General features: G+C 32.3%; 1 protein-coding gene across 1 annotated transcript; it reads left to right on the forward strand.

Moving 5' to 3' along the window:
- Positions 1–29,130: 29,130 nt before the first annotated feature.
- On the forward strand, positions 29,131–60,727 carry LOC126554548 (uncharacterized). Its single transcript, XM_050209606.1, has 3 exons — positions 29,131–29,277; positions 60,276–60,459; positions 60,517–60,727. Exons 1-3 carry the CDS (start codon positions 29,272–29,274, stop codon positions 60,720–60,722), a joined length of 396 nt encoding a protein of 131 aa, XP_050065563.1. The 5' UTR covers positions 29,131–29,271; the 3' UTR covers positions 60,723–60,727.
- Positions 60,728–63,476: the final 2,749 nt, after the last annotated feature.

Below are 63,476 nucleotides of genomic sequence, written 5' to 3' on the forward strand. Positions count from 1 at the left end.
AAGAAGAAGAAGAACCACAAGCAAGAACATATAGGACAATGGCAATCTCTGGCATTCGGTTAAACTCAAAATTTTATACTCATATACACACCTTACACATCATTACACTACATAGCTCACTTATATTTGCGCGGCGAACCTAACCGCTGCTAGTTGAACTATAACACTATTACACATAAAACATACCGGTCGGTTGGTGTTTGATATGGTGCGTGTTAACATTTTATTGATAGGGTGTGCTGCGCTTACCATTGTCCCCATGAAACTGTTGAAGAAGTTAATAAATAAATAATATTTTATAAAATTACCTTAAGATTAACTTACTACACATCATGTTATTTAAAATAAATGTATTACTTTTTACAAAGAACATCAATGCATTGAAGAACTCAAACAGTGATGAAACTGAAAAATTCTCAAATATTTTTATTTCATTATCTGATGTTTTGAATCGCAAATAATGCAGATATCTAGCGAAAGGCATTTGAAACAGTAATAAAGATAAGTTTATTCAACTATATTAATAAGCAATAATTGTACTTGTTGCTTCCTAACAATATATAACTTTGTGATGTTGCTAATAAATTAAGTTCACAACATATTAATTATAAAAATTCTATTATGAAAGTGAAGTGGCTGCAGATGCAATTTAATATTTGCAGCAAAAAGGTGAACCTACATTCCAGAAAAGTGATGCTACAATATATTTTATTAGACAAATTGATCGTGTATTTGATATCCTCTATACCATTAATACCATAATATCTGTTTTTAATGACACATCTGATTATTTAAAAAATTTAAAATGTGAGAATAATCTGTTAGTATTGGGTGGAAGGAAAAAGTTTATTTTAGGATTCATAGTAACTATGTCTAGTACCATAGAAATTGCATAGAAGCTTCTTTATAGATCTCAAAATCCTCTTAAATATGTTTTAACTTAGAAAACTTCACGAGACCATCTTGAACTTTTTTTGGAATGTATTTGAGCTAGGGTTGGGAACAATAGAAAATACCAATCTAAATAACTGGTAAAATTTTCAAATATCTACGACTTATGCTTTTTGAATAATAACGTTATTTTTATTTTTAAAATCGTTATCGTTAGGTACGCGATTTCGTAAAAATTTAAAATTCAAACGCACTTAAATTTTTTCTTATAATGATGCTTCGAGTTTTCTCTATAGATACTTGAAGGAAAACTTATTGTTGTATTTTCAATTCTTAGTTATTAACACCAAAAATTTTATGATTTTTCAACTTCAAAATTACTTGCAAATTTTCGCGTTTTCGACAGATTTCGTAAAAATTTAAACTATAAACGCTTATAAAAGAAAAATTTTGATTAACGATTTTTAATTTTTTCAAACTACAATAAGATCAACTCATAAGGAACTTTTTATTAAATTTTCAAGTTTTTTGACTCGGTCAAAAAATTTAATCGACTCTTCAAAAAATCGAAAATTTCTGTGGTCTATAAATAACTCAAAAAAAGTCAAAATTTTTTGAAAATTTGACTGTGTATAGATAATACTAACATAAACATTTAGTGAAAATTTCAAAAATTTACAATAATTAGTTTTTGAATTACAACCATATAAAAAAATCAATTTGGTCTAAAACTGGTTTTGCGTAAAAATTCCCGTTTTTCCTTAATTTTTTTTTTTTTGGTTTTTGCCGGTGCTTTTGAAAGTTATTGGCAATTTCAAAAAATGACCTGCACAATGCACCAACTATATTCACTTTTGAACCAGAAAAGCTACTGAAGTTGAAAATCGAAGGGTTATGTCTACACGTTCTCGTGTACACGGACACAAAAAAAACACACAACATTGTAAAATCAATACATTCATCACTCCGCTCAGAGTCTAAAAATATATTTATCAAGCTTTCACTAAATTTTTCAATTTTATTTTGTTTTTAGATTTAATGTTAAGGTCGTCGTACAGTTAATATTGGTTATTTATTTAAAAAAATTGCTGAAATCAACCATCAACCACATGGTTGTAATTTTAGTTATTTAATTTTGGTCGGAGAGCGAAAAAATGGATTTTTAAGTGAATTCTTGTTTACTTGTAATGTGTGTCAAAAACATGAAGTTATTCGATCTGAAAATTCAAATTCGTCGTTAATGGATGTCAACACAACGACAGTTACGGCAATTGTAAATTCGGGGCAAGGTTTTGCTCAACTGGAAACTTTTTCTGCTATTATAAATATGCCAAATATGTGCAATATGTTATACCAGAAACCACACGAGGATGTTCACAAGTTTACTAGTGAAACAGCTTGGGAGGCAATGTCATTAGTAGCAGAGGAAGAGGCTGAAATCGCAATAGCAAATGGTGATGTAAGAGAAGACGGTATTCTCATGATCACAGTCATTGCCGATGGTGCGTCGTCAAAAAGAATCTATAAGTCTAATTACAATGCTTTGTCAACGAGTTGTAAGTAACAATTCTTAAACTCATCAATTTACCTACAGTTAGACATTATTTACATAAAATATACTTCCATATATAGGGTTGTAGGGTTGTATTGTTGGTGAAAAACCAAAAATGTTCTTTTTTGGGAATAAGAAACAAGTATTGTTCGATTTGTGTAAACGCAAAGGCAAATTCCCGTGAACCTCCAATACACAAATATTACAAAAATTTGGAAGGTACATCAACGTCAATGGAATCGGACGTAATACTTGAAGGATATAGACAAAGTATTAATATGCATAATTTAATTTGCCATAAACTTATTGGAGATGGCGATAGTCCAGTCACCAAAAAATTAAGTATTGCTCAACCATATGGACCTAACTGTTAGATAAAAAAGATAGAGTGTAAAAACCACATTTTGCGAAATTATATCAGCAAAATAAACAACATGGCAGTCAAATGAAAAAGTTCCAGTGGTAAGGTTGTACCAAGGTTTTTGAGAAAACTTTTAAAAGATATTAAGCTTCGAATTAGGTGTTGATGTTTAGCAAATCAATAAATATTTTTCTCATAATAAATGTATTATTATAAATAATAATAATAATATATTTAATTACTCCTCAATAACTTTGTATTTTTTTTTTCTGAGATATGGAATAACAAAAACAATTGAACATTGGTAAAATAATGAAAATTTAACTCACAATCAAAAGGCTAAATTATTAAAAAAAGACATTGACAACGGGCCATATCATATGTTTGGGTGTCACAACAATTGCCATCCGTACAAAATTATTATATATTAATATTATTATATATTAATATATTATTATTAAACGTGCGTAATAACAACGTTCGTTAAAAAGGAGGCTGTCGTTGTGTTCGCGCTTCGTTTTTAGTATGGTGCAAGTTGCGTTGACCCGGAGTGGAACAAAGAAGAGATGACCAGGTCAGACGTATCTCGTTTTTTTTTATTATAATATTATTATTTGTTATTGATAACAATTGTTATCAGGCATATTATGCCGTAATTATTAGTATCATATTTATTAATATTTGTATTTGTTAGGACTGCAATGTGCTCTGATACTTATATTAAATATAATATATAAATTACTATATACCGTAGCCATTAATAACCTAAACATTGGGGGCATAACAAACATCCTTATAATTATGCTAAGGGTGAGCAGCCAAGCAAGTAATGATCGAGTATAATAAACTAGGACCGGACCTAAAAACAAAGGTAAAATCCAATTAAAAGTATCATCGCCCGTATGCTTTCTACCCGCTAGAAAATAATGACAAATAATCATAATGACTATGTGATTGCTATCCGGTGACATATTATGGATACGTAATTACCACCCGATAGAATATACTAGGTGCATAATCACTCACCCGAAAGAATATTATAGGCACATAATTGACACACGGCGTCACGCGTATGACGCAAAGCGTGGGTAGAAGCGGATGCACGTGCAGATGACCATCAGGGACCTGAAGGTACCGCGGGAGTCCCTGGATGATATATAAGGGGGCCCAGATTAGGCACATTTTAGACGTGATCCATCAGAGTTAGAGCGAGCACCTTCACGTCACTCAGTTCAATATTTATGTCTCCTGGACTTAGAATATTTTTCACAAGTTTAATTTATTCAATTATTTGGACTTAGAATAATTTTCAATAAAAAAAAACACTTAGAAATATTTCGAGTCTTCATTTTTTACAAACAAACCATTCGATACTACATCATTCTACTGCTTGTACGTGGCACGTTGCAGGACTAACATAACTTTAAGTCCTATCTATTATTTCATTTATGATTCTTTGGTTATTCAATACATTTTATACAGTCCATTTATTAAATATTTGTTATTTGTTATTATAATAATTACATGGGTAGCACCCAGCCTAGAACGTCGAGTCATTAATCGTGTTCGCTTGAACCGAATTTCGCGACAAAACAGCTTGAAATTATAACTGTGTCAATGTAATCCACAGGGTAAATGTGATACTTGGCATACTGAACGAAAACATCGGCTGACTGCTTCTAACTTTGGTAGAGTATGAAAACTCAGAAAAAAATACTCCTCGTACTAATACAGTCAAATATATATTGTACGCAGAAGATTTTATGTTGAAGACTTCAGCAATGACGTAAGCTAGAAATATTGTATATAACATAATTAATTTGTTACTATTTTGTTTTGTTTATCAATAGATATGGAATACAATATGAACTAATGTCTAAGGTAGCATTTGAAACTTTATTCGCTGTTAAAGTTTTACCAGCCGGTTTATTTATATTTGAACAATACAATTTTTTAACAGCTTCTCCTGATGGATGGTGGGAGAAAATGAAATAGTTGAAATAAAATACCCACATAACAGTAAAGATATTAAACCTCTCCAAGTAGTTGTGGCTAAAAAAATTAAATTTTTAAATATTTGTAATAATGGTGATCTGCAGTTGAGCAAAAATCATAATTATTACTACCAGGTTCAGGGTCAATTAAAAGTAGCCAATAAATCATCCTGTTATTTTATAGTTTTGACTCCAAAAGGTAATGAAATAACCACTGAGATAGATAAGAATATACTGGAGCGCGGACTCGCCTATGATTGTATGTTACGAAAAACGGGCCGACTTATTTTTCGTTACCCCCACTCCTGTATAGCAAGAAATTGAACTGCCATACCAATAACATTGAAAGACTACACATTTTAACTTGACACAACTCTGGGATAAATGGTCATATTACGTTAACTTTGGTATCATAATTTTTGCTTTTATGTGTACTTCAAACTTGTATTTACAAAAAATTAAAATTAAAACTCTGAACATTTTTATTTATTTTTGTAATAACTCAGGTTTTTTGAGTGGGAATCTAGATATTAAAATTAGGGTTTTAATTAGATACTAATTTATATTTTATTACAACAGTTATAGAATCTATTAATTGCAATGAACAGCATGATTTTAAATTAAAAAATTAAAAATATATTTATCAAGACTACCTAAATTAAATTAAAAATATAATAATTAGATAATATATTATTCACCTATGGAATTGAATAGATTTTAATTTTCTTTCCTTGTTCCAACTCTTTGTACATCCAAAGGCTGAACATGACAAAACCATTTTTATATTAACTCTTAAATTACTTAATATAATTAATAAAATGTTACTAATGTAAATACACAAAACAAAAATAGTGAATACTATGCATGAGATAAGCGTATTAGATTTTCTAATAGTATTCTAATATTTCTAATAGTTAGCCAGCACAACATCAGAAAACATTAAAACAATGCCTTTATTATGATAATTATTTTTATTTATTTCAATTATTTGAAATTTTTTACCACCTTTAAACATTTTTTAAAATTATATACAAATGACATCTATTTTATTTTATGTTATTTTTATTATGATTAATCTCTTATAGATACTTCAAATGTATAATTTATACCTATAGTTTAAAATATTTGGTGTATTATTTTATTAAATATTATTACGATAGAAAAGTATATGCAAATTATTAAACGAATATTTTATATAATATATATTATAAATACCTATGTCAAAAAAAGTGTTACATAATTAAATTGATGTAAAGGTACATTATAAAATTTAAAAAAAATGTATTTAGTTGATACTGGGCTTTTTTTTCCAAGATTCATTATAAATAATATAAATTATAAATTATAATATGGTATCGCGTGACGAGTATTATACTATTTATACTACAGCATGGACAATTTTGTTTTTAATAAAAATGTTGTTCAGAGTTTTTATTTTTATTTTTTGTAAATACAAGTTTGAAGTACATATAAAAAAAAAAATTTGATACCAAAGTTCACGTAATACGACCATTTATCCCAGAGTTGTGTCAAGTTAAAATGTGTAGTCTTTCAATGTTATTGGTATGGAAGTTCAATTTCTTGCCATACAGGAGTGGGGGTAATGAAAAATACGTCGGCCCGTTTTTACATCATAGTCCTCGCTCCAGTATATTCTTATCTATCTCAGTGGAAATAACTAATAACAATATGCGACACTTATATCATAGTCGGGATTTTGAACGCCTCCCAGTATAGTCGTATTACAGATAGTACCACAGACTAAGATATACCAAGGTATATCTTAGTCCGTGGTTAGTACGTACAAGCTACAGATATATTTTAATTCAATATGTTTGTAAAAATAATAAAGCGTAATGACGACTTCTGGAAGAATAAAATGGAAAAACAATTGATCGAATTTTATAACAGTAATTTATTATTAGAAATTGTAAACCCTAAAATTTTAAATAAATGAGATTTACAAGCAATTTTTATTTTATCATTATTATTGTAATTAGTTATACATTAACTATGTATTATCATGACGTATAGACGTACAGTTTATATTTTATTATTTGCGTAGGTATTATTGACATAAATGTATACATTAGGTAGTAGGACAGCTATTTTATTTGTAACTGATAAAGGATAAATGGGTATTTGTCGCACCACGTTGTCAAAAGCATGTTATTTATAAATAATTAAATAGGATTATTTATTTCTTTAGGCAATATACCGGTTGTGCGCGGTGTCACAACGCACACGCAGATAAAGATATTTACGCACACGCTTGCACAAGTCAGTGTTTGTTTTCGTTGTTTTCGATCATAATTTATCAAAGCACTATTTAAATACTTTTACAGGAAAAACACTCTCGCCCTGTAGAATTTTGTTAATTTTTTTTTTCATCTAAAATAAGAGATCATTTTGCAGGTTGGATCAAAGCCGAATTTTTCATTTTACTTTTAATAATGCTTGAAAACGATTTTGAAAATTAACAAATATTTTGAATTATTTAAATGCAAATTATAGCTTATATAATAATGTTATCAAAAATCGAGCTTTGATCCGACCTACAAAATGTTCTCTTATTTAAAATGAAAAAAAAAATAACAAAATCCGACTATTCCACAGGGCGTGAGAGTTTTTCCTGTAAGACGTGTGTTTTTACTAAAAACGCAGCGGTTCCGACCCCCTTAATGTAAGGAAATTGAAATTGTTTGTTGTGCCCAGTTTTTTTTTTTTTTGCTGGTTGTTTGAACGCGGAACGGATGTGCCGCCCAACGCACGGACGCTCCAAGTTGCGCGGCAGATGTCGAAGCTCCCAGTGACGCTTTCCCTCCCCCACCATTCAGCGCTGCTGGTAAACCAACCGGTGAGCTGCCATAGCCCATCATTCGCGTTGAATTCGCGGAGGCCCGAGTTGTGTACTCCAACCACGGGGTCAGCGGGCTGTTTGGTTTGCGTCTGTCAAATGTAATACCACAGATTATATGAAAACAGATAGTGCACTTCCTATAACGCAATGCAAAAAATGAATACGGTGTTCTAATTGGTTTCCGCCCAAATCAGTGTTACCACAAATACCAATGCTAATTTATTTGATATACATTCATACAATATTTTTGAAATTTGGATAACTTTTATACGTTTTATACGTAGGTATTTCATTTTTTGTCATAAGTTCTTCCAAACCAAAATATATGTTATTCCTGATTTCACTAAAATCTTTTTGTTTGTTGTGTAATCTTTTTGTGTTATTACACACCGAATGAACAAAAAATGTATTCAAAAAATTAATTTTGAGTCATTTCAATATACTAATATTTGAAATTACTTTATTATTAGGTTTTACGTGGTTTATAAACAATAACATTAAAAGTAAATACGATAGGTAAATTCTGATTCCCCCAAAATGTTGAGTAAACATTTCCATAAAATTTCTTTGGAAAAAACACCAAATTAAGCATGTAAAAACATATATTTTTCATAAAAGATTACAATAATATAAAAAATACACAGTGAATTAAAATATAATACATAACAATAATAGACATAAATCTTAAAAATTAATGCTTCATAATTTATAAAACAATATGAAGTTTTTAAACAATATAAGAAAAGTGAAAATTAATAAAAATTAAAATTATTTAAATCTTAATTGTACAAGTAATTAATTAGCGTCATTTTGTTTGTCATATTGCATAAATCAAATCCTACATAAAGAGTATTAAATTTACAAAAATGTTTTTTTAATTAAATACAATTTAAATTACCTAATATTATTAATCTTGTATGGTAAGTACTTATTTATCTATAGATGATTTAATATAGATAATTTTCTATTCTTTTTTATTTTTTCAGATATTAAATTTCTATTTAAAAATTTAATAGCAGCGTGTATTCTAAATCTAATAAAATAATTAATTAAATACTCTTTATCAAACAGTGGACATGGATGATTATATACAATATTAGTCATACTTAACTTTAATTTAATACCAACTTCTTTTTCCATAGCTACTTGAGGAAACCTACTTATAAAAATGTTTTCTAACTCATTTACATATTCATAAAATGCATGTTCTGGCATCATTAAATTCCCAAAAATGGATTTTTCTGCATTTTCATATGCCTTAAAATAACACAGTAAAAAAGAATCATCAATTTTTTTTTGTGTTTTTGCATAGTAAATACAAATATTGCAAGTATGCTTTTCTATACATTTTTTCATGAGAAACCCAAAGACATATATAAAAGCATTTTTTTCTGGTAATGATAAATTCCTATAATCTAGTGTATCAACTGTATTTCCCTCCGTGACAACTATCTCCTTTGAATGTCATTGTTCTATCAGGTGTACACTTAAAAAAGAGACCGAATTCATCTGGATTGAAAATGTCGTTAGAGACGTATTCTTTTAACAAACTCTGCAGTACATTTGTTCGGTAATGTTCACAGTCAACTTCAGACACCGCAGCACTCTCAACTGATATGATTTTTTCTACAATTCTGTTCTTTGATTTAAATTTTTCCAGCCAACCCGAACTAGCTTGAAAGGTGAGACCTTAAGTTTTTGCAAGCTCTGTAACTTTTTCTTGAATTAACGGTCCTGAAATGGGTAAATTATAATCTCTTACTCGCTTCATCTATTCCGTCATAGTATGCTCAATTTCTGGGAAACTTGATGCTTTAAATCTCTTTCGGCGTGGTAAACATGGGGGTTCTTCAACTGCTTTGAGAATTTTATCTATATCCTTCAATACAGTCGATAAAGTACTAGCAGGAATACCGAATTCACTCGCGATATCTTTTTTTCGTTTCACTCCTTTTTTGACTTCGTCAATAATTTTTATTTTATCAACGACAGTTAGAGACTTTAAACAACGTTTTTTCATCTCGACTTCAGAAAATCACAAGATAAACTGAACATTTGCTGTATGGGAGGAAATGCAGGATAGCTAATCGCTACTGTTCTAAAAAATAGAATATTTGTTGTAAGGAAATGGGAAATTGATATAGAATTCCTTGTATCATTATTCATTGAAATATATTAAAATATTGGATAATTGCTTTTTCTGTCACGGCCCCAAACCGGTATAAGAATTGCAGTCAGTAATAATAATAAAACTTTAGTCACCGAAAATTCCTATACCATTGGCTATCTGTCTATTCTATAATCAATGGTAATAACTAATAGGTTAGGACTGCAGTGACAGTTGTTGTTGTTTTTTTACATCTAAAATTGTACTACATAAGCACCTTCTCTTACGACCAATAGGAGCGAATCATCAGTGAAAAATGTTACAAAAATGGGGAAAATAAATAATAACAAAAAAATTGTTACCATGATTACCGAAAATAAAATAGTAATAATAATAGTAATAGTAGTCATCGGTATTTTTATTTTTCATTGTATTTTTTTTTAATTTTCCGTGCAATTTTCTTAACTTTTTCTTACATAAGAACCTTCTCCTGGAAATTACGACCAAAAAAAATAAGAATGAGCGAAATCGATCCAGCCGTTCTCAATTGATGAAATGTTATACATTTTTGTCTCTATTTTTATATATATAGAAGATAGAAGATAGATAGATTATTGTGAACTAAAAAAAAATTCACTCAACAAATTTCAAATTTTCAAACTAAAATAACTATAGAAACCACAGATTATATTGATTGTACATCGAGCTGATGTTTAGATGTCTACGTATACCATAGAGTAAATAAAGACAATGGTATCGAGTTCAAATCCCAGACATCAATGAATAGATTTTGCACTTTTTCTACTTATTCGGTTGACTTATTAAAAATTTTCTTTCGTAAAAACCTTCTCCAGACAATAACAAATACTACTAAAAAATAATTAGCGAAATCGGTTCAGCTGTTCTCAATTGATGAATTTTTATACATTTTTGTCTCCATTTTTATATATAAAGATTTTTAATTTCTTTTTTACTATGACAACGATTTAAGTTTGTATGTCTATTTGCATACATTTTTAAAAACATTTTAAATAAATGATTTATTTTATTTAAATGGTTGCCATCGACTACCAAAAATAATTTAGTTGACTATTTGCTGGATAGATGGCGCTTCTGTAATTTCATCACCACCTCGTCATATTTCTCTAACCCGATAACTTTCTCAAATTTTTCGTCCGTAAGAACCTTCTCCTGGCAATTACGACCCAAACAAAAAAATAATGAGCGAAATCGGTCCAGGCGTTGTTGAGTTATGCGCTTACCAACACATTTTGCGATTCATTTTTATATATAAGATTAATACAGGTATGTGAGGACAAGAGAGTATGGAATATTTTATTAGTAAAATAATTTAATATTTTAAGCAGAAACATACGTCCCTTTGCTAAAAGTCAAAACTCGGTGTCTCTTCGATAAGTCGTGTTTAAGAATACACAAGCAGTCTTTTTGGGACCCTTCGTATGAAAGAGTCATAAACCAACTCTTTTATGACAATCATATACAAGGGAGACCGAGACAAGGTTAGGTTGCAGACGGTTAGGGATATCGATGCCATTTAGAGGCCGGTCGTAACACCACTCAAAATCTATTTTATATAAAGCTTATAATATTTGTATTCGTGAAAGACTTATTTTAACAAAGGTAAATCATACTTGAAACACTACGACGTACTCATTTCATACGTTGATGATTATATCAACCTAGTCGAGACGCAACAATATACATATGTATAGATACAATTATTATATCCGTGTTGTGTGTGTCATTTTTATTATATAGCAGCTGGCCAGCCGAGCACCGACAATATTGTGAGTTTTTATTTAATTTATTATTATTCATATTTATACTATTTTTTATTATTTATATTGGTTGCGCCAACCCGACATTTTAAATTATATATATTCTTTTTTCCTTGTTGGGCCAAAAGGGCCGTAGATATTATCTTATTACTATTTATTATATTTTTTACCAGCATTTACATTGAGTTACCATTTATTAAGTTACCTTTCTATTATTAGTTTTTAAGCACACACACACATATATACACACGTATACACACCACCACATACTAGCACTCACAGGTCTTGCTCGGCGAACCTGGAGTGCTATACCTGTATACACAGAATTTACACAAATCGGTCGGTGTGTGCGTGCAGCACACGAAGCGTTTTGGAGACCGGGCGCGCGTATTATTATTATATGCTCCCGACCCGTACACCGCTAATTACTTTTCTTACCAACCACCAGATGACGACGGACGACACCGACGTGCGATAACCGCACGCGGACCAACCGACCCGCCGACACCGCGAACCGGACCTAGGCTAGCCAGTCTTGTGATCCGCGCCTTACAGCACACAACCCGGTTCACCATTTGATTCCACCTTTTTTTTCCCTTTTGTTTTTTCATCGCCACTATTATTTTTTTATTTTTTATTTTTTGGTTGATTCACCTAACCCTTCGTTGTTCGCTTTGCTTACAAATAAACATTTCACACAAGCCAACAACCAGTGTTAGTTTTTTTTTATTGTTCCCCTCACCACTCGATCCACACACTCGTGACGCCGTGCCCGCACCAGGACCCACGTCAAAATTGGCTCCCCGTACAGGAATCACTGGTAAGTGAAACATTTATTACTTTACCCTAACTACCACCAGTAACTCCCCATTGTGCGACTTGCGAAACCTTCCCCGGCAACGCACGACAAAAACGTGGTTTGCAGGCTATAACCGAAAAACCCGCGTTACGTAACATAACCACAAAGAATGTAACGATAGCCGCGCCGCCTGACTTACAGACGCACCGATCTCACCGCCCACGACACTGCAAACACACGGGGATTAGGACAGGTAGGAACGCTACAGCGCGACACGGTCATAAACACCACCGCAAGCACCACCACCCACCCAGCGTCACCTCGCAAGTACCCGGGAAAAGCCCACCACGAAACCGGACCACCGCCGCCGCCGCCGTCCCGAATCGCGATAGTCGACATGAATACACAAACACGCACAGCCGCGACTATACATTACGGAAACCGGTTATTGTGATCACCCGTCTAGCACAACAACAACGGTCAACGACCCAGTGACCTTCATTAATAATAGATATCGATACGCGATCAGCACAGATCGAAAGAACGCGATATCCGTTCTGCCGATAACATCGACACTTGTAATTTTCTTTTTTGAACGTAACACCGGACCACCGGACGTAATGGCAGGAAAATTTTTGAGTAAGTTGACCGCAGCGGAACTAAAGTACGAGTGCAGGCAACGTGGACTATCGGAAGGAGGCACAAAAGATGCGCTCGAAATCCGGTTAGCAGACCACCTCACGGGAATGGGGATACAGGCAAACTCCGTCCGGTTCCCCTCTATGGAAACCGATGGGATAACCGGGACCGAGATGGACATTAACCCGGCACACAACGTCGGGCAAACCGAGTCGGACACGGACAACCGTACCTCCACCCCCGTATCAACAAGCACGACCAACACCAAACCCACATACACCACACCCATACACACAGCACAACATGCCACGGATTTAATACTATCAGCCCGTGGTATACTAAAAGGGGTACGAGAAACGGCGCAAAGCGCGCCGCACACGGCCGGGTTGGACGCACGGCTAACCATGCTCGAGGACTACATGGCCCGCTTTGCCGAAGACCAACGTCGCATAGCGGAGACAATGCGTCGCCTAGAGATGGTTATGTCTCGTCTGACACCGGAAACGCAACCGGACGCACCCGCACTGACTCGTCCCCAGCGCGCAACGTTATCTGGGCAACACCGAAGCACACCGGAGGACCCGCCCATAGATAACACACACCACTACACACATTCTGACACACACCGAACATCACGGACTGCGGAGCGAGAGGACCCGCGTCACGCGAATCACCATCCGCGGCAACCACCGCGCATACCGCAACGTCCACTTCGATAACACATCGTCCACTACACACACCACCGCCACCACAGCAGTCGTTTATACCGTATGACGAAATACGCACAATGAGGTACTCACTGCCGGAGTTCCACGGAGTTCCACGGAATGACACCCGAGGACCCGGTACGGTTTATACATAGGGCCGAAGCCACACTGTATAATACGCAGATAGAACGGATGGGCTGGACGAGCATTATCGAACCGCAGTTAAAAGGTGCAGCCGGAACATGGTGGAACACCGTCAGGTTACTGGACTACACCTGGGACGAATTTCGTGCGAATTTTCTAAAAAATTCAACAACATGACAATTCAGTCCCGGCTGCAGGAGGAGGTAATGACCGTCCGGCAATTACCAACGCAGTCGCTAACGGACTTCATTTCACACAAACACCAATTAACGCGTCGTATCAATAACGGACAAGTACCGGTGCTAGCTGAACCACAGCTAGTACATACGATAGTTGGACTAACGTGAAAGGAATACCGTACGCACATTTTACTGCAACGTCCCACCACATTCGCGGACCTAAGCCTAATAGCGGAAATCATTGATACACCAGATGATCCGCCCACACCGATATCACCAGCAGCGTTATACACAAAACTCGGACGGTCGCGTACACCACAGCCACTACGGCAGCCGCGAACGCGTGACAACACGCCTGGCAGACCGCTACCGCGCGACCGGCGCAGGCACTGTGGCGGTACGCACTGGAATAGCGACTGTCCCGGAAACGCACCGGCTTCGGGAAACGCCAGATGAGTAGGCGGACTTTTGTCCGCACCGCCGCCTCACACACACACTCACACAACCACACCCACACAAACAATGATCGGCAACACTGACGGGGATATAACCTTCAGACGCACATCGACACGCTCGGCGTCATCGAATATATCACCAGCCAACACACACAAAAATTCTGTAAGTAGTAGGCATCATCACCACACACAACGACCCCTTCTACGGAATTTTCACGTGCGCCGTCGGAATGTGTGCGTAGTTCAGAGGTAACCGGAACGGACGCCCTGGTAATGGCGGTACACACCGCCACCAGGGACACCGATTTCGCGGTTGAGAACCAGTTATCCAGCTACAGCACACACCCGTCGTAGAATGATGCTAAACGAACACGCCTCGACAAAATTCCGACCCCCGCGGTTGAACTCGAATTTAGCTCAGGCTTCGTAACAGCACTACTCGACTCACAGGCACAGAAATCATACATAAGCCCGAACATTGCACACGCACATGGCACACCCCCACCACGGACAACCCATACACGTACGGATGGCGGACGGACACACCACAGTAACAAGTGGTACCTCCACATTCGAAGCCGGATTAAGCGACCTAACGGTCACTTTCACCGCAGCAATAATGGACACATTATACTGCGACGTGCTCCTAGGACACGACTTCCTCGTAGACAACGAAGTCACCTGGGACTACACGACGAGCACTGTACATTTAGGTACACATAGGAGGACATCGGTGTGCTGGAAAGGCCGGACAACCACCCCCCGCCTGACAGCAGATATCGATAAATTAACAATACACGGTGACCCACACACACGCGCGAAAATAACCGAAGTAGTTCGCGGCTACCCGGACGTTTTCAGCGGTAGGGTAGGCCCACCAGATTAATCGAACACGACATCCTCCTTAAGAACCAAACACCAATAGCGCTAAAACCATATACCTATCCTCACGCGAAACAAGTAGAAATAGACACCATGGTACGGGATATGGAGCAACAGGGACTTGTGGAGCAAAGCACCTCCCCGTGGCGGCACCCGTCGTCTTAGCGAAAAAGAAAGACGAAACGCACCGACTGTGCATCGACTATAGACGGCTCAATGACGTCACTGAGTCCGACGCGTACCCGATGCCCGACCTCAATACGTTAATACGGCAAATGCGAGGCGCGAAAATTTTTAGCATTTTAGACCTTAAGTCAGGATTCTGGCAAGTACCACTTAACCCAAATGCGTGAAAATACACGGCATTCCGGACACGTCGGGGTCTATACCAGTTCCGAGTCCTCCACTTCGGCCTCAAAAACAGCCCCATGACCTTTATACGACTTATGAACGAAGTTCTGAGGGGATATCTGGACAAGTTCGTCCGCGTCCACTTAGGCGACATATTGGTGTTTTCAAACACCACGGACGAACACCAGTGTCACCTAGACAAAGTTTTAAAGCTTCTACAGAGATACGGGCTAACTTGCAACACCGAAAAATGCACTTTCGGATCGACCGAAATCGCATTTCTGGGACACCTAGTGAACACCGACGGGATAGACAAACAACCGGAGAAACTAGAGTGCATCAAGCAATTTCCCCCACCCACGAAAATAAGGGACCTACGGAGGTTCTTAGGCGTCTGCAACTGGTACAGCCAATTTGTAGACAACTATGCGGACACCATAGCACCCGTAACGAATAGTTTCAAACAAGGGACTAAATGGGCGTGGACCGAAATCGAACAGACAGCTTTTATGAAAATAAAACACGCATTGTACGATTCGCCGAAACTATCGACACCCGATTACGGAAAACTGTTCTGCCTACAAACCGATGCTAGCGAAATAGGAGCAGGTGCCGTACTTTTCCAACGGGGTGACAGACCGGAGGAAAGACGGATAATCACCTACGCTAGCAAAAAGTTTAGTGACACGCAGATTAGGTACGCCGCGGTAGAACGCGAGTGCCTCGCGATAATCTTGGCGACCGACAAGTTTAGACCATACTTAAAAGCCCGCCATTTTGACCTATTCACCGACAACTCCACCGGGCCAAAAACACCAATTCCAAGTTAACCAGATGGGCACTACAACTGGCTAACTTGGACTACACCACCATACACGTGCCCGGCGTACAGAATGAAGCGCCGGACAAGTTGTCCCGCAATCCAGACCTCGGGCCCCCCATAGACGAGACGCCTCGAGGAGCGACTAGTAGGAGTACCAATTACACCACTCACTACCGCTAATAGTACGCCGGTCGACAATCTGTTCGCCACCAGTGGGACCACCATCACACAAGCGACGCTCGCGTTCTGGCAGGCCGACGACCCCGACACGCGTGATATAGCGGAGAACGAGAAGGCGGACGTCACGACGCGCGATACCGGACGCACCGTGAATAAAAACAACAAATATGTTGTCACCGACGGTCTCCTGCGAATAAATATGCGCGGACACACGTCCATAGTCATCCCGCGCACCAAAATACAGAACGTGATATGGACATACCACGATCAGGTCCTCGCAAACCACCCAGGCTGGAAGGAAACGTATAGGGCAATAAAACAACGGTTTTACTGGAAAGGTCAAAAAAACGACGTACGACTATACGTCAAGGCGTTTCACATTTCTGTGAACTGAATCACTGAACCACTAAACACACGCGGAGATGACCCAATGACCGCCAGAACACCCCGCCACCACTGGGAGGTAATTAGCATAGACCTCATGGGCCACTACCCGCGCACGAGCAGGGGAAAACAATATTTACTGGTCACCACGGATATGTTAGGTAGATGGACCGAGGCGTACCCACTCAGAACAGCCACTACAAAGACGATAACCGAAACACTCGAACGAGAATTCTTTTCGCGGTTCGGATACCCCCGTGTGTGCCTAAGCGACAACCGCCCTCAATTTGTAACGAACGATATGCGCAGCGCAATCGAACGGTGGGGAGCCGAGGGCTGGACAACCCCGATATACCATCCGAAGGCCAACCCCGTCGAACGGCGCAACCAGGACATAAAAAAAGGTTTGCGCGCACTACTCGCCGGTGGCAACCACAACACGCGGGACGCCAAAATACCCCCAACATTATTTTCGATTACTTGGACGTAATATATATATATGTCTATATATATATAGACAGGATTCCCCCCCTCGGTACTCGTCCTCGGCAGAGAGATGAAGCGGCCGGGCGAATGGGCACTAACTCGGACAACGGACAGCCCGATCGAACAGATCAATGTGGGTAGGGAAAGCCGCGAGAAACATGTACTGGAAATACCACCTGTGACAGGTGACCAGACGTGCACGGCCTATAAAACAGGTGACACAGTGTACTACAAAGCGCACCACCTGTCGAAAGCGCACGCTAAGTTCCACGCCGGCTTCGCACCCAAGTGGTGGGGACCGGTAACACTACAAACACGCGTAGGCAAAGGCGTGTTCCTTACAGATCAACAGCCACCATGCAAACTTCACGTATCATGTTTAAAACGCGCGACACCCACAGATCAACCCTCGCCCGACACCGCCACTAACAAATAGTAATATATCAGATATTGGTATTCACATTGATATATATATATATATGCTTATTCTATTATTACCTTATTAATCATGTATTCTTGTATCCACCACAAACAGTCGAACAGTCAATCGCGCCATGGATCGAAGGCAAACCCCCCTCCAACAGTCAGGTAGCCAGCAGTTGCTACGCACGGCGAGCGCCGAAACCCCCCCCCCCCCTCCCCGTCACGGGTGCGCCTAGGGTTGCCAACCGTCCCGCGTGAGGCGGGACGTCCCGTATACAGGGCTCAAATAATGCGTCCCGCGATGCGTGTTCGCGGGACGCTAATTGTTCCGCTTCTAGGTAAACCTGTCAAAGTCCTATTAAATATAAATATTACGTTCGTATTGTGCGCATTTGAAATTATTTTCCATCGATTGCACGTGCTGGTTTTGTCAAACATCAGTAGTATTTTTATTCAGTATTCTCAGAATATTTAGGTTGAACACTTATCGAAATGTCTACAACAAAATCAATATTATTTTCGGTGTGTTATCTATGTAACATTATGATCAAACGTTGACCATAGTATAGTCACTATACTGAGTATTCTCTCAGGAGGGGAAACATAAAGTGGCGACGCGTGTATGATACGATACCGATACGTGTTTTTATCAAGCCGAGTGATATAATTAGACATTTTTATCATTCTATTTTTCCGTTGCCTCGCGGCTCGCGGCGCTCGCGCAGTTGCCGCGTCGTCGTGTCGTGTCGTCGTGTCCTTCTCATAGAGTTTCGTCGTTTTTATAAATAAATAGTGTTCAGCGTTCTCTTAAAACTTTTCTATTGTTATTTTGGAACGATTTGTTTGAGTTTTAGTCATGTCTGATTCAGAAATGATTGACTGTGAAAAACTAAAAAACAAAAAATGTAAACGTATGTGTTCCTACTAGAGCTCTGCATGGTCCGGTCTGGACCGGTCCGGACCGGACCAGACTAGACCGTAGTCCGGATATAGTCGGTCTTTTTATTCAAAATCAATGAATGGTCCGTCTTTTTTTGGTCTGTTTATTTAAAAAAATACATGGTCCAGTATTTGCCGGTATTTTTATTTAAAAGAACACACGGTCCAGTTTTCGTTGGTCCTTTAATTTTGGAAATTTCATCAGTTCAGTTATGGTCCTATACTCGTATCTAAAATTAAAAGTCGGAAATAGTAAGTAATAGAAATAGTATGATTTATTATTATTATTATTATTTTCATTTTTATCGGAATGACGGCCCCTATGTTATTTATCGTTTTTAATAGGTATTAGGCACTGTATAGCAATATTTGTATTTAACTATTATTATTATTTTAATTAAACTACTGAGCGACTTCTGTGACTAATGAGTACTGAGTACTACCTACTACCTAGTACCTACAACGTATGCAATAACTATTAGCTAGGTAATTGATTATAAATTTAATAGTAATAATCTGAACGTCGCACGATGACTGTTGATATTAAATATTAATTCATTTTGGGTTTACTGTCATCATTCATAAATCGTAATAACATATTGTACTATAAATATCTATAATATGTGCGATAGTCATAATAGAATAAACATCACCTAACCGTTTAGTCTACTCCATACTCCCTACTTAAAATATTTAATTTTGATTTGGTACAGTAGTAAACATAATAATAAGAAATTATTATTAGAAGAAGAATTTTACATTTTATTGTTATTTGTTTCTGTTTTTCAATCATTTTTACATTTGCTGTGTGAAGTGACGGTAATCTCTACTTAGTACCTTGTACCTACCAGGCACCAACAGATTGTAATACAACCTATAATAATTGTTGTCTCCAATACTTGGTAAGTTGTATTAAATGAAATAGTATCTATTGCGTTGTTTATATTATATACATAATATTGTATAGATAATATAAGATTACTTAATAGTATTATTCTTTACAATGTTCATGACATTCAAGTTATACATACCTTGTGGTTAACTTTTTATTTCCTATTAATGAGGTTTTTATCTAACAAAAATCGACTCAAGTACGCCTAGTAGTAGTACTAGATATTTATATGCCGTCGAACAATAAAGTTTAACTTTTTCTTTAGTATGATAAATGTGTTTCACAATTATTACATAACCCTGGTCGTCAATGTTTAATTTGACTGCTGGACTTCATTTATTGTTGGTACCAGGTATATAAATAATTAGATAATAGAATCAAAGATTGGCAAACAAATTTATTTAAAATGACATTTTGTATTCTGTATTTTCTGTATTTTGATTTTTTTTTTTTTTACATAAGAAACATCGTTCATATATTTAACTATTTATATCGATGGCTAAGTATTAAGAGGCCAAAAGTTGTATGTCCAATTTTTCTCAAAATATTTTTCCAAGTCCATTGAGTTTATCTGAGTAGTTTTTTTGATTCGGCATAACATAAGTCAATATTATCATAATTAAAACATTTTTATTTATACTTTAATTTTTGTGTTTTTAGCGCAAGATAGGTTATTTTAATGCACAGTGCACACATACGACAACTCCTAAATTAATGTGGCATACAATAAATATTTTAACATTATATAAAAATTAAGCGGACAAATATCCAATAATAAATAACTCCGGTTTTGTTACTTAAGTCAAAAACAATTCATTCAATTTTGGATTTGTAATGTTTAAGATGATATTGAATTTGATAATCTATTTATAAAAAATGAATATGTCCGAAAATATTATTTTTTCAAAAAATTATTTTTTATGTATGCCGTTTTAACCTCTGATGATACGTCCATATGTCATAATATAATCATTTGTGACACATGTGTGATAATCGTGTAATGTTGTGTTGTACTGTTGTGGTTGTGTCCATCTCTACACTTTACAGACTTGTGAGTTCTTATTTTATTTTTATTGGTTAATAGTCAATACAAATATTAGACATTTACCTTATAGTGTTATTAATTATAATTATTATTTTTAATTTACATTTTTTATTATTAAGAGTAAAATACCTATACTTTTTATTTGCCAATAGTACTTAGTTTTTTTTTATATTTTGATCAGTACTTAAATTATACTTTTTCTTTAATTTTTAATTTTTATTTGTTATTATTACACCTTGTTAGGTTACTAGGTTACCTCTAGGTGTATACCTACTGATAAATTGATAAAATAAAATAATTTTCTCTTTAGTATTTGTCAATAAATTATACTGAAAACAATTTGTAACTATGATTATTTAATTAGGTATGGCATATATTTATATTTCATACATTTAAAAAATATGTAATATCTTTAATTAGCATAAAATAACATTAAAGAACAGATTTTTATTTCACTAAAAATTTGATTGAAAATTTGTTAACCCTTTTACAATAGTTGTATATACATATTTAATTTCGTATATAAAAATAATTAGTCTTAAGCATATTTTAAGTATTTATATCATTAATTAATTAGAGTTCATACCTACTTAATTAACAACTTTTAATATCTATCAAAACCTTGTACGTCCACGGTAAAAATATATTAAATATATTACCACTTATAACAAGTTCCATTTAAATATAAATGAAACATAACTATGTTGAAAAAAATTACCTAAAAGTATAATAATTTATGTATTCTACAGAATATTTTACAAATAAATAAGTCGTAACACTGAACAAAAAGAACAAAAATCTACAACACAAATTATTTGGTGTAGAATAATTTAAAATCTTAAAACTGCTCTCCTGTATTATTTAGTATTTGTGACATACAACTTTTGGCCTCTTAGCCATCGATATATAAATAGGTGTTGGTTATTTTCAATTGCTGATATTTTCAAACAAAATATATTATTTTTCATTTATTTTGAAATACTTTATACTATTTCAAATAATTTATACACACATTTTTCAATTTATTTTTTCATTATTTTAGAATTATGAATTCTCAAGAAATTTCTGAATTTTTAAATTCAGAGTTTTCAGAAAATCAAAGTTTTTCATTTAATGATTTGTCTACTGATGAAAACAGCGTAATATGCAGTACGCCTATACCGAATGATACGATCGACGATTCCTCTGTTGTTTCGTTTCCTTCTACTTCTGGATCTACGACAAATCAATCTTTAATACATCCATTTATGACAAATAATTCTAAAAATGCAGTTAAACGGAAATTAACCCACGATACTGGAGAATATATTTTGGTGCCTCGTGAGGGAAAAAGTGACACGTGGAAAAAATTTCAAAATGTTATGCAAATCGTTCAAAATAATGACAACCCTGATTCTCCCGAACACATTTTAACAGAATATGTTGCTTGTATAAATTGTAAGGAACTCTACGGGAATAAATCAGCGACAGCTACACTTAATAGGCACAAATGCAGTTCAAATAAAGGTTTGCAAAGATCTATTGATATATTTATTGAAGAGAAAAGTAAAAAACAAAAAATAGTACCAAAAGAATTAAAGATAAAAGCAATTGAAAAATGCGTTGAATTTTGTTGTCTGGATATAAGACCAATGTCCGCAATTGAAGGTGAAGGTTTGAAGAATTTATATCAGTTTTTATTGGACACTGGTAGAAAGTATGGACCAATTGACATTTCGGACCTTTTGCCTCACCCGACTACCATATCAAGACATGTTGAAAAAAATACTAAGGAAATCAGAAACAAGCTGTTTAAAGATCTATTTTTCATTATAAACAAAAAATATTGTGCTTCAACCTGTGATATGTGGACTGATAATTATCGTAAAAATAGTTACATGTCAATAACACTGCATTACATAGATGATAATTGGGAATTAAACTGTCTCCTACTTAAAACTGGTTTATTTCTAAGTAATGAAGTAAAAACGGGTGACAATATAAAACGTTTCATATTGAATCTTTTTTTTTAAATATCTGAAGCAGCAGATAAGTCAATATTTGATTTAATGTCAAATATAACTTTTGTTACCGACCAAGGTTCCAATATGTTAACAGCTCTCAGAAATAACAATAGACTTAACTGCTGTGCTCATTTAATTAATACTGTATTAAGAAATCTGTTTGATTCAAAATTTTTGAATCATGAAGAAGACGGTAATAAATTGTTGAATCCAGTAGTGATATTACTAACGAATGTAAACATTTGGTAAAATTTATGAAAAGCTCGGGTAAAAATAGTGAACTTAGCCAAGGACTTGTACAAGAAGTTGAAACGAAGTGGAATACAAGGCTTTTAATGTTTCAATCAGTGAAAAGAGCACTTCCAGAAATTATTCAATTATATGGAGAACATTTCAATCGTATACAAAATATCAATACAGAATTACTGGAAAAAATTACAATTTTTTTGGAACCATTTAAAAAAGCATCTGATGAACTAGAGGGTGATAAATATCCGACTATTCAAAAAGTTGTTTTATACCAACTGTTATTGAAAAAACATTTAAAAACATATGCTGAACTTCAAGAGGACATATTTGATGTAAATGAAGAACTTACATCCAACTCAATAATGCAAAAATTAGGAAAACGAGGTTTAGAGTTAATGGAATCGAAATTTAAGTTGGCCGAAGAACACGAGATTGCCATTTTTTTATCGCCAAAATTTAAATCTCTAAAAATGTTTTCTGAACCTGATAAATCACGTATATTTCAAAATATAGAATTAAAGTTATTAAAAATTGAATTAGAAGAAAATATAACTCCTGGTGACCTACACCTGGAACATAATGTTACCATACAAAATAACATTTCGAATAGTTCACCATTTTCAGAATGGGAAGATGGTGAAAATAATGAAGATTTGGATAATAGGCGTAAATTTGAAAAATAATTGGAAAATTATAAAAAAGAAAAGTTTGATGTTATCGACGACAATTTGTTAAATTTTTGGAAGCGTCAAAATCACATTTTTCCACATTTAAGTGTATTAGCACGACAAATTGTGGCTATTCCAGCTAGTAGTGCTAGCAGTGAACGCTCGTTTAGCGTTGCTGGAAGACTAATCGAAGAGCGTAGAAGTTGTCTGAGTGGTACAAGTGTTGATTCGATTTTGTTCTTAAATAACTATTTTAAAAATAATAATGAATTTTATTATTATTATTTTTAATTGATCTTTCAAGTATCTTTCAAGGTAAGAATTTTATTATTATTTTTTTAATTGAACTTTTAAGTATCTTTCAAGTAAGAATTTTATTATTATTATTTTTAATTGAACTTTTAAGTATCTTTCAAGTAAGAATTTTATTATTATTATTTTTAATTGAACTTTTAAGTATCTTTCAAGTAAGAATTGTATTATTATTATTTTTAATTGAACTTTTAAGTATCTTTCAAGTAAGAATTTTATTATTATTATTTTTAATTGAACTTTTAAGTATCTTTCAAGTAAGAATTGTATTATTATTATTTTTAATTGAACTTTCAATTATCAACTAATAATTATTTTTTTATTAATTATTTTCACATTTATTTTATTTTAAATATAAAGTATTTAGCTAAAAAACTTATCTTATAGTACCAAGGTGTGGCACAGTAAAATTCATAATTTTTATAGCATATAAATTGTATAAATTTTAATTTTAATTATGAAACATTTTTATATTGTGACTATTATAATAAACGGTTAAAAGAAATTAAATTGTACTTATTTTCCATATTACAGGTACATATAACAATACATTATAATGTAACTAGTAGGTATTACATAGCAACTTTATTAATACAGTTATTCTGTATTTTTTTATAAATATAGGTATATTATAAATTGTAGGTAGATCGTAGATCGTAGATACACCTACAAAATGGTATGAAATACTAATAAATAAATTAATTAAAGTAATTATTCTTAAAAACAAATTTCAACTATATTAATGTATTCACTATTCATTTTAAAAATAAGATAGGTAGGTAGTAGGTACCTAACCCGATAATTTCCTCAATTCATATTTATTAAAACTAAACATAGTTTTTATTTGAATCATTATGTCTTTATTAATGTTAATATTCTCATATCAAGGTTCATAATATGAACAATCATTAAACATTTTACGAATCAATGTGCGCTGATCCCTCAAACGTGACATTTTATTGAACCATTAAATTACAATATTTTTCGTGCAACCTGGCATTAGTCTGTTTCAAATGTTTCAATCTAAACCAATCTCGGTAGTGTCCCTAAGAAGTAAAAGTAAAATCGGTCTGGTCCAACCGATCTTGATTTTACTGTGAATCTTTTTTTTTTAACAGTCCAGTATCGGTCTTTTTCAAAAATTTAAAAATAAAATGGTCCGGTCCCAGTCTTTTTCAATAGTTTAAAAATAAAACAGTCGGGTCTTGGTCTTTTTCAACAGTCTAAAATAAATCAGTCTAGTCTCGGTCCAGTTAAATTATTTTAATGATAGTCCAGTCTAGTTTTGGTCTTAATTAATTAACTGGTTCGGTCCGGTCCAAAAAAATACGGACCATGCAGAGCTCTAGTTCCTACAGACAAGAATGGGAGCAATCGTATCCTTTTTTAAAAAGAGTTGATACAAATGTTCATAAAGCTTTTTGCAACGTGTGTATGAAATCATTTATGATATCGCATGGAGGTTTGAATGACGTTAAACGGCATATTAGCGTTCCGGAACACCTACGGGAAGAAAGAGCTCGTAAGAATACTCAAACTTTACAACAATTTTTAAAGCGCGATGTATTGACAACAGTCGAGGAAAAAGTGATTGCTGCAGAGTTGACAAAAGTTTACCATAGCGTGAACCATAACATGTCGTATAATTCTATTGACTGCGATTCAAACCTAAGTCCCGTGATATATAATGATTCTCAAATTCCATCAAAAATACCGCTTGGTAGAACTAAGGCGTCATGTTTAATTTACAACGTTCTGGCTCCAGCATCAATCGAAGAAATTGTGGAAAAACTGAGATTAGACGTGTTTTATAGTATTTCGACAGATGCGTCAAATCACGGACATATAAAATTATTTCCAATTATTGTCAGATTTTACTTCGCCAGATAATGGAATTATGCCTGCTTGATTTTATGAGGACTCAGATGAAAAAGCTATCGATATTTATAATAATATAAAAAATAGAATTAAAGCGCTTTACCTAGATTTCACAAATGTATCTGCTTACTCAGCCGAAAACGCCAATGTTAATTTTGGAAAAAATAATTCAGTTTACAAACTACTTTTTCAAGATAATGCCAACATCTTGCCTGCAGGGTGTTCAGCACACATGGTACACAATGTCATCCGTCATGCTATGGAAAAGTGTGAGTTTGACGTGGAAAATTTGGTACTTAAAGTGTATGGGCACTTATCCTACCATGCCCAAGAGTACAAACTCTAAAAGAACATTTTGCTGATGCTGGAATAGAATACCAAAATATTATAAGACACGTCAAAACGAGGTGGCTATCATTGGATCCCGCTATTGGGAAAATTCTACTCGGATTTCCAGCGTTGAAGTCTTATTTTATGTCTCTTGGAGATAACTGTCCAGTGGCATTAGGAAAATATTTTAATGAAAACCACGCAAAAAAAAACAGAATGTTTTCTTGGATTTCTAGATAATACTTTAAAAATATTTCAGAATGTCATCATGTTTTTGGAAAAAGATAATCTTGTGAAACTTTTAACATCTTAACAGATTTACGCTTAAAAATAGAGCAAAGAATCAACGACAAATTCTTTGGATTTCTTTGTACAAATTCCCTGACCAGTTTTACAATTTATGAACAAGAATCCATAAAAATTGTTTTGGTTACATGGTAAAAAAATGCATTGAAATATCTGGACGATCACTTTAATTTTTCGGAAGATAATAATTTGGCTACAATACTACTATTTGCTTTGAAAATACATTTATCTACAAGGATCTCTCTATGTGTTGTGAAAAATTATCACTCACCAAACTCATAGATATGGACGAACTTTATAATGAGTTTTGCAGTATTAAAGAAACTCTGGATAAAATTATTGAGGAGCGTAAGTAAACACATTCGTTGAATGAAAAAAAAAAACTATTTATGAAACTTGGCATGAACTGTTTCGGCATTTGAATATACCGAAATTATTAAAGATTTTTCAGTTTATTGTGTCTATTCCATGTTCAAATGCCGCTGCTGAGAGGGCGTTTTCACTTTGCGGAAACGCCTGGACTGATTCAAGAAATAGACTGAGTGTTGAACACGTAAAGGCAGAACTGCAAGTAAAAATTAATTTTCAGTACAATTGCAAAGATTTTTATGACTATGTTATTAAAAATAAAAAATTGCTCAAATGTGCCAAATCACAAGACAAGTACTCTTTCAAAAAAAAAAACTAATTGTCTTGTGATAAGGTAGGTACTCTTAACTGAGCAAAGTGTTTTATTTAATGATTAATATTGTGTAAAAAAACTTAAGACGATTATTCTGTTAATTTTATTTCAAATTTTAAATAAAACTGATAAAAATGATTAAAATTGTTTTTCTTTCGATTTTGTAAATTTGTAGTATTGTCCCGTTTTTTTTTTGTCGAGTCCCGCTTGTAAATATTTGGTTTCCCGCTTATCCGTAAATAAGAGTTGGCAACCCTAGGTGCGCCGGATGCCCCTGGAGCAGTTGCGCCGGGACTCGGTGCTGTGGGCCGCCTACAACCGCGGGTGGGACGACCGCACGGCGGTATTCCGCAGTGTGATGTACCGCCCGTGGAAACGCACCGGTCCCGGAGCCCGAGACGGCACGCACCACCAGCGGGTATGCCGCGATCGCCCGCGATCCCCCCGTCTGCGCACCTTTTCCGCCAACCCTCCCTACCCTTGATGGCAACGCCGGTCCCACGGCCGCCGGTTGTTTTTACAGCACCAACAACGACGACACCGGCGACGACACCGACGACGACAACGGCGACAGTGACGACGACGGTAGCGACACCACCGCCAACGCCGAAACGCGGCCAGAGTAGCTGAGTTCCGGCCAGCGAAGAGGAGGACCGCCGGGGAGGGGCCATCACAACAGTTCCGACTGCAAAAGGCGACACCAACCACCACACCTATGTCATCAACCACCATCCCAACGGCACCAGGTCCACAGCCCACGGAGGAAGCGACCCCACCAGTCGCCGAGGCCACGACGCCGGAGGTAAATATACCTACCGGAGCAGTCGGAACCTCGGAACAGCCAACACCTGCCCCCACAACAACGAAGGATATGGAAATATCGCCGGAGGAAGAGGTGGAGCTGTTGGCAGACGGTGACGTCGCCAATCCCGAGGACGTGGACATGGAGGTCGTCTACGACATAGCCATCCGAGGCTACTTCGACGAACCCGCACCACCACAACCGGAGTTAAGACACCCGGGACCACGTCCGCCATAACCGGCTGGAACACGTGGTACTAACCCGGAATAGTGTCTACACCGGACACCCACCACCCAATCGCTGTCTGCTGGAAACCCGCTGTCCCTGGCGGTTTTTTTTTGGGAGGGGGGGAGTATGACGCGGCCCCGCGTAATAGCCATTTGAATTCAAACGGCATTTACGCGGAATACCGCTAATTACTTTTCTTACCAACCACCAGATGACGACGGACGACACCGACGTGCGATAACCGCACGCGGACCAACCGACCCGCCGACACCGCGAACCGGACCTAGGCTAGCCAGTCTTGTGATCCGCGCCTTACAGCACACAACCCGGTTCACCATTTGATTCCACCTTTTTTTCCCCTTTTGTTTTTTCATCGCCACTATTATTTTTTTATTTTTTTATTTTTTTTTTTTTGGTTGATTCACCTAATCCTTCGTTGTTCGCTTTGCTTACAAATAAACATTTCACACAAGCCAACAACCAGTGTTAGTTTTTCTTTATTGTTCCCCTCACCACTCGATCCTCACACTCGTGACGCCGTGCTCGCACCAGGACCCGCGTCATACCTAATAAACACAGCTTGTTACAGATGACTTTAAATTATTCATTTCGCGTTATCGGGATATGAATGTGAAGTAAAATATTTTAGTCAAACGCCGACTATGTGCCCTTAGATATTGTTTATTTTATACATGGAAAGTATTATAAAATTGATTTATAAATTTTAATTTTTTATTTATTTTCTATTTGGTAACTACGGTAATCAAACATATTTAAAAACTGTATTAATGTACTATTTTGTGTTTAATTATTCAAAATCAAAGTAAACAATGTTATTTTAACTATTCTGTAATATCTATCACTTAAAACAATTTTATTAAAATAAGGTATTATCAGTCCTATAGAGCATTGTTCAGCAATATGATGGTGAGTACAAATATTTTTTTTTTAATTCATTTCAATATTGTTTATTTTACTTAACTATTATTTTTAATGATTCTAATTTTTTTTTTTTTGCTCATTTGAGTAGGTAATCGTTTTTATATATGTCAGCTACATAATAATATTCTAGTTTATTTGATTACGGAATATATATATGAATCCTTTTAACTCATAACTTTCTATTAAGTGTGGTATTAGTGATAAATTTAACTATAATAAATTAATACTATTGACATTATTATAATGAAATTTTAATTAAAAAGTTAGTTAGGTATTCCTTAACAGACTTTCGTTTGAAAAATTAATTTTATTTATTCAAGTATGAAACTAATCATTAAAATTAAAAGAACGCTATGTTAAGCAAAACACTTATAACAAACGAGAGAACACGTTTTATCCAAATCCACTAAGATGGCAGCTGGCCATGATTGTGCTCATTCAGAAGCGATGTTAATTATTTTAATATTTTCTAAACTTTCGACTATGACGGATCACGTCAATACAAAATGCATAGGTAGATACACATAAATGCCGCCGTAATACGTTTAATATCTACGCGATATGTATTTATTGCATTATTAGATACTTAGATACCTACTATAAAATGTATACAAAATAGTAAATAATATATAATTTATAAAAATGACCTAAAGGTACACTTATTAGTTTTCTAAATTCTAAATGCTAAATTGGACATTTTACGTTAAATTTGTACATGTACTTGCTGCCTCTTGGCGCTTGCGTATTTTTTTATACACAATATAGTTGTACAAATCAAAGCCATGTTATATTTACAAGATTCTACCTTTCTGTTTAATAAGGCTGGTCCACACGAGCATATAGTGTACGCGCTTACGACGTACGTATATTTTAACGCACGTATTTATCAGTTCACATGACCGTTAAATATTACGCTTGTAGATGTAATATTTTTTTGAAAAAAAATAGTTTCCTACAGACTTTTTACAATACAAGACGTTGGTCATAGATGTAATGGATTCTAACGAAATTGTAACGTTCTCGTATTATTCGCTGTACTTACGAGCCAGAGAAGAAGCTAGATTTGGGTTCATCCTATACATTCTAAAAGTCAATTACATGGCCATTATTTTCAATTATGTAAACAACTTCGGAAAGACAATGTTAAGTTTTTTAATTATTTTTGCATGTCGATAAGTTCATTTGATGAGTTACTATCTTACATTGAAAATGACATAACGGCAAGATACAAATATGAGAACAGCTATTCAACCCGAGGAAAAGTTGGTGATAACTTTAAAGTATGTAGATATATAATAAATCAAGTTATAATTCAATAAACAATTAAATAATGAGGGAATAAACTAATTTTAACATTATTTTTATTTAATACTTCTATTATAATATATTATTTTTGTACACAAGCAAATCGTTTACAACTTGTTTTTAATATTTGGTAAAATTATTTTACCAAAGTATATTAATTATTAATTTAAAATCACAATAAATTTTAATAATGATAACCTCCTTCTAAAGTTCCGCTATCGTTTGACACATTTTTACCTTCAGCAGAAAATTGAGAATAATATGATCCAACAGATAATGTAGATGTTGATTGTATATTATCACGATCAGAAACCATATGAGCCGGATGATAATTTTATTCATTTCGTATGGCGTCTATGAGCAGCATCAACAACACTTAGCATATTAAAAGATATAAAATGTATACAATTAAAATTAAAATTAGAAGATGGTCAACAGTGATAAAACTTAAAAATAAATAAACACATAAAACATAAAATAAATAAGAGGTTCCTTATTTGGTAAATGTAGAAGTCATGCTATAGCTTCATATCTAGGTTTTTCATCCGTTCCCGCTTCTTCCTTCGCCAGGTAGATGTCTTCTATATTGCCTTTAAATGCACGCATTGGACACTCAGTGGTGATGTGATTGATCGTCTGGGATTCATAGCTACAGTCACACGTTTCATTATTACGCAGTCCCCATTTATACATCATGTGACCACTCCAACCATGACCAGTTCTAATACGGTATAGTGTTACCCAAGTATTTCTTTCGAGGTCAAATCCCGGTTGTTTTGTAATTGGGTTAATCACCAGTTTTTGGTTATCTGGATTTTCTATTGTTCAATCGTTTTCCCATTTAGAACTGATATGGAAATTATCTTTGATGAAATCCCTTGCTGTTTTCCATGGTGGTTTTCGTGGCTTAAGTCATTGAACATTTTCTAATGCAGTCAGGTCCGTGTGTATGATAAGGAGGGGGTTATTAGCGCACTTTTTCCATTTTTGCAATAGTGTATGTTCTCTTCGTAACTTTAGCGGAGCAATGTTACTAAGCACTGGTAGCCATTTTAGTGGTGTAGACTTTATCAACCCGCCAATTGTGTGTATTGCCGCATTAAGGTGTTTTTCTACGTTCTTTGCGTGGACGCTGTTAAGCCAGACGGGGGCACAATACTCAGCTGTAGAATACACTAATGATAGCGTGCTTATACGTAACGTATTCGCATCGGCTCCTCGTGTTGAGCTAGATAGCTTTGAAATGATGCTCTGACGGGTCTTGACTTTTGCTAATAGTCTGGTTAGGTGTTCTCTATAAGTGAGTGTTCTATCTAGAACCATGATGATAATAAATATTATTATGTGCGGATGCATTTACGATTGAAGGGCTTTGCATAGATTGATTCGTTGTTTGATTGTTTTGTAAACTGTACAGAAGTTTCATTGTTTTCATTCTAAATGTAAATTTTTGTTCCATATTTAAAGTTTGAACTGACAGAAGTAAGGAGTAAAAAAATGCCAAATCATCATCTTCAAGTGATTTCTTGGGTATTTTCTGACTTTCCATAAAATCAGTTAATGCACGTTCAACGTCTAATTTCTTAAATTTATTTTTGCTTTTGCTGTTTCAGTAGACGTAGGTTGAGATAAATTATCGTCTCTAGCTTACTCATTTTCATCCATATTATAAATGTTATCTTCAGCAGTCGATACATGGTCAAGACTAGATTCAGTGTATTTCGTAATTCTTTGGTCTTTCTCAAGAATGATAATTGCTCTGCATAAATGTATAATCTGATTTTTTTAGAACCTGGACCAGATTTTGAGTTTTCTTTTTTTTTTTTTTAATTTCTTGCATAATTATCGCGGATTATCCTCTTTGCCATTATTTTTTGCACTTAATAGAAATAATAAAATAAGAACTGCACTACAGTTTTAGAATTAGAAAAAGTACTGCTAGTGAAACTAGTGAAATTGTTAGAACAGTATGCACAATTATTTGGAAGGTCTGGAAAGAAAAGTGTATTCCTAACCCTGATAAAAATACATGGATTACAATTGCAGAATAATTTAAAACCCTAGCAAACTTTTCTGATTATATAAGAGCAGTTGATGGGAAACATATACGCATCATCGAACCGGAACGAAGTGGATCTTTGTAAATGCATTTTATACATTTTTTTTCCATAAGACTACTCGCCATTGCTGATACAAATTATAGATTTATTTATGTAGATATCGGCTCTTTTGGGAAGGACTCGGATTCTACAATTTTTAGAAATTCGGTACTTTGGGAAAAATTGGAAAAAAATAATCTCAATATTCCCGCATCAACACCAAGTACATTTCCCGAAATAGTCATCCCGCTACCTTTAGCTTTTGTTGGCGTTGAAGCATTTGGATTAACTCGGGTAATTATTTACCTGTTAAAAAAAAATTTCAACTATCGTCTTACACGTGCTAGACGATATGTCGAATACACGTTCAGTATACTGTCTAATAAGTGGCATATACTTCATAGACCTATCGATGTTAAAGTCAACTTTGCAGTAAATATGGTAAATGTTGTTGCTTTTAACATAACTTTGTAAGGGATTGAGATGGTTTTATTTTATGATGATAATCTTATAATCAATGGCCTAGAAGAGATCAGCGATATTGAAAATATAACTACTAACAGTATGAACAGAAATCAAAATCGATATCGTGAGGCGTTATTAAACTATTTTATAAGTAACGAAGGACAGTTACTTTGGCAGATGGATAAAATATAGTTGATATATACCTAACAGTAGTTTTTATTTTTTATGAGTTATAAATACATATTAAGTATAGATAAGTATAATTAATTATATTCTTGTATTCATAATATTATATAATTTTTTCATATATCTTCATAATTATCATTTAATTATAAAATTATAAAACTGTTTAATAATATTTAAGAAATTAATTTGAAATATTGTACCTAATATTAATAAACAGCCAATTACTAAGTAGGTAATTAAATATTAACAAAATACTTGCAAATTAATTTTTGCTGTACATCATTTTTACTGTTGAAATTTGGAAGTAAAAACACAGCTATTTCAATCCAAGCTGTTTTTTTTTTGTTTTTGTCCTTATAATCTTCATTAGAAGTATCCCATAATAATGGTCGTTTTTGAACTTCATTAATTAGAAGTTTGCTTATCGATATTAACCATATTGATTTTATTAAAAACAATATATATATATATTTTTTAATTAGAATTTTATACATAATGGCACACTGCTATTATGATACAGCTGTATAATTGTACATCCATGTGGCCCTTCAAGTTTGAAACAATGCAATTCTTCGACTTTCGTTTACATGTTTCAACGTGCGTTGTAGTATAATACACACAGGCAAAAATCAACGTCCGTTCATACGCAAGTACATTTTGACGCACGTCGTTGGTGTGGCCATATCCATAAATATCTATAAAATGCTACGACGGACGTCAAAATTAACGTGCGTTACGACGTATATTATACACTCGTGTGGCCCCCAAAAAAAATAAAAACAAAAATAATAAAAACAGATAAGTACGCATATAAATATATCAAATAGCTTTTATACTAATACAATAACACTATGATGTTTCTTTCTTATAATTGAAGTTTGCCAAGCATTTTCGTTTCCCAAAATGAAATATTGAAGTGTATTTCTTAAACGTGTATTGCATTATTTGTGTACAATCTACAAAATTAAATACATAATTAAAAAGACCCAGTTTGCTATCAATAACTCACAATCTGTTTGATTATTTTTTTGCTCCAATAACACTGGTTGTTTCTTTGGTGACGCATGGTATTTGGTTTCTAAAACGAAATGATCTCCGACTTGTCCATCAATTAATATTTTAAATTGTACAAACCTATGTTCATAATTTGTAAATAGCCACTTGAGCTCACTGCTAAATATGGATACTCTCGAGTTTCGATCGATTTACAAACTAAACAACTGGACGGAAACTTGAAGATATGCTTCAAAGTTTGTTCTGACTAGGGATTTTATTTCAATTCCATAAGCCATTAATTTGCATGTAGTAGATAATTTATACAGCATTCCATGCATTTTTGACTGCCGCTTTTAGAGTCTTTCATTTTACATACCTCACCGAATTTAGAATCTGTCTATCGTACTCACCTTTCTTTATTCCAAATCTGACTGTGAGTTTGGTTCTTAATTAATTTTTCAACTTCATATCGATTAGATATGAACATCACTAAACTATTGCTAAAATTACTTTTTTTAATGTTCATTATTTAAACTGGGATGGTAATTCAAAAGATCAGCTAATCCATAATTTTTACCAGTTGCACTACATTTTTACTTGGGGTTTGTTTGTATAATGGCAGGGCTAAACAGTTTTCGTCTCCTATTGTTATTTCTAATTCGAGTTATATTTACTTCAGAATTTTCCTATTAAAAACACAATTATTAGTTAATGTGTATGCAATATAATGTAATATTCGATTAATATTAAAAATAAGTAAATAACAAATTAGATTGTTCTTAAATTTAATTTAACTAGACTTTTGAAAATATTTTTTTTTTATTTGAATAGAGCGGATAAATTTTTTTAAATTATACGCTAAAACAGCATTTTTGACCAGTGTTTTATAAGTATTCTCCCTTGTGTAATTGATCTGTTTTCTACCAATATGCTTAATGTGCATCTATCTGTGTTTATCAAGCTGTTGTATTGTTCATACCGGTTGTCGTCTTTGCTTTCAATCAAACATTCGGTATTTGCTGCTAGTCTACAGAAAATTTGTCAAATATTAGCCATAAAACCAATTTTATCAGTTTTAGGCACGAAATTTATTTTACTTCTAACTTAAGGTCCTGTACAAAAGTAGAAAGACAGTTATTATGCTGTCCAAGGCGATGATATGGGCTTCTCATAATATATTTTCTAAGGTCTAAAAAAATATATAGGTAGGTTCTATTTAAATAATATGTCGGTCAATTATTTATAGGTACAATATAATGAACCTAACTATCTTTATTTGTAGGTAATAGTTAAAAATATTTATCGTACCTACTAACGTCTTATTATTTATAAAAGTGATTAATTTACATTTAGAGTTTAGACGATGTCCAATATCTTAAGTAATATCTGAACGAAAACGTAAAATATTATTTCTCGTTAGTAATATTACAGTGCAATGGCGTGTTGACAATGTTTTTAAGGAGCGGGCGCTCCATCAATATCTTAGGGGTGGGTGGCTAATAATTAGTTGGGTACTTTTTTGCTTTTACGAGGAATAGAATTATAATTTTGTAATCATTAATAGAAGAATAGACTATATGCCATAACTTATAATAGTACTACGGTAGCGGTAGTACGTACCTATGTTGTTTTTCTTTATAATAAACACAAACGTAGTCCGTGCCATAGAATATAACAATATGTCCGTACAAAACGGTTTCGTAGTTAATACATTATATTATGTAAAATATAGTATATACTATTATACTGTATTCAAATATTATCAGTTAATATTTAATCCAGTTTTATTTTTAAAATATATGGAACTATGGAAGTGGGAATCCCTAATTACACTATTTGTTATCAAAATAATTCACCAAACTTCGCCCGTTTGCTGGCTATAAATTTTAATTGAAAATATTATGTCAACAACGCTGTCGACAGCTACGGTGTACGTCCTATATATAGTAAATAATAGATAATAAGATATACTATTAAACTAAAGTCACTAGTCAGATCGACCGCAACGTCTGCACCGACTGCATTTGTAAATTGTGTTATATGATTAATTGTTAACGAAATTTTCTTCAGTTTAGTTCAGTTACATTAAAATTAATACTTTAAAAGTTGATAAAATGTCAGAAAACAAAAATGTATGTTTATGTGGAAAAAAAAGAAAAAAATAATGATACAAACTGAAAACGTCATCTAACAGCATGTGATGTTGCAAAATTAAAAAAATCAAAGACTGTATCAAATCTACTGTCTTATATGTCTTATATAACGAAAAAAAGAACTATAGATGATGAAGTGCCGCCATCTCTATCAAATAAAGGTAATTTTTGTATTTTATTTGGCAAAAAAAAAAAAAATGACAATACTTAAATACAATTATCAACGACCTACCTAATTATGCTATATTTTATTATAAATTGTATTTGACTAAGTGTATTGGGATTCAAATAATTTCTAAATTATAACAATCATGCTTTACTGTTCACCTATTAGTTATTACCTACCTGTCCTACCTATTTGGAAAAACATATTTTATATTGTCTTTAGAGGTTTGACTTTAATTTATATTAAATTTTTTAAGATTTTAAAATTGACTAGGTAGGTACTTGATTAGTTTTATAAAAATAGAATCCAACATAAATATTTATTAATATAAAAAAATTTCTTAATTAATTTTAACAATTTTTTTTTGCATTTCCTTTTATATTTATAAAATATCTACCTATGTTAGGCAATTATTTCATGGGAAAAAAGTTCCATTAATTTACATCTATAATCATTAGAATTTGAATAAGATTTTATAGATATATTTGTATTTATTGAACAGTTATTATAAAGAAAAACACGGAGGCTATCACTTCAAATTATAGTGCAGTAACATCAAACGATTTAGTAATCAACTCAATAGCTTCTTGTAAGTATTAGTATAATAAGTATTTTAATAAGCATGTAGGCAGGGCTGGGCAGTATCTCAGATACTAGTATTTAAGATACGTATCTGAGATAAAATTGTAACTTGTATTGTGTATTTAAATACTTTTTTTGACTTATATCTAGAATTTTTTTATTATCAAGATAGATACCTCCTATTATGTACTTATATTATTCCATTAAAATATTGCATAAAAAAAAACATTGAGTAATTTACATGTTTATTTATTTTATTTTGAAAAGGTAGTAAAATGAATGTAGTTGTTGAATCGTTGAATTTGTCCAGTGTCCGGTCTGATGAAGATCAACCTGATTGTATATCAACTGATGACATTGAAGGTAGGTACAATTTAATATTTGTTTTATTTAATTGGAAAATTTAATAACCAACCCAATGTATGTTAAGTGCAAATAAAATGTAGTTTTAATTAACATTGACTAAATATATATTTAAAGAAAAAAACTGAAAATTAATTTAGATGTTACTTATTTAACAGATATTGGTAACATCATGGAGCAAGAGTGCAAGACCTTATGCATTTCCAACAATTTCCTAATGATCCATCAAAAATTTTAAATTTAAGAATGTCCACAGAACAATTTGTTTATGTTGCGTCTTTACCACCATGTCAACCTAAAGCATCTGAGTTAAAAGGAGGTATATTTCCAACTAAAATGCAAGGCAAATGGTTGCGTTCTTTTCGTGAGGAACATTATTATAAAAAATTCCATCTGGTGAATTTATTAAGCGAAATTGAATCTCATATTCCCCATCACAAGACAAAGTTTATTGTATTGTTTGCAAACAATTTGGTATTGTATTGTTTGCAAACAATTTGGTAAAGAAGATGCCAAACGTTTTCAACTAGTGCGGTTTGATTCTTATGATTGGAGTCATATATCATTGAAGCTTAAATCACATGAATCAAAAAGTGTCCATTTGGAGTCTGAAATTCGAAGAGCTATGTTTATAAGTAATCAGAGAGTAGTTAGTACAATTTTTGAAACTTCAAACACAAATGTTGGTGAAAATAGGGAAATTGTTAAAGTAATTTTTGGAATTCTTATCTACCTTGCTCGTCAAAATATAGCATTTCGAGGTCACGATGAATCTTGGACATTAAATAATCAAGGTAATTTTATCGAATTGATTAAATTTATATCAAAATATAATCCAACGCCTTCGTCTCACTTATCAACAATTCAAAACTCAAAAAAAAAAGAATCGATTAACATCAATCTAAGCCAAAATAATATGCTACATTTACTTGGTGAAATGGTTCGGGAAAATATTTTATTCAAAATTAAAAAATCTGGAGTATTTTCATTCATTATAGATACTACAACAAATGTTTCTAATATAGAACAACTTTCATTAGTAATTAGGTTTATAAATGAAAATGAAGAAGTAGAAGAGAGATTAATTGCTTTAGAAAATGTAGCAGACGCAAGAGGTATTGGTATGTTTAACGTTGTGTGTAATATTTGTCAAAAATATGATATTGATTGGGAAAATCAACTTTGTGCACAATCATATGCTGGGGCATCTTCCATGCAAAGCCAATACTCTGGTGTTTGTGCTTACATTCAAGAAAAAAATCTTAGAGTAATTTATGTCTGGTGTTTTTCTCATATTCTAAATCTGGTTGTGGTGGATACTTGTGATACAAGACTATGAGAAATTTTTTTGGAGATTTGCAGTCATTAATAGCTTTTTTAAGAGCAAGAAAGCGTACTGTAATTTTTTTAAACCATTAAAAAATTTGTTATCCAGAGAAAGAGTTTGTAGAATGAAAAATTTTTCTTCTACACGTTGTACATCTCATGGTCGTGCTTTGACAGTTATATTAGAAAAATATAAAGCAGTTATGAACACTTTAGAAGAGTTATCAAACTCAACTGAACGTTTAACATCTTCAATGGCATCAAATTTAATGTCTACTATTTCTTCATTAAAGTTTGTTAAACATTTATTATTAACGAGAAGTATCTTTGAGCACCAACTCCATTATCAATGTATTTACAATCGCTATCATTTTATTTCATCACTGCTTGGACGATGTTTGATAATTGTACTAAGAAATTGTCAGAATTAAGAAATGAGCAACATTTAGATGCTTTATCGGCTGAAGCCAAAAGATTTTCCCTAAAAAATGAACTTGAAGAAATATGGTTTCCAGAAAAACGGGTTCAGAGACGGAAAAAATGGCTGGAGAAAATACGAATGATGAAATAGTATCAAATCCCAAAGATGATTTTAAAATACATGTTTATTACACAGTCTTAGATCAAATATTTACATCTATAACAACCCGATTTGAAGGATCACAAGAAATGTTATCAGACTTGTCCCTTCTGTCCGTTGATCGACTTATTGCTACAAGTAAAGGGTGTCCAATACCTGAAGATGGTTTTATGTATCTGGATAAGTGGATTTCAAATTTACAAATTGAAATTAGAGTATTCTACTTGTGCATACAATTTCCTTAAATTTAAAACAAATATAGTAATTGAAAAACTGCATAAAAATGTTTTAATAAGTGAATCAGATGCGGATACAAGTACTAATTCAGATCAAGGCAATAATGAAATAACTGAAACTAAAATGAAAGTTTTAAATGTATTAAAGTTATTAAATACATTTAATTTGATAACTGCATTTCCTAATATGTATATGGCATATACATTTTTGAGTACCATACCAGCAACATCAGTAAGTAGCGAAAGGATTTTTTTTTAATTAAATTAATTAAGACTAGAATTCGTTCAACAATGGTACAGACAATGGTCTTGACAGTTTGTTGCTCTTATCATGTGAAAAGGATGTAATTATTAATCCAGATGAAGCAATAAACAAGTATGCCAATACCTCTAAATTACTACAAGAAGCATTGTTATATAAGTAACATCATATATCTTGTTAAAATATTTAAATTATTATTTATTTATTAAGAATTAACATTATAGTATAGGTACTTGGTATTTAAGGAAATAGTTTTAGTTATTTTATAGTTTATTTTAATTGATGTTAAACAACTATGAAACATGAATTGAGTATATTATAATATTGTAATAAAGTATCATTATTATTAAGCAAATTAAATTGATTTACATTAACCGATAACACATTGATAAAAACTGTTAATATAAGACGTGATCTTCAATAACTATGAAAAAAAAAATGAAAATACTACTATTTATATTCTTATATAATATTATATCTTATATATTTAAAAATTATTGACATACAATAATCTAAGTTAGTAGTTTATTAGGTACGTTTGTTGTAGTTTGAATGCGAGTGAAGCGATTTTGGTATGTAGGAATATTTAATAAAACGGGTGGGTAGGTGGTTTGTTAGAAGCAAAAATAGTTCAACACGCCACTGTTACAGGGCCGTAACTAGAGGTTGGCAACATGGGCGCAGTAATGTAAGGGGTGTGTTTGAGTTAAATAAAAATGTTTTTTTTTTTTGTAACTTGGTTTTAAGACTCGATTATTTGAATAAATATACCATGGCAATATTTTGATTAACACGTAAAAATGTAATATTATTATATTTATAAAAAAAATATAGATACCTATGAAATAAAACAAAAAAAGCGCCAAAATAAAATTCGCCAAGGGCGCCGTGGAGGGTAGTTACGATACTGAGTAATAAATTTACAAATTATTACTGGATATACAGTTTTTTTTCGAAAGATCTGACATTTTCATTCGTTTTCATTCTGGGTACAATGACAGTTCTTTAAGTAAATTTAAATCTTTTACAGACCAGATATAGCCCAGGGAGCTTTAAACCAATAAAATACGTAAATTCGAACAATAAATAATGAAAATCTTTTCATATACTTTATATAGATGTTATAAATTGATTTTTTAAATATATTAATTTTAATGATGTAAATTGCACGTGACATCCATCGCACCCGTCGTACTGCTCCAGGCTGAAAAATATTATACCTCTTGTAGGAACACCACCGAGATAGATAATTATGAGTTTTAATAGCTCCCTGTAATAGTTACGCGCGAATGAAATAAAATTAATTATTCCTTGCAAAATATTATGACTTCGTCTCGCTTACTTATTCTTCTTTTCTAAAACTTGAAACTTATTTCCATCAATATTTTTTCACTGTTGAAATGTCTGAAATATCTGAATGTTTGACTCAGTTGATGGTTTGTTATAACATCCCTGTAAGAAGGTGTTATAACCTTAGTTTTTACATACTAAATTTATTCTACAACAGACGCCCCCAACGAAGAAGGGTGTATCTCACATTTTATCATTTTTCAGGAGAGCAGTTAAAAGTTAACTAAATTTAATTGTTATTCCGGATTTCAATTTTTTCAAATTTAGCTTTTTTAAATATTTGTATTTTTTGTTAACACAATTGGTTGTTTTTGTTGTGTCAACAAACCCCCCCCCACCCCCGAAAGTTGCGTAATTGCTTAATTGACAAAATATAATAATAATAATAATATCATACTTATTGACCACACGCAAACAATTTTGCGGGTAACCATCATTATAGCCACCATGTGACCTCAAGCAATAACCAATCACAGAGACGCAGTGGGTGAGACCATGTCTATAATACCAGTGCGGAGCACGTAAACATTCAATATTCTACTCGTCTTTGTCGTAGCAAGACCCACCACGAGCATGCTTGCGCGGTATAGACGTACTCTTTTCTTCTACACGCCTATTCTGTAGCATGACTCACCATGGGCAGACTTGCGTGGTTTAGATCTTCTATAACTGATAAATAAAAAATAATAGAAGAAACCAAGTTAGGAAGAGTCAAAGCATATTGGGAGCGTCAATGTCCAAAAAATAAACCAAGCCTTAAAATAAAGAAATCCCCAGAGAGTGCTACACAGCGGCAAAGAAAACGACGAGCCTGTATTGCCAAAGCAGCTGCCACATTACAGTCAATGCCATCAACGAGTGTTCAACAGCAGCCTGGTGGCAATAGTCCATTTAACCATGAATGCTTGATGGTTGTAACAACTGCTAAGGTATTTCGAGATCCTCAATTGCCATCGACTAGTGCAGCTACAACATCCATTCCAACCAATAAGCCTTCGACATGGCAGTATCCAAAACCGAAGCGCATTGCATATAATCCACCATCTTCCCCAGAAATTTAAGTTCTACCACTGATGAAAAGAAAATTATTTTCTGGTGTTTCAGCTGTTACATAACTCGATTTTCAAAGTCAATCAGCTTGGACAGCGAGTAATTGTCCAACTTCTCAATTATCAATTTCTGATAATAATTTGTCCTTCTCAAATATTACTTCTGGTGATTTCACTACTCTCGTTCCAAACATTTAAAGGCTCACGCTTAGTTTACAAAAAATGTATCAACAGTAGCTTTGATACTGCTTGTGGTGTTTGCGATCGCTTGTGGTTCCAAAATGATTTTAGAAATGTATTGGCTCGGTCTTACACTATTTTACAAAAAACTATTTCCACAAATTAATTTAGAAACAGCAAAAATGTATGCTGTGTATCATTATCTTAGCAAAAAATACCATCTTTTTTGAAGTCGAATGGTTTCACGTATCCCATTTACTTAAACTTGGTATTATCATAGAGCGATTAATCTCACCGTGCTTGCCTTTGATGTCAATCCGAAGGCTCCGGCACAGCAATGGCCAATATGGCATTTTGGGACAAATAATCAATGTACCGGTAGAAGTCGAGAATGTGGTAAATGTATTACCTCGTGAACTCGATAGTGACTATTGCATTGACGTGCATATCAAAAAGAAAAAAATCCACAAGTCCAGTTATCTGAGAAGGTTAGTAAGGAAAGGCGTTGTTAAATCTTGGCATCGATATTTAAAAAATTCGCCACTATACAGAATTTATAATATCAACGTAGATGTATTCCTAGCCCAAGATTGTGATAATGATGATGATGGTGATACCGATGTATTGAATATTAATGCATTAGGTGAAGTGATTGAAATTGATGAAAGTCTACACGCCCAAGTTAGGTACAACAGACTCAGACTTTAAGGTTGAATGAAGACAAGGATTTGTATATTATTCCAGAGGAAAATAACTTGCTAAAATCTATTTTATTTGACGAGCACTGTGAAGAACTCTCGTTTCTAGGTATTTATCTGGGAAGAATTAGAACATTCAAAGATAATATTTAGGTGACACCTTTTCAAATGGTAACCAACGAGCATCGGAGAGCGGACCGTCGAGAACTCCTACTCATTTACTCTATATGGCAATGAAGATCATGCTACTACGGACCCGAGATTCTCGGAAGGTTGCTTTTAAATTCATCGGGAAAGATACTAATTTAACTAAAGAACAAATTAAATTACCAGACTTCATCAATGTATGAGAACAGGTGTATTGAGAACAATTTGGCATTCCTCAGACATATTCCAAAGTCCGCATATAACTGGGCTTCACAAATTTGGTAAGCCAACGTTCTTCCTTTCAACGAGCGCCAATGAAAATCGCCGAAACGATGAATGAACACCATGAATTTTATATTGAGGATATTACTCGAAAACTAAGCATTGACATGCCTAACTCCATTGAGGCTACCAATCAAAAAGCGGCATAGTATTTGCTGAGGCAGCCTATGCCTTATACCTGGAATGCAGTGCTTTATTTGCAAACTGTATGACCGGTAGAACGGCAGCATGTGAAAAAAAAAACAAATCAACAAATGGAAGATGATGAAATCGATGACGAATCAACAGATATTTGGAAGGAAAACTGGTTCAAAAAATATGAAAATAGTCCAGCAGAGCTCGAAGATCTAACTAATGCCCAGTCAGCTGCTATAATTATACTATCACCTATGATTAATGGAAACGCTGTACATATCCTCGCATACTCAGATATCGTAATTATGACATTGCCTCTGCTTTTTCAGAATATAAGCGTGAAATGGTCACTTTGCATTTGCCGTTTTGCCACGAAAAAACTAAAATACTCTACGAATTACGATTTCTACGATTGTATGATGATAATGAGCTGCGTATATTACATAGCAGAAATGTGTTTTGAGGAAAAACTAGGTATTGCAAAATTGAATGAAGCCTGAAAAAAAGATATAATATGTAGCTGATGACGACCCTGAAATCACTGCGGCCAATGGTGAACTCGAAATTAATGGTGATCATTTGCCAGTGAACGACCGTATGTGGATCTTTTTGCAAATGGATACGCAGAAATGAATGATGACTTTCGATTTGCCACTATAAAAACCATTACACATAAACGGAAAATCTTATGGATAGACAAGAATTCTTTCGCTTGATGTGGTCGGCAAATGTAAAACAAAAAGGCCTTCTCATTCACATTATTCAACATCTTCTTAATGGTAATAAAGAGGAACCTTTGCAAATCTTTTTCAATGGTCTAGCGGGTTGTGGCAAAACTTTTGTTATCCATGTGCTCATGGATATTTACAATCGTTTTACGGATAACGATGCTTATTGTAATGCATTTATCACCTGCACTTCGACGGGCAAGGCAGCAGTTGCTATTGATGGAACAACTGTACATACTGCTTTGAAAATCACAACAGGAAAAAATTATCGACATTCGTATACTGAAGCCATGAAGTTTCGAAGTCTCTTCAAATACGTTCGCGCCGTCATTATTGATGAGGTAAGCATGGCGTCAGCAGAGATTTTATAATGGATTGATGACAGACTAAAGCAAATCACTGACATAGATAATTCGTTTGGAAGAAAAGACATATTTTTCAATAGTGATTTGCGGCAGTAAAGCAACTCCAATCTATCAACAAAAAAAGTCTATTCTTCCTGGGTCGATGGTGTGGCATCAACTTCAATTTTATGAACTGATTCAAGACATGCGCCAAGAAAACTTAGAGTTTTCTCAGGCATTCACACAAGTAGGCAATGGCGAAAAACTACTCCAATTACAGCAGGAGTTAATAGATTTTTGTTTCTTCATTCAAGAGCGTGCAGATTAACTTTGTTATATAGGATTGAGACTTTTCTTCAAAAATGTTGATGTGGATACGTTTAATTACTTAAAATTTCAAATGACTGGTTAATAGTTAAAAATAAATCATTAGGTTGTTTAGTATGTAAGAGCATAACTAATTTAGGATTATCATTTGATCAAAATTACGTCTTTCAAAACCATGGCAAGATTGTTCAATAATTCCAAGTGGTAATAATAAAGTGACTCATATGTCAAGTCTGAGAAAAAAGATATTTGAACACAAAAAATCTGACCCCCCATCTCAAAGCAATAGAAATATATAAACAGTCTGAAAAAAAACAAATTGAAAAAAGCTTCGAAAATTCACATAAATCAAATATGCTGACTACTGAAAAAGTATTTAAAACCGTTAATAAAATCGTTAAAACTCAAAGACCATTCGTTGACTTACCAAATGAAATAGATTTACAAGTTGTAAATGGTATACACATGGGTAACATTTTACATTTTGATAAAACATGTTCAGCCTCGCACTTCATTCATATAGCATTGGAAATGAAAAAAAACTATTTGCCAAAATATCATATCAACTTAAAAAAAATTTGTATTTTAATTGATGAATCTACGATGTTTACAAATTAATAACGTTAGTAGTTGTTATACGAACATTTTTCGAAGATTATCCAGATGATCCTTACATATTTAATCTTGATTTTATTGAGCTTCCTAAAACATCAGCTGAAACAATAACTTAATCATTACTTAATTGTTTACAAAATTATGGATTTGAAAAAACTTTTTTGGATGAATGTTTAATTGATTTTGCATGTGATGGAGCTTCTGTTATGATTGGAAAAAACTTAAAATGACATTTCCTAAATTAATTGTTTGACATTGTTCCAATCCGTTTGGAACTTGCTGTCGGTGATGTTATTAATGAAGTATCTGGTATAAATCATTTTAAAATATTTATGAACAAACTTTATACTTTGTATCACCAATCACCAAAAAATTCAAATGAATTAAGAAAAATCGCTAGTTCATTAGAAATACAAATTTTAAAAAATGGTAGAATTTCGTCAGTTCGTTGGATGGCTTCGAGCAAACGTATAGTTAATGCAGTTTTAAACAGTTAGTCGGCGCTTTGTAAACATTTTAGCTTGGCTTCAATGGATTCTACAAGAGATTCTAGTGAAAAAAGTAAATACAGTGGGTTATATAGAATGATGACAAGTTTACAGTTTGTAATTAGTTTAAATGCAATGTCTGATGCTTTAGATGAATTAGGGAGTTTATCAGAATACTTACAACGACTTGATATCACATTAATAGAAGCTGTTATGTCAATAAGAACGACAATTCGTGTGTTAGACTCTATGGCAACTGATCCTGAACCTAAATTAACAAAAGCTATGGTATAAATTAACGATAAATTGTTTAAAAATGTTATGTTACACAATGGTTGAGTTATACAAATTAATACAGCTCAATTTTATAGAAGTTTAGCTAATAACTTAAAAACTCGAATGATGATTTCTAGTTCGTCAAATGTCAGTATTTCAAATGAAAAACATCGCCAGGAAAACGTTAATACTTTAACAAATTTAATAAACTGTATAGGGACCTTAAATCCAAAAAGTTGGCCTAGATCAAATGTTGGTGAAATAGAAAATATAACATATGATGACTCAAATATTCAAAATGTATACCAACAGTTTCGTTTAAATGAACATGATATACTTGAAAACTTTAGAATTTTCAAAATACATTTAGGACCAGGGGTTGTTCCAAATAAGTTAAAACCACTTTTCAATGCCATTGCTACGATTCCTATTTCAACAAGTGAATGTGAACGAAATTTTAGCGCTATGAATGAAATCATTACATCATTAAGAACTTCACTATCCATAGAAACTACTGCTGCATTGTTATTTATTAATTGAGTAGGACCACCTCTATCAGAATTCAACCCACAAAAGTATGTCAAGTCTTGGTTATTAAAGGGCCGACATTCCGCTGATGACACAGAGAAAAAAAAATATAAAGTAAGTATAAATCATTGGGGACTTAATTATAATAAATTAATAATTACTACTTATGACTTAGGTTAGGTTATGTATATCGTGGTAAGATAATTGAAAATTTTAATTTGAATACATGACTAATTTTTTTTGTTTTTGAGTTTTTATAGTGTAACTAAATATTACTGACGAAAATTGTGATTTTAATATGAATATAATGTATATTTATATACCTACTTATATTAAAGATATATTTTTACGTGTATTTAATAATAGTGTATAGCGTTCCGGTTCAGAAAATATTCCATGCCGAGGACTGGCGATAACACAGAATTATCATAGTCCGTTTTTCTATGGTACTGGTTTATCACTACTGCAGACTGCAGTAGATATTAGCATGGTTAAATAACTAGGTATGATCTCATTAAGACGCATTTGCGTTCTGGGCTGCGCACGTACTATTCTCAATTTGGCATGGAAAGAAATCTTAACTGGCAGTGATTTTTATCACCGTATTACGTCGGTCGGTATACCTCTTATCTATCTTTGCCAGTGGCGGCCATGACACCTGCGTACCACAAAGTTGCAATCATACCTAGTTATTTAGCCATGGATATTAGATACTGCCTATTATAAAAAAAATACAGTTTACCTACTGTACCTATGTATTTACAAAATAAATAGGACTTGACTGTTACTATACAGACAATTAGAGCAAGGTAACATTGGCATCAAACATCAATATTACTAGATATTATTTTGTAAGACTGAAGTTGACTTAATAATTTTTTTAATTATATTAACATTCATAAAAGATATTATTTGTTTAATTTAATGAATATTTTACGATTTACTTCAATACAAACTAGTTTACTCCTATCACTTAGTTAAAAATGTATGTACACTTTCAGTTTAAAAAAACTAATAATAATAATAATTTTAATTATAAACGTTTCAACCTAAGGTGGAAGTGTATTACAGTCTTGGTTGTGTATTACGAATCAAGTTATTAATTAAAGGAGAACACAACACAAAAATTGAGTTTTTTTATTTGAAAGAATATTTAATTCTAAGAATAATGGTATAGGTTGTAAATTTCTACTCACATTATTTAAAAACTAATGCGTAATTGAAAATAGACGCGTGACGTCATTGGGCCCTACTCATCGTAGTTGCCTATCTAATACGTGTAAAAGTTCTTCGCTTCACATAACGATTTACCAACCTAAAAATTTTATTTTTTAAATTTAGTTTTCGTTTAAAAATGTGATTTTATGTATTTAAGACGATGCAAGTATCTGATTTTAATATGACGTTTAGTTTTTTAAATATTAAAAATCTTAAAAGAGATATTTTTGTTAAATGGAGCGTCATGGTGAGCGGTGATCGAACAATGGGTCCGCTATTCCCACTATCAAATCTAATTTTACATATTTTATACAATACACTCTCTACACACACACACACTCATACACACACATATTATATAATATATAGAAAAATATAAATATTTATAACTATATTTATAATTAATTATTATTACATTATATTTTTAAATTTTAGTTGAACGTATGTCGTGATTATCAACGTTCAGTCGAATTTTTTTTCGGTTATATTTTATGTAAATAAGTGTTGTTCATAAAATTGTTACGAAAATGCCGATGACCGATGTGTTGTGTTTTTGGGTGCAGTGAACGGAATGGGCATCGTTTTCTAAATAGAGAAAAGTCACCTAAACGATTTGCAATTTGGACAAATTTTTGTAAAAGAAAATCATTTCATCCAGGAAAAAATGCTGGAATTTGTAATAAACATTTTTTAGAGCCAGATTTAGATGAATTATCTGTAATAAAAAAAAAACTTATGCCAAATTCTCAAGAACCAATTTTAAAAAATAATGCTGTTCCATCAATATATGTTGAACAATTAGTTCAAAGCAAAAAAAAAACTTCGTATTTCGATGATCTCCACTAGCGAATACAGACCAACTATAATTATATAGCAGAACCTAATATTCTTCTAAATATAGAAAATGAAAAATGTGAAATTGGTGTTCAATGTGAATTGGGCAATGAAACTATATGAAACAATGATGACGTGGATGATGGTGATACAGTTATGAATATCTCTGGAGAAATACCATTTGAACATTTTAATAATCCTTTTGAAAGCAATGTTTCACAGAACGAGGATGATGAACAAAATGAATCAAACTGTAGTTTTGAATAAAATAAATGTTTTATTGTTTATTGGAGCTATCTAAGTGAATTATTTAAAAAACGTCGATCTTTTAAGTACCTACCCCATAATTAAACACAAACTTAATTGTAAAGGTGCTTTATTAAGTGTTCTTACAACATGTGAAATGGGCCACACTTAAAATTGGAGTTCTCAATCGCAATATGGAAAACTTCCTGTTGGTAATGTATTAATAACATCATCCTTAATGATGTCGGGAATTAATTTTAACCTTTTCCGTCATATATTTATATTTAAAAAAAAAAAATTTTCAACTAATTTGACTTAAGCTTAATTTTATTAGTTTTGTAATGTTGGTCCCAAATTGTTTGGACAGGCTGATCCTGAGATATAATGTGTCCTCTCAACAGGACAAGATGATGTAAAGGTATCTATGTTAAATAATACAAAAAATACTACATCATTTGTATTCTTATGTATTTATATATGATTTATTAAGAAAAATTAATTAAATTATTTAATAATAATCTATGGAATTAAAATAACAATTTTAAATTAAAACATTACATGGTTTAAAGTCAAAATTATATTTAAAACTATTTTTTATTTAGAATGAAATGATTCAAAACAATTTTACTTACGTGCTATATATAAGATGACATTACATTTTTTACAGCTTACATACGTTTTAGATTTACAACCAAAATTCTTCCAGAGTCTTTCTTATCCAGGAATACTGGTGTATGTCCTATATCATCAAATCGCATATCATTAATTGGTTATTTAGTTTTTGGTGTTGATGTAGATAAAATAGATGTGGATGGATTATTACCAGGACGACCTAATTTTTTTGTAACGGGTTTACCTGATAAAATTAATGCTTCAACCAAGTACTGTCTAAAGTGTATAAGATCTAGGATTTTTTTTTTCGTGAAGTCCTAAAGATTTTGCTTCTTTTTTGTACTCAATCCATGAATTTACTGCAGCTATATCAATTCCATGAGTTATGAGGCGTAAAGTCCACCTTTTTGACCTTATAAAAATTCTGTACAACGATATTAAGTGATCACATTTATCTACTCCACCCATTCCTTCATTTTTATTGGCTACAACTTCCGGTCTTTGAATGCATATGTATTTTTTATTTTTTTTGTCATAACATTGGTCAACTTGTCCTATACCACAAAAATTTGAAGCCAGGACTACACTTGAATTATCATACCATTTTGTTAACATCACTCCAGACGTATTGAAAATTTAATTTTCCATGTAGCCTCTACTGTGGTGTTTTTTAATTTCTTTATCGGTAGTAAATGGAGGTTTCATAAACCTATCAACTCTAATTGTACCGGCAGCATAAATATTTCGATTTTTCAACCATTCAAACAGCCAAAACGTACTGAAATAGTTATCGAAAAATAATGTACAGTTGGGCACATTAATTCTTTCGGATAACTGCATTACCAAAGATGCACTTTGTCCAAATTGAGAATATTCTGACCTAATTTCCGTGGTAGATCCTTGATAAATTATAAAATCGGAAATTATTCCTGATATTGCACATCAACAAAATAATTGTACGCCCCATTTGGTTGGTTTGTTTTTAATATATTGTTTTACATTTAATTGTCCCTAAAAAGGGACCATTTGTTCATCAACACTGAACGTTGATTCTAGCTGTAAACTAGCACAATATTTTCGTATAGCTTCATATAAAGGCCTCGCCTTCCAAAACCTATCATTAGTATTCGGGTCTTTATCGATTACAAAATTTAGATTATTTCTCAATTTAAAAAATCTATTTGAAGTCATATTTTCCGAAATTAATGGGACGGCAAATTTTGGCTCCCCGTACATACGCATTCGTGGTAAACCAAGATTTCTCATTAAAATATTTATGCCTATAAACGTTTTCAATTCTGCTACTGTAGTAGGAGGAAAGTTTGGTACATTATTACGAACAGCGTATAAATTTGTGTTAAAAACAGCGGTTTCTGAAATATAATTACTGAACAATTGTAGTGGAGAAGACATGTCGATAGTTATATTTAGATGTGGTTCAAAAATATCAAAAGGTAGAGTTATGTATTCACCACGAATCCAAGTAACTTTTTTTTTGTCAGTCAAATCTTCTTGGGTGAAATAGTCGCTAGATGACAGACTAGAGGAAGTAGGAACAACATTTTGAATATTATCTACTATATTTTCGTCAACTGCGTTTTCGTCGATTTCAACTTCAATATTTTCACCCATAATTTCATCAAAATCTTCATCATTAGTTATTATTATTATAAGTCTGACAATAGAAAGAAATCATAAGTATTAAAATTGAAAATTGTATGAAAAAAAATATTACAAAATGTTGTAAAATATAAAAAACTTAGTGTAAAACATAAATTACCTTCAAGTAATTTTAAATCCTCGTGACAATAATTATTTCCCAAATAATCGTCGTTAGCAAATTCTTCGATGTCAGAGTCATCTCCATTTTCAAGTAAATTTAAAATATCATAGTCTAATAATTTACGTCGATCTTGACGAATCATATTTATTATATTTATACAACGTAAATAAAACAGTTATCACTATTCCGGAGCGTCTCAATGTCCTTTACAGAGTACACGTACGTTACGTACGATTAAGTTCGATCGAATGAAAATTTTTAAATCTAACTACCCATAGATTGAATTCAGATATACCACAAATTATTTATAAAAATAATTAACAATACTAAGAAGCGATAAAGATTAGGATAAATGACAAAACAAAAATGTGTAATAATAGAATGTTTACTTGTCCGGGAATAACGCAGATAAATACTAAAAATTCAGCCAATGAAGATAATAATAGACGAAGCAACCGGGAAAATAAGAAATATATACTTGTCCTCTGGAGAGTACACTATTGACTGAACACAGTTCCATATCATATTTGTCTATAAAGCTTATGGAAATCAAGTGTCCTCTATAGAAGAAGGGGTGACTGAAAGGGTTAATTCATTAATTGAATTTTGTAGCACTCTAAATCTAAATATATTTACGCGTACCATATATGATAGACATATAAATCGTTATTTTACACCTGTAGTTTTTGTTTTTTTTTTTTTTTTTGTCTGGTACAAAAAACAAAATGAAATATTAGAAAAAATACGCAATTCTAGTGATGTAACTTGGCTAGCTAGTGATGGATAATTTGATTCGCTCGGATTTTGTGCTAAATTTGTTACATACTCGATCATGAACCTAAACACGGGGAACATTATTGACTTTTCCATTATTCAGAAGGGTATGGTAAAAGGTGATTTAGAAAAGTTCGCATGCAATTATGTTTTAAACGATTTAATTGAAAATAAGAAAATAAATATTCATCTGTTTCTTACTGATAGACATGTTGGCATAAGGTCTATGATGAAAAAAGAATTTCCCAACATATTACACGAGTTTGATGTTTGGCATTTGTCCAAAAGTCTCATAAAGAAATTTAAAACTGTTGATGGAAACAAATATCCAGAAGTAATCGAGTGGAAAAAAAAGTATTATAAATCATATGTGGTACTCATCTCAAACCTGTAATGGTGATAATAATGTATTGATCACCAAATTCACATCAATTTTACATCATATTAAAAATGAGCACCAATGGCAAACTAAAAAAGGAAAAATGACTTGTGAACACGAGGAAATACCGGAAGAAACACAGAGAAAGAAATGGATTCACCCACAATTAGAATCGTATAATGTTTTTAAAAAAATATTATTATATAAAAGATTTTTGAACAACTTGCAGCATGCTAGTAACTATGTACACACTTGAAAATTAGAGTCATATAATAATTTGAGATTAAAATATGTACCAAAACGTATACATTTTCCTAATAATGGTATAGTACTGAGATCAAAATTAGCTATTATGGATCATTAAGCTAACTTAAATAAAGAAAAAATTGGCGATAAGGGACACTTTTCAAAAGCAACGGGAAGTTGGGTTTTGAAAAATAAATATTTAAATAAATCTACTAATATGTGGAAATACGATATAATGGAAAAATTAAAAAAATTTGCACCAATAAAAATACCAACGATATTAATTCAATTCCAAAATCAGCACATGAAGTTGTAGTACCAAATCGTATAGCAGAAATTCCAAAACCATCTATAGAAGAATTAAAAAAAAATAAGTTTTAACGATTTTCATAAGTACCTAAAATTTAAAATGACGTAAGTTCAATTTAAATAACTGCAAAAAAATAATTTTTGTATAAATACAATTTTATTTTATTCAATAATTATACCAAACTACATAAACAGTAAAATCTAGTAAATAATTATAAATTATTAATAGTATTAATATTATATTCTGTTTTCTTAATCAGGATTTTTTTTCGCTCGGGCGGAATCCTACATAAATACAGTTTTTTTTTCCGGAAACGAATTTCAATCTTGGCAATTGAACATGATGGAATCACTACTTGGTTCCCTTTTCCAATTGTTGTCCACGAATTTATCCAAGATGTAAAATTTTTGTAAGCTAAATACCTCCATAACTTATTTTCAGGTTCATCTATACTAAGTTGTTGTCTTTTAGATTTCTTTTTAGATTTTAAAATTAATTGATGGCGTATTATATTTAGTACATCTCTGTCCAAAACTTATTTTTCAAATACATTATTCTGTTTTATAGTTACCGATTAATTGCTTTATATTATCATATTCTTTACGACATACAGACTCTTGATTTGTTGTCATAACTAAACATTTTTCACATTTACACCAATTACGAATTCCACTTTGATTTTCATAATTCACATATTGTACACTACTATATTCCAAAAAAGTATCTATCAATTTCATCATCATTTTCATACTCGGGCTCAAATAAATAAGCACTAGTCATGTTGAGATTTTTAATTCAGAAACTACATAAATGAATAAACGGCCGAACTGCCGAACATAGACTAAACGTTGGTAATCACGACATACATTCAACCAAAATTTAAAAATATAATGTAATAATATAGTTATAAATATTTATATTTTTCTATATATTATATAATATATGTGTGTGTATGAGTGTGTGTGTGTGTGTTAGATTTGATAGTGATGGTCGGCAGACCCATTGTTCAATCACCGACCACTCGCCATGACGCGCCGTTTAACAAAAATATCTCTTTTAAGATTTTTAATATTTAAAAAACTAAACGTCATATAAAATCTGATACTTGCATCGTCTAGAAAACACATAAAACCACTTATTTAAACGTAAACTAAATTTAAAAAATAAAATTTTTAGGTTGGTAAATCGTTGTGTGAAGGGAAAAACTTTTACACGTATAAGATAGGCAATTACGATGAGTAGGGCCCAATGACGTCACGTGGCTATTCTATATTTCTTAATATCTCTTAAAGTAATATTTTTTTTTACATTGGATTTTTACAAAACCATTTCATATAACCATAGCTACAATAATTTAACATTTAAAAAAAATTTAAAGCAATTTTTTTTTTGTGTTGTATTCTCCTTTAACATGAATGGAAATATGTAAACATGTTATACATAATATGTTCATACTTACCAAATAAAATTAAGAAGTGCAAATCAAAACAAGAAAGCACTTTCGATAAGGAACAAAACCCAAGGGAGAAAATGACCAAATACAACAGTTATATTATAACCCGATTTGAGCTTAACAAATCAATATTAATGAAGCTTTTACCGAATACATAATATGGTATATATAATATTATAATGATCATTTTTAACGATAATGATTTTTTAAATTAATTTTTAAAGATTATATAATAATTAAAATATAATGTGATGTACAACAGTAATGACATTATTTTTTTTATTTTTTTAACTAATTTGTATTTATAATATTTTTAATCAATATAAATCTAAATATTATATACTTATAAGTAGCTCAACATGAGTCAAAATATTTACCAACTACCTGTTTTTCCCAGAACTCAATTTACCTAGCCCCCACACTATGGTGTTAGTACGGACGAACTGTACTCCTACTGTGTGAGGTGATGTACACGGGGGCATTAATACGGTCGAACCGTATTCCTACCATGTAAAGCTCAATAGTCCACAAGTTGTTTGGCTCCTCGGCTGAGTGGTCGCCACTGGCTGGCTGAGAAGTTTTCTCTGATTGGTTGGACAGTCTCCTTCTAGCTGACTGAATGCCGAATGGTGTACGACGGCGGTAACTTGGCAAAGTGCGGTGGCGTACTACAGTAGCGTCAGTCACCAAAACGAGTATTAATATTACAGCGGCATTAGTACTGATTTTACCCATACACCAACTACAAGGAAAGTCAATCCGTCTTTGGCTCGGTGGTTGATTTTGAATTGTCTGCTTTGGTGACCTTGCTTGGCCAGTGTCAGGAGTGAGCTGGATGACTGGTTGGATGACATTATAAGGATTATAATATATTATATTTTTATGTTTTTTTAGAATGATAGTGCTCAGTCGAGGTGTTGTGTTATTTTGTTGATGTGAGGGTTCATTATGGAGCGACGAAGGTCTCGGATGTGATGGTAGGTGGATAGATGGGGTTCTTGTGGAAAAGTGTTCTGCTATTTTTCTTAATTTTGAGCTTGAGCGTCAGGGTATAAGCTGAACTGAGTAGCATAACCACGACAAAGCGGTTATTTTGGTTGTTTTTTATTTATTTTTATTTTATTTAATTTTTTGGCTGCAGCCGGGTCGAACTTACGCATATTTCGAGTGACGGAGGCGCAACAGAACATCGTTTACGAGTGTCAAGTTTTGATTTATTCTGTTCTTTATATTTCCGTTTGTACGTGAACCGGTGTGGTTATCACTACTTTCAATAGTGTCTCTTGTTGTGTAATTACGATCAAGAACAACATTTTTTAATATTTTAAGTACTTAATGATGACCGGTCACGGTGGTCACGGTCACAATACTGTAGTCCCCAATAACGCGTTCTATTGGCGGTAACGGTGAACGACGCCCCAAAAACATCGCGACTGTAGACCGGTTGCGTACACGTAATAAACGCCATGTAGAGAGTAACGGTATCTCGTTACAATTTTAAATAAGTAATACTTACCAATATTTAATAGGACTTTCCAGGTATCTAACTCACTCGCGTAATCTCAATTTAAATAAGTACTTTATGTTTGAATCAATTAATAAAGAAAATACAATTTAATATAAAAACACATTATGACATATTATTATAATATATTTTTAATTATTTTACTATATTACTGGTGTCTGAGGTACTATGCATCACTAGATCACTACATGCTACAGTCGACTCTCGATAACTCGAAATTCAAGGGGGGGAGGAAATTGACTTATCAATAATAATAAAAACTTTTAAAAAGTATGTTTTTGTTTTTAAATAATTCTTATATTAAAGAAATTAAAAAAAAAGTGTTTTTTCTCAAGACATTGTTGAACCCATTTTAATAAACAGAATTCTGTTTCAGAGTATTTTCCTAGTTTTTTTTTCCAAGTTTCCGAGCTTAAATAAAGTTAAAATTTATTAATTTTAAATATAGATTTTCAAAATAACATCTTTATTTTTTTATTATTGTAGAAAATGTACTCACTGGAATTACAAAATATTTGGTTATTTCAGGTTTTTTCTTTTCGCCTTTGTCGATAATTTTAAGCAAGTTAATTTTCTACAAGTGAAAATGTTGTTAATTTAGACGACATAAAACTAAACTGAAATCTGTTGTATTAAGTTACCAAGGTTTAAGTTATAAATATTTAGTTGACCCTAATGGTCAAGTTTTACGAAACAAGTCATAAATGAAAAATAACTGCCTTGATAAAAAAAATTAAAAATTTGAAATAAAACTAATAAATTCTAGATATTGAAAATGTGTCAAATTAATTTTCGAGTTAACAAGATTTTTTAAACATAAGATGTAATTGTTATTTGAAGGGGAGTATTAATTATTCGAGACATTGAGATTTTCGAGTTATCAAGGTTTGAGTTACTGAGAGTCGACTGTATATACTACAATATGGCGTACTGTCATTCGTCAGTAAAATTATCATGAGGTATAGGTAATCATGAATGACTGAAATCTGAATGATAGCTTACTAGTTGTCAATCTTTGATATGCACATAATGAGTTATAGGTAATGAATATAAGGTCTATGGTATTGGCATTATTATTTTGTATTTTTGTGATTATACTGAACGCAAGATTATTATTTTGCTTTACAAACTTAATGTTATTGGTTGGGCAGAGTTACAGAATGCAAGGGTATTCTTACCATTTGGATTTTCATAATCACTGATTGGTATAATTAGACTTACTTCGCATGCATCATTGTCAGAGTCGGTAATCAAAAGCGATAATCGAATAATAGTATAGTATATATAGTAGTATTGTTAGTCCAATTAATTATAATTATATGACAATTGACAATAAGCTATGACAGGTAGTTACAGGTACAAATATTATCACCACTCTCTGGAATATCTATCATGGGGTCGATGATATCGAATTCATTACTATTATAGTACTGGACTTTAAAAATTAAAATCTCTAATTGAATTAAATCTGACTCATTAGTACTGATGTATAACACCTAAAAACTTTCTAAAATCAACCAACTTTGAGCAACTATAACTCGCCGACAGATCATCGAAAGTTAAAAATTTTAACGCGAAAATTCATGGAAAAAAGGCTTTATTAATTTATTGGTTGCCATTTTAAAAAGTTGATAGTTTTTTCTACTAAATACCAAAGTGAAAAAAATTAAAATTTTATACAGATGTTGTAAAACATGTATCTAAAAATTAAAAAAAAAAAATAGAAAAAAATCTATACTTTTTGAAATAATAAGTGTTGTTTAATAAAAAAAAATCATTCTATGTACATATGTATATATTTCTTTTAAAGTCAATTTAAATTCCTTTTCGAAATAAAATTTATTATATAAGAATAAAATGTTCTTGTCATTTATGTAGCGTGGTTCGTAGGTTCGTAGGTACCATTGGAACTTTGAAAAAAATTCCATTCGGAGGCGTTTGGCGAAAAAGTATAACAGTTCTAGTAGTTCCTTATAAATTATAATCATTTTACAGAAAATTGCTTTGTTCTTCTTTTTAGTAATGTATTAATTGAAAAATATATCTTCTTATCCAATATAAAAGTTCTTAATATTAATATTTGACCAAGACTTTTGAAAACATTTAAAAATTGGTACATCTAAAACAGATACAATAAATATCTTAATTACCACGTTCTAATTTTTACTTCATTAATATACAAGCAAAACAACAAGTTTTCCAAATATATGATTTATCATAAATTTATCATTGATGAACTATATGAACTTTTTTTTTCTAACAAACTTAAAATTATATTTTATACAAAATATTATGTCGCATAAGTAAGTTTCAATACATTTTTATGGTATAGTTTTTAAATAAAAATAAAAACAAAATAAAATGATCATTTATCGAAGCTTTTGGGTTACGGAAAGAGTATATTTAATTAAAACCAAATTCTATACAAATTACGTAAGTACTTATGGTCAGAGGCGTATTTAGGATTTTGTCATGGTGGGGTAGGGGTACAGGTAACCCCCTGTAGTACACTTAGGTACCATCACCACCGTTTCCAAGAATGATAATGTTGAGAATTTATATACATACTTATACTACTTTATCAATAGCCAATAAGTACCAACACATAAATTTATAAAACTGTATTCTTTTGTTTTGAAGTTTATTATTCATAATTAACTTTTTATAAAATGGAGAATCCCATAAGAATACAATCGATGCATTCGAATCGCATGCAAAAAATAAAATAATACAATATTTAGTAGGTACCTATTTATATAAATATAAAAATGTGTATGTAAGAGGAAAACAGTAAAAAATAATGCACTAGCCAGTACGCCGAACTTAATGGTCTCCGGGTATCAATTCAACTAGGTACTAAAGAAGTGGCCTTATTTTAGTAATTGGCCGGGGACATATGCGGCGGAAAGGTAAAGACCGCTACTCGCTAGACAGCTGCCTAGTTTACCTAGATGGAAATTCGGCACTGGTACTGGCGCGAGTGTTTGATTAAAATGAGTAGTGACTAGTGAATTATTATCCTGGATTAAAAATAAACTAATGAAATAATAAATTATAAAAATAAGTTATAACTAATATTTTAGTGCTTAAGTTTGATTATAATTTGTATTCTATTGAATTATTGAAATTTATTGATTATGTGCCTATTTAAATGTAGCATTTGCCCTGCAATATAATTTGAAATAACAACCAAACTATGATTTTTAGAAGCCTTATAATATCTGGATCGTTATTAACAATAATGACGATTGACAGCATTTTACGATTTACGATACGAATTATTTTAAATCATATATATATTTAGCAATAAGTCATAAACCTATAGACTACGGGCATTAACCATAATATTTCTAAATTCATAATAAAGCTATATTCAATATTATATTTATAATAAAGTGTAGCATTTTCAATAATTTTATTCTGTAATGCTGCCATATATATATGAAATTATTAAACTTCCTAGTAAAAAAAGAAGACAAATGGCTTCCATCAATAAATACGTCACTTCTTATGATGATAAAAAAAAATAGGTAGGACATTACATAGGTATCTGAATGTTCAAAAATAAGGATCATCCTAAATATATTACTGATATTCGGTATTGACTTGAAACTCATACATACTATTAGACAATATGTACAATTTTTGTTAAGAGTCAAATTATCACTGACAACAACAATACAATAATTAAAAATTAGATTACAATGTTTCGTATTTACCTATATCTTAATCTACAGGGGCAAGTTCTTCACAACAACGTTTCATTGGAAGTAGGTTCACATGATAATATTTTAAATAAATCAATGCGTCGTGAATATTATGCAGAAACCGTCGAACGGAAGCGAAAGGCACAGCATGCGATTGTGACCAAAAATTATTGTTTGGCTAAGAAGAATTACCAAGAGTTTAAGAGGCAAACTAGTATGAACGAAGAACGTGATAATATGTGTAATGGTAGTTAAAACTTATATTTTTCAGAACTAATAACAAAAATTAATAAAAAACAAGTAACGGGACCTCAATGGTTTCAGGAATTATCTGAACAACAGGTTAGATATATTATTAAACTTTTAATGTCTCTAACACTTAAATGTACTATTTACCTCGATTCCATAGATTATTCTAAAAAAATAGAACAGAAAAATTCCAATTATAAATATGAAAAAATATTATTGGTACTGTAACACATGGCTGGTATACGCATAAAAAAGTTTAAAATGACTAAATGTATAATATGTTTTTATTTTGAAATTCACTCTTAAAAAATTAAAAATACCTCCTATTTCACTTTTCAGGTATTAATTTAGATTTTTAATTTTTATACTTAGGTAGTAAAAATATACCTAAAAATATATTGAAAGATAGAAAAATGTGATTATATCAATTATATTATTATATATTTTACCATTATTATCATTTATAATAATAATATTATAGTTAACAATTTACTTAGGTTGTGTATTTAACTTTCATTTTTGTTAAACTTAAATTATATTACAGTGTGCGATGTTTTGTAATTTTAAAACATATTTTCAGCATAAAATTAGAATCATTTTTAACACTTTACTTGGTGATAATGGTCCTATTTCATAAAATTATTTGATGGGTGTAATTAGAAATAATTAATGAATTAATGTCAAATTTCATTTTTAATAAGTTATTGCGTTGATTCTATTACAAAATCAATGGTTAAAGTTGTATAGTTGGTTAAATTGAATAACTATTTTATAAAATTGTCTTTAACTGTTTTGTTTGGACCGACCGATATCTGATATTTTTAATGATATGAGGTGCATCAGAAAGAACATACATATTTCTATTCCCATCATAAGGGTTAGTAAATATTTTTTGTAATATGCAGGTTTACCAATGACGCCGCATTGTTTTAACATTGTGTTATTTGTGAGGCTTCATCACAAGTGAGTGCCATTACTTATAGTCCTACAGCTTCCAATAAAATAATTCGTTTTTATTATAAATCTACTCCCGTTTATAAAAAAAAAAATATTTTTTATGCTTGCTAAATGAAAATATATTATAATAAATAATTTAAAATGTAATTTTTAACTGGACCTTATAATGCAAATATGGATATAGATTGTGTCATATTGTCTGCTTAACTATGGAACATAAATACTAGAGCATGATCAGCTAATTCCAATTTTATTTTCAATATCTCTAAAATCTTCTAAGCCTCTACCTATATGTTAATGTTCGAGTTTTCACATAAGCACTTGTCCTCAAGAAAATTTCGTCTAAAAGTAAAACACTATTCTTTTGTTGTTGGGATTTTTCTTCAAACTTTTTTTTTAATAGTTGCAATATTCCAAGTCAAATTCACCTTCATGCTTAACTGCCAATAAATGCTTGCGAATGGTTTCAACACAAGGTAATGTTAACATGAATTGTCTTCTTAGAAAATTATAGCCTGATGGAGACCTATAAAAAATTACAAACCTTAAATTTTATATAGGTAATTGTTTTTTTGATACAAATAGTTATTAAGCCAAGTGTTTTGTACCCACCGTATCTGAAATACAAGATAAAGAATAATTCAACTTTCGGAATGACGTCTAATTTTAGTATTTTTATACCTACTTGGCTGTTGCAAACATTTAATCAATAAAAATGATTGACATTTTGGAATTTTTGAATCTTCGTTTAATTTTGATAACTCAATTTCTAAAATTTCACAAATTTTGTTTATTTATATCTAGCTTAAATTGTGAGATTTTTTTATTTGCTCTACTAATTTTTATTCTATTTTTCTTCTTGTATTTTATAATTATTATAATGCTGACTTTTTAATACCTAAAAAAAAATAAACTTGTTTTTAGATTCTAAACGGAGTGATGAAATGTATTGATTTTACAATGATGTATTAGATTCTGAACGAAGTGATGAATGTATTGATTTTACAATGGTGTGTGTTTTTTTTTTTTTTTTTTTTTTTTGTTTTTGTGTCTGTGTACAGCATAACTAGTCGAAATAATGCTCCAATTTCAAACTATGGGGGTGGTTTCCGATGTGAAATTGAATATCCTTGGTGCATTATAGAGGTTATTAGAGGTAAACCTCTCACTGATACGGTGAAGTGAGTTACTTCGGTTTTCGAGAATGATGTCTCTTCGATCAAACTGCTGATCTACTAACACTAAAGCAACTTCATTTGCCATTGGTGCATTATACCTGTCTCTATGTTCTTCTGGTGGTTTTTTATCTGCATGTATTACAACTTTAAATGACTCTGAAGGAGGTATTTTATCGATGGCACTTTTCAGATCTTATATATATGGGTTCACTTGATGTAGCATATCCTACAGTTGTTTGATTAAATTGGGTTTTAAGTTAGGATATTTAGAACACCGAATATTTACTTCTCGTTCGTCTTCACCTACAAAATAGATTTGAAGGTACTGTGCGCCCTGCCCAGGTTCAGGTAATATACTTCCAATTAAATGGTAGACCTGTCCTTTAACTTTAAAAGTCGGTAAGAAACCGTCTGCTGTTACCTGTTTACCACCAAATGACGTCATCTGAAAACAGGCGTTATATTTTCAAATATTGTTCATGAATTGCACATGATCTGGGTGCAGAGCGTTAACCAAACTGTAGAGAGGTTCAGGTAGTTGTTTTAACCTCTCAAGTTGTACTTTTCTGGCGCTACAACACATACCAAGTGTCTCATCTTTCCACTTCAAAGCGTTGCACCACTGACACTTATAGGTCATAGAACCCAAAGCTACACAGGTGTCAGTTCTATATGCAATATCTGGATCATATGCCATACCTGAATGCACCTTGCTTTTCCATAGACGCATAGTAGTACACAAAAAAACCCTTCGTAAACTTCGTGTAAAAATGGCTAAGTAAAAAAAAATATTAGATCTTTAAGCACTATAAAGATATGATATCATGAATTAATGCTAAGTATATTG

This window comes from Aphis gossypii, unplaced genomic scaffold, assembly GCF_020184175.1.
Source record: "Aphis gossypii isolate Hap1 unplaced genomic scaffold, ASM2018417v2 Contig00537, whole genome shotgun sequence".
NCBI classification, from domain to species: domain Eukaryota; kingdom Metazoa; phylum Arthropoda; class Insecta; order Hemiptera; family Aphididae; genus Aphis; species Aphis gossypii.

Excerpts from the sequence above, each read along its gene's own strand:
- LOC126554548 (XM_050209606.1), top strand. Across the intron at positions 60,460-60,516 it reads AGAGTTTAAGAGGCAAACTA|AACTAATAACAAAAATTAAT; the intron begins GTATGAACGAAG and ends TATATTTTTCAG.